At 35.0% G+C, this 65,948-nt stretch overlaps 3 protein-coding genes across 4 annotated transcripts in view; 1 reads left to right on the forward strand and 2 right to left on the reverse strand.

The window, feature by feature from the left end:
- LOC144437997 (tolloid-like protein 1) overlaps window positions 1–958 on the reverse strand; it is a 32,352-nt gene extending 31,394 nt beyond the window's left edge. Inside the window, exons 1-2 of the mRNA XM_078127029.1 lie at window positions 826–958; window positions 1–57 (exon numbers count right to left, since the gene is read on the reverse strand). The exon at window positions 1–57 is cut by the window's left edge and continues 160 nt beyond it. The gene's annotated coding sequence lies outside the window, so the exon portion shown is untranslated. The remainder of the gene's footprint in view (window positions 58–825) is intronic.
- An 8,542-nt stretch (window positions 959–9,500) lies between these two features.
- Window positions 9,501–16,639, reverse strand: LOC144438262 (uncharacterized). The gene is made up of 5 exons (XM_078127314.1): window positions 16,556–16,639; window positions 12,635–13,383; window positions 10,935–11,088; window positions 10,276–10,420; window positions 9,501–9,728 (listed from the first exon to the last, which is right to left on the reverse strand). Exons 1-5 carry the CDS (start codon window positions 16,601–16,603, stop codon window positions 9,589–9,591), a joined length of 1,236 nt encoding a protein of 411 aa, XP_077983440.1. The 5' UTR covers window positions 16,604–16,639; the 3' UTR covers window positions 9,501–9,588.
- Window positions 16,640–23,026: 6,387 nt separating this feature from the next.
- Window positions 23,027–58,450, forward strand: LOC144438231 (tolloid-like protein 2). Of its 2 annotated transcripts, none has more exons than XM_078127274.1 (8): window positions 23,027–23,084; window positions 43,450–43,654; window positions 52,869–52,999; window positions 54,324–54,594; window positions 55,313–55,477; window positions 56,076–56,273; window positions 56,647–56,826; window positions 57,686–58,450. In XM_078127274.1, exons 2-8 carry the CDS (start codon window positions 43,513–43,515, stop codon window positions 57,895–57,897), a joined length of 1,299 nt encoding a protein of 432 aa, XP_077983400.1. In that variant the 5' UTR covers window positions 23,027–23,084; window positions 43,450–43,512; the 3' UTR covers window positions 57,898–58,450. The 2 variants fall into 2 exon arrangements, with proteins under 2 accessions (XP_077983400.1, XP_077983401.1); XM_078127275.1 differs by having other exon boundaries at window positions 54,330–54,594.
- The last annotated feature ends 7,498 nt before the right edge of the window (window positions 58,451–65,948 follow it).

Here is a 65,948-nt window from a genome sequence, read left to right on the forward strand (position 1 = left end):
CGTGTGTCGTTGTTCCGTGCACTCAATTAGAAGAGTATCCGTCCTTTGTCCGCCATCCTGTTTTTTATACAGAAAGAAAGGGCCACTAGCAAATCTTGCGACATTAACTTAACACAAATTAGAGCTTTAAAATCTCATCGACATTTTAAAAGTGTAAATTACTTTGTAAAGACGTGACGTTCCTTTCTTTATATGTTGGTTTAAGACGTTATGTCTTAAGAGGGGGCGATGGAACAGACGTTGTCTGCGTAACACATATACATCCACCCACTAAAGCGAGACTCATTGTGAATATAATGTTTTCGTAATGCACGCCGGCTATATAATATGTACCAGTGTTAGCGTATCAATAAAATACTCTTCGCGTCAACTAACGTCAATCAAACTCTCATAGGTAACGACGTGAATGCTAATTCTCCAAGCACAATGAACATAGCCATCTGGCGCTCTGGACCTCTATGCCAGCGACAGTGAAATGTTCGCTTTCCTAAATATATATATATATATTTATATGACAAGTTAATGACATACGTAAGCGATCGTGGGGGGTTTACCAACGTCTCAATTTGAGTCGTGTATGGGTCGATATTTCGAAGGACGCCCGAGAGAATTCGGTGGCTGTCAAAGCACGTACAGGAAATTACTTGAAAAGGCACTATGTGTAAAGAATTACTCAAACTGTGTTTAAATTTTCCTGTCGGTTACTGCGTCAGGCCGACCTTGTAGCCTAATAGATCTAAAAATAACCTTGCAACTTTAGCGTTCACAAAATGCTATCAAACAAGCGACAATATTTCTCAATTAACAAATTATAAACCTACTTACCCAGAACGTCACAGTTTCCTACTTACTCCATCAACAGCATCGAAAAAAAGCAGCGACCAATTTGCCTGAAAAGCGCAGCAGCTAGCAGCTAAAGTCCTCTCCGATGCGACGATGTTGTCTGCTTCCAAAACTAGCACACGTAACTCAGTGCGCATGTGTGGTGCAAAATCTTTAGGCGTGGCAGGGTAATGGATTTTACTCGACTGTTGACTGTTCATCTGTGATTCCTTTTTCAGGTTGAATATATAATCTGTAAACATTCCAAGATCACAAGCCCCTGAGCTCTCTAGTCATATTTGCGTTGATATTTGCAAAAAACACACAGTAGTGTACTTACAGAACCTCTTCAACTCCACTTGAATAAGTTAATTTATCGTGATAACAGAGGAATGATTGTAGCCTTCAATAACGATATGTTAGCCTTTGTCAATTACTTATGAAATAGACAACCATATAAAGACAGTTAAAGTGCATGCTATTCAGAACCGTTTACCATACAACACAGAATAAACCCCAGAGTAATTTGGGAAATGAACATTCAGTCTTAATTTACCAGTTATATTACTGCGCATGACCGACACGACACGCACCGTGACATATCAAAGAAGTGTATCTGTGTGTGAAAACTGAATAGAGAGCGTTTATGAGAGACTGAATGTCGAAGTCACGCTCTTATGCCCCCCAAAATTAACATAAACTGTCCCTACATTTCATGCAAACACGTTTCTCTTAAAAACGAAACATTTCACCGCAATGCTTTTGCTCACTCGAAATGTGATGATTACACAAATGCAAAAAATTAATAGTGAAATCAAATAAAAAAAAAGAAATGAAAATTACTGAATGCACTTTCCATAAATTTCCAAACCCAGTTTCGGTCGTAGATGCTGTCGCGTCAATGCTTGTTGAAACAAAGCAAATGAATTCAAGGATTTTTGCAATTTCCTTTCATCTGTACATGCCCTGTCACTTTTAGGACTAATTGTTTTGTATTCTGAGCGATCATTAGTCTGTATTCAAAATAGTTTTATTTATAAATCTACTATCTACATGTATTTTCATAAATATCATCCATTATAACGGTTCCTTATTTGTTAAGCTTTAAACCTAACAGCTGCAGTCTATTTCTCTGTGTCTATTTCACCTTTCGCTATTTCAGTTAATAGTGTGCTTCTTTTAATTAATTAGAGTGCAATTATATCATATCAAATATTCCCCGCTAAATTAAAAGAACGATATTTCTTTCTTTAAACAAAGGCTCCAAATCGAAATTTGTTATATACATGCAAATCTAAATGTTATCGGTTCTAAATTTGCGGTAGAATGTCTCGTTTCCAATTGCAAGCTCATAATATCAGTTTTAACTGGCCCCTGAAATCACTGCCAAACGATACGTGATCAAACTAATAAACCAGAACGGTAGTGATTGCATGCAGTGGCAAGCTTAATCTTTGCAAGATAACTGTCTGCTTCGATCATGCCAGCAATGAAAGTGTTTTCTGTCAGTTTATTGATGCATTCAAGATATTTTAACTTCACTCTCATCTGTTATCGTGATCAGGTGTCTTATCGTGTTAACTATTAATATCACCACACATTCGTATTACCACTCTGTTGACCTCGTATGAACTTTAAATGTTCCAATTCTAGTTTGACATTGAGGTATTACATGTAGCACATATTATGTTTGCTGTTACTTGATGAGTTGAGTCTAGACTGTCTACTCCTTTTTATGTCGTCACTTATTTCATTCATTCATTCATTCATTCATTCATTCATTCATTCATTCATTCATTCAGTCAGTCAGTCAGTTACTCACTCACTCACTCACACACTCACTCAATCATTCAATCAAGCAAGCAAGCAAATAATCAATCAATCAATCAATCAATCAATCAATTAATCAAATCTACCAATCAATCAATCAACCAACCAACCAACCAACCAACCAACCAACCAACCAACCAACCAACCAACCAACCAACCAACCAACCAACCAATCAATCAATCAATCAATCAATCAATCAACCAACCAACCAACCAACCAACCAACCAACCAACCAACCAACCAACCAACCAACCAACCAACCAACCAACCAACCAACCAACCAATCAATCAATCAATCAATCAATCAATCAATCAATCACTTAATCAATCAAATCAATCAATCAGTCAACTAACGAACCACCGACCCATCCATTCACCCAATCACCCATCCACCCACACAAAACAACTAACCAACCAGCAAATCAACCAACCAACAAATAGCAAGCAAACAAACAAACAAACAGACAGACAGATAGACAGACAAAAAAACAAACAAACAAAGAAACATAAAAACGAACGAACAAACAAACAAACATATTTCATAATGGCCTTAAAATACCCGAGATTTCAAGGTTACGTTGACCGTTAAATTCTGCTTTTCATGTACTAAATAATACTGTCACTAATTACCAGTACCACCAGTGTAGAAACATGGCTACTACATCACTACTTTGACGACATCAGCTCTACATAATTAATTGAGGAATAAACGGGCGAATTATGTATTAATTGATGCAAATTGCTCAAAGAGCGAAAACAAATTGATGTTGTTTATCCAAGATCGGTTGGAAAGTATTTATTACTGAAGAAGTCTAGATCTGCTAATTTGTGTTGTGCTACACATAAAGACATCTGCTAATTTGTGTTGTGCTACACATAAAGACATCGACTTGTGTGTATGTATGTGTGTGTGTGAAGCGGGGGGGGTGAGTTGGGTAGGAGGGGGGTTATAAAATTGTCAAGTTTGTTAGTACTTCTTCAACGAGTGTCACATGCATGTGTAATCCAATCCGATGTGACATTTGAGCCACAGAAATACGTCATAGCCAGACATTTTAAAGGGCAGAAGGTAGCATGCAGTGACAGATATGACTCTTGTTAGTAATGAAATTTGACAGGAGAATAAAGTAAAATTGACGCAATTAGCATTACTGTACAGGAAAATGAGAGCCTCTACACCGTATATTCAATGGCACAGAATGAACATCGTCCACGAGTATGTTTACAATGTATTTTGTAAATAAGATTACTATAAGCAAACACTCGTTTATTATACTTCAGTCGTTCATTTAGTTGCGTCTAAATAATCAGCACTTTAATGTGTAAAGAGAGATACGCCATTGTTGTTTCATCTTGAGATTGACCTAAATCTGTCAAATATTATGTCTTCGTGGCTGCTCTTATTATCGCAGAGTAGTGTCAGCTGAGCAGTACTTTTCAATAATTATCCCTGGTGAATCGTTAACAACTGTGCTCATTAAAATGGGCAAAACATGGTAAAGTATTCCTTTTACTTGTAATTCAAAGAAAGCATAGTCCCATGACGTTCTCGTGATGGCTGCAAGGTAATCTCACGAGAGTTACCCTGAAAAGTGAGAAATTATGCAAATCAGCCCAACAAGAGCGCTTGCAGTAAGGTTAAACATCTTGTGCTAATTTGCATACATATGACACTGCACGCTTTTTATACTCGAATCGGTCATCATTTCCCCGATTTATTTTTCACCAAATATTTTATTTGAAGGGGGTGCCGTTATTGCGTGCAAACATGTCAATGAATTCAATAAGAATTGAAGATGAACACAGCGAAGTTTCTTACAAATATTTTTGAAGCTGAGATATAGTACGTTTACCTGACGTAACTCGAGTCACATAAAGTTGTATGTTATTATCAATGGGTTAATATTGACGACAAGTAGCGGAAATAAATTTTGATATAACATGATTAGCAAAAGAAATACACTTCTACCTAAATGTTATATAGCTATTCTAAAAATCGATAAATGTATACACTTACACAATCCCAACCTCAATTCGTACATAATATGCTACTATAAATGTGAAAGGGGGTCAAAGGTCATCAAATGACTACATTTACAGGTGCAGCATTTAGCACTGTTGTGTGTTAATGGTTTGGTGTTCATATTTCACCCCAACGGCTGGCGTAACAGATGGACTCGTGTTGGTTTCAACAGTGATTTTAATCACCGGACTCTGTAAAACGTTTAAGCACGATCTCAATTCCCCCGATTAAGTTTTAATCCTCTTCGTTGAACGGAAAATTCTTTATAAATAGAATGCGAGATATTGTATCAACACTTGCTACCTCATCTGATTTTCCTTGCAGCTTGCCTTGAAATGTGGATGCAAAATATAGATCGCATACCACACCACACCACACCACATCACACCACACCACACCACATCACACCACATCACATAATCGCATCGTATAAAATCACATCATATAACACTTTACAGCATCACGTTTCATCAAAGAGACAAGTTTATGTTTATTTTATTATACAAACAAGTAACAGAACTACAAACCTGACAAGAACGTAGTATATATATATATATATATATGTATGTATGTATGTATGTATGTATGTATGTATGTATGTATGTACGTACGTACGTACGTACGTACGTACGTACGCACGCACGCACGCACGCACGCACGCACGCACGCACGCACACACACACACACACACACACACACACACACACACACACACACACACACACACACACATATATATATATATATATATATATACATACCCGGTTTGCGTTTTCAAATATTTCATATCTTACACTGTCGGAACTTTTCAAAACTTTAGACCTATACTACCTTGACAACATCAATTCACAGGTCAACGTGTCTCACTCTCTTCATTTTTACTAACATTGTAAATCCTTATAACGAAGCTAGCAAATGAATGAGATTCATACTATGAATCATTACTATACTATTGAAACGAATTGCAATTGATAAGTCAATCCGTTCCATTTCTAGTTCAGCATTCCATTTAACTCTGTTCAATTTATTTTTCCTAGTACTGAACTAGTCTCATAAAATGTATAACGTCGATCCATCACTGTACAAATCATATATCGATGGATGGAGAAATTTCATTTGATGATTTGGTGACGTCACTATAGCTGGTATTTCATTTCATCATTTCCTTCCTGATACAGAAGCCATATACTTTAAAATATTTGATGATGTCTTTGCTACCATGTGGACCCATTTTATATACAGTGCGAGGGGTAAACGAGTTTATAGTTATAACTATCCAAATGAGCTTTGAGAGAAAAAAAATCTAATAAACTTTGGGTTCAGTTTTAAATTGGCGATATGGATGTCAAGAGAATATTTAATTTATAAACAACTCTACTGTGTACTTTTTATACTTGGAAAAACAATGTAAAACCAAATGTACTAAACCTTGGTTGTAATTCAATACATTGCAAAGCATTAAAATATGTGTGAAACATTTGTCATTGTACGTACAATAACAAACGTTTATACACAGTTTTTAGCTTTTTATTTTTTTTGAGTTGCGAACATGGACATGAATGATGCCATTTCAAATTGTTTTTTTTTTCAAGCAGGAAAGCACAGTAGAGTTGTCTTAAGAATTAATAATCTAAAATAAATATTAATTTGTCGTCCTCATTCATGCATATGGCCACTTTAATCGAAGAGTTCAGCATTTTGCGTCGTCGCGTCAAATTGGATTCAAGATTCAATGAAAACGTGGTCTAGTGTATTTGTATCCTCGATCAAAATTTCAATGAGGACGCTTTTAAAAAGGATGGATTCTACTATTAAGGTGATTTCTCCATTCCGTTATAACCGTAACTGCAGTGAGATTTTTCTATCGAATGATAACACACTGGAGGGACAATGCCGATGACTGCCCCTTTTCACGACGCGTCTATGAAATGCAGACCAGATAACATGATGGGCGTCTTTTACCGGCTCTGAAATACAGCATTTTGACACAAAAATCGATGTCGTCTGTCGCCACGTCTACCGCACATGTCATAAATGTATGGATTTATAAACCAATTGAAGAAGGCAGGAACAGACTAACATAATTTTCTTTCTGATATTGATGAAGGGGTGGTGATAAAACGAAAATGGTTCGATACTAACACAGAGTTTTACAATCAAACTATTCCTTTGCTAGAACACCCATCAATTAAAATGACTAAACTGGCTAGAGTGACGCCATTTCTCGCAAACAGACGTCCTTTGTGTATTATATCACGGTCAAATACTCCAACCGAGACGATATGGTCGCATTAATCAGATAACAACTCGAGCATGCGGCTCCCAGGTGGTGTGTCAATGAGGTACATTTGTCTTGTGTGATGTACGGTGAGAAATGAATATATTATAAAACGAAATTTAACACAGACGAATGGTTTATAGTTGTTTTCGAAAAAACTTGACCTAGCTGTTAAACGAACTATTGAGATAGATACCACAAAAGGCACAAGGACAACACACAAACATCATTTACATACTTTAATTATTTAGTTAATGATATAAACAGTAACAACATGCACACTACTACAATTACAATATACATGAGGTATAAATCCTTGAAGTTCAAACAAAATCAATGGTAGACAGCCAACTGAATTGTTTCTGTCATGCATGCACAGTTACTGTTTGTATCATTAACTAAATAAAGAGTCCATACTGTGTATGTGATGTTTGTGTGTTATCTTTTTTTGTGTGTCTATCTCAACATGAAACCCTATGACCAGGCTCACTGATCTTGATAGTGCGTTTAATAGCTTGGGCAAGCTTCTTCGAAAAGAGCCGTAACAGAGTGCGAAGTCGATCTCCATGTGTGACCTTTATATCCGTGTCAGGATGTCACCCTGGAAATAGTAGACTGAGATATTAAGCGAAGGTAAGAATATCTTTCAGACAAATAATACACAAATATGTATGTACTCCAATAAAAATAGACCAGAATAGACTACTAGTATTTAAGATTTTTTGGAAACCGAGAAGAAAGTGATGACAACTCAGACCACTGCATTTTCAACAGCGGTCCGACTGATGAGGTGGTATTGAGGCGATTATAGATCAACAGAATATGATGTTTCGCTTTCAAACGTGGAACAGTCCTTTTATACTTCATCTCCGCCATCGACAGCAGTTTTCATATTAAGTGCTTTGCGGTCCCATGAGGACGAGATGTTAGTTTATACGGGTAACTATGTAACTCAACAATTTATGTGCTTTTGTTCGAGTAGAGTTAGGGAGTCCTCAACGGCAACGTTTTTGTTTATATTCAACCAGCATGCGACGAGGGTGGTGTAACCGTACCATAGATCCTACCCGAATAGCGTCTATAGTGTAACATTGTGGGCGACGTTAAAAGGTAGATTAGATACGCCGTGTCGCTCCGCCCTCACCGACTCCTGACTGCTCTGTCGATATCCGTGAAAGAGGTTCACTGATGTGTGAGGGCGCCTCGTCATGGCATACCTTACAGACTCGGTAAAAAGGGTGACCAGATTGATGAATCAGTATTTGGGTGATATAAGGACAAGGCGTCCGACAAACGGTCTGTCACAATAAAGAGCTTCATTTTGGAGAATGCTCATCACCGTAGAGACATTGATGACATCATCCAAGTCGTTGCTACAGTCACGTGTTTATTAAGTGCGGACATTAAGAGCCAGTTTTCGAATTGAATGCATCACACACACATCTCAGACTTGGGATTATGTTCTCGTTCCTATACTTTCTATAATACATGTAATACTACACAAACCAGACGGTCACACACACTGAAACACATCAAAACACAAACATATATCCCCAATTTCCACGTTATTTAACTCTCTAACCAAAAGATTTAAGTTTTTGTCAAATTAGTACGAAAAAGTCAAATTACATTCATTCCGTTATTGAAACCCTTCCTCTTCTGTCTAAGAGCACGATATTCGCCTTTCTCTTTATGTGTTAGCTTATTATACGGTGAGCTATTAAAACATACATCGCTGAAGTTAATGATATTCCATCTTATAAACTTTAAGGTACAAGCGTGGTGGGTTGTATCTTCAATTTTTCAGAGCAGACATAGGTCTAAACAAATTGTGGCCAAAGAAATTATTTAGGGATATACAATGTAAACATGATGATGTGAATCAAACGCTGCTTATAACGATTTGATCACCCCTAGCCTCTTGTGTCGGTTCGAAATGTCGATACAATTTTAGTTGTAAAAGTTTTGCATCTCCAGGCTCTTAGGTATGACCATTAACCAACACGAGTAGAGTCGACGAACAATGTGTGTTGGAGTAACTTTTTGAAACATAGTCCGATATCAAAGTAGTGTACCTCCCTTGTTTGATTATTTTGAAAACGTTCAACAATTTCATTTAGGTCCTGAGATTACACCTTCAATTCAAAATTTGTTTGTGTAACATGACTAGATCTAGTATCGACAGATGCAAGTTAGACATGTCTGTCTGTCTGTCTGTCTGTCTGTCTGTCTGTCTGTGTGTGTGTGTGTGTGTGTGTGTGCGTGCGTGCGTGCGTGCGTGCGTGCGTGCGTGCGTGTATGTATGTATGTATGTATGTATGTATGTATGTATGTATGTATGTATGTATGTATGTATGTATGTCTGCCTGCCTGCCCGACTACCTGCCTCCCTCTGTTTTCCTCTATCTGTCTCCCATTGTGTAACTCTCCTATCATTGTTCCGTTCGTTTCCATACACATTCTGACATTCAAAAACACTTTTAAAAGTTATCACAAGATGATAAACATATGACCAAGTCAACTCAAAATAGTCAATAGTTTATTCGGTAAAGCATGGATGAAGGCACATAGCAAAGAATAGTGCAATATTTTATTCCTGTATTATCTCAAGTAATCTGTTCCCCAAGAATTACATTACAGATGTTTATGATATTCCCTGGGCACTTCTGGAAGTTGGTTTAGAAAATATGATTGTCCTTTTCCTTCTGCCATCCTCTCTTTCCAGACAAAACTTGACCAGTTTGATCTCCCACATCCGAGAAATAAAGATGCCCCTGGAAGATACCAAAAGTAATTGACAATTTACATGACAGTAATGAAATGAAATTTTGATGAAGGTATAAGAAAGGTATTTGGTATGTTGGTTTGAAAATGGGACGTAATATAGCATGACTATAGATTATCGTTTAGTTGGCAGTACATGTTTGCTTCACTAGCTGCAACTGAGAATGTTCTTTGAAATTACTTTGTTAGATATAACGATTTACTCATAATATCACATACCCAGCACAGTATTGATTCAGAATCACCTGTAGGTGAATATATATATGTGTAGCTGTAATGACTCTCTAGAACCCATAGTTTATGAAAAAGCCTTTATTTCCTCGAGTGGCGTTACTTTGAAGCGTCGTTCGTTTCTACTCCATCAGATGGAGAAGTATACATCGAATCCCACCTTCTTCTGGTAGGAAGATGACTGTACCATCAAAAACAAATCATTCTTGTATAAGAAATTTCATATTTCTACAATTGAGGACAGTGAGTAAAATGGCGATGACGTCATCACAACGACATTGACGGAGCCATCGAAGTACTACTTACTTGAGCATATTTCTTGTTCCAGAAGCGATAGAAAGTAAACGTCGTTTTTATACAAAGACAATCGGGAATCCTCAGAATTCAAAATCATACCGGAGGAATAGATCTTGTTACGTGGTACCTTTAAAGCTAAGTGATTGACGATTTCCTGAAAATAGAAAAAAAAATAAGCAATGAAAGTATTAAATTTACGTTGGTGCTCTAAAATAAAAATGAAAAAAAAATACGACTCAGATGAACACTTAATTTTCAAAATTTGTTTCAGCAACAACTGATTCCCAGTAACTTTCCACGATAAGTTTCCAGTCTTGAAAAATAAACAGTGGTTATCATCAATGCTAGTAGATACTGTTCTGTGACCAATCGCGACCAACCTTTTTCCTATTTTGTTTGTTGAAAGTTGAACATAGAGACAAAATAAAAAAATTGAGTGGCCGCGGTACGATCGGTTCTGCTTTGTAATGTTAATGCATTTTTATTTACAATATAGTTTTCGACTAATCGTGAATTTTCTCTGCACTAATGAACAAAACTGGCTTTCTTATCCAAAAGTTCGGCACTTCAGAGGGCCTGTACTTAACTATATATCTGTCATGAATTAATAAACGCTTTGTATTACCACCAGGTAGTTTAAATATTCTTCTTTTCACAATACTACTTACCCCAGACCAGAGTGGGTGAGCGACATACAGACATTCTAGGCCATATTTTGTCATGTAACTGGTGACAATCTTTGTTACCATATCTGCTATTGACGATATCATTGGTATGAGCATGTCGCATCTTTCCTGTCTGACGTCCAGGAAAAAATGGCATCTTGAGAAACAATAAAACAAAATAAGAATTACACACTTAGATCAGGGTTTTCGGTTTTTTTTTCCATTTAAGGGTACCCATAGACTACTTACGATACGTTGTGTCTTTGAACCATAACGGTGGTTCTTTTTCAGAGAAATGTACCTGGCAAATAGGGTGGCATGAATCTTTGCATCAACATCACTTTATTTTAAAGGTTTAAAATCATAATTTAAACGAGAAATAAAGTGAATTAAAGTCAGCCAGTCAGTCTATCGATCACAGTCAGTGGGACAGTCAGTCGGTTACCACCCCACAGCAAGAGGACCCACTCGGCTTCTTGAGGATTAGAGGTGAATGCAAGCGTATTAGAATGTCCTGAAGCGATATTCACACATGCAGTGGGAGGGCGTCCTCTATTATTTATCCTGTCATTGATCTACAATTTAACAGGTATATTCGTCCTGGACTATGTTGTTTAACTCTTTTTACTGAACAGCTTACTCGCACTGAATAAGTCTGTCAGTCAGTCAGTCAGTCAGTCAGTCAGTCAGTCTGTCTGTCTGTCTGTCTGTCTGTCTGTCTGTCTGTCTGTCTGTCTGTCCTTCCCTCTAGGTAAAGCGTGCCTACGTTTGCATCTTTCTTTACTTGTGAAGTTCCCTGACACTATTACACTTTACTGACACCCTTACAGTACTCGACAGGCGAAATTCAATACGGTCGGTACAAAACGCAGGTACAGGCCAGGTACAGGCCAGGTAAAGTCTGATTTTTTTTGGACTCTCATTCAGATCCAAAGATGTGAATCCGTCATTATATTTGATTTTCGATTAGTTTTCAGGTTATTTTTTCTCAGCAGTTCACCATCTTTGTTTTCAAAATATTTCAAAGTTAGGCTTATAAATTCAAAATTATGCTACATAATCTCGGTTACCAAGACTCTTGCCATTTAGGGCTCCAGCCTAGCAGAGGTAATTAAAATAGGTAAGTAATGGTTGTCAAGGGAGATCTCATTTGAGCAGTTCAGAGTATTTATAGATGTTTTCAAAAGATGTGAACATATTTGAATAACTTACATTTCTGAATTAGCATTTATAAAAGAGGTGAAATTTGCCATGGAAACCAACATATGACAGATGACGGATCTTTGGATCCGAATGTGGATGTGGATGTGAATATAAAAAAAAAAGTCTTTACCTGACCTGGCCTGGCTTGTACATGCGTTTTTTATCGACCCAATTCAATAAGAAAACTTTTTGGGTACTGATTTGTGAAATTGATATATTTTAAGCAATATTTGAAACTCAACTCGCAGTTAACCTTTTCTGTATGATGTTTTTTACAGCAAATTTTAATATTTGAATAAAACTCTATTACAACTAATTTTGGAAGGAAATTGTTATGCCAAAGATACCGCCGTGTCAGTTTTTCTTTGTTTATACAACTATAAAATGTACTTGTGCTGGCTCACTTCGTTGACTCTCCTCTCCGTCATTCACTAATTCTATTTTTTGGTCAGAAAATATACACGTAATTTTATGTGCAAAGCAATAACATTTTCGCATACCCTTCTCCAGTTTTGTTCCTGTAATGTAAGGCGAGATACGGTTGTCCATCACAAATATCTGGCACTATCAAGTCCCCCGCTTCCTTAATTTGAGTTGTCCTTACAACGTATTTATCAATATTGCTAAGAACGGCTTCTTCGTTGGGAATGTCGGCTGTATAGCGATGTGGATCATAAAAGCCTACACAGCGCAATTGGTCGTTACGTCTTTGTAGGATGTCCCAAGCATTCTCCGGTGTTCGCTTCGTATCGTCAAGTGATGGTATGGGAAGTTGTAGATTGTCTTCGTGTAGTTTACTCGTGTAGGGCCAATATGTTGTGTTCCAATACAATACTAGATCCAGCTGCGGGCAATCCTCTCTGTATTCCTCTACCGTCGCTACAGGAATGAGTTCCCTAAGTCTATTGACATCAAACGTCTCATTAAAGTGTCTCAGAGTTTCCGGCAATGTGTATCCATCTCTCGAATGCCCACCGTGCTCATAGAAAGGCGTTAACACTATAGTTCTGTTTAATAACAGTGCGAACATTACAACATTTTTGAATGACTGAAACTCCACATTATTTCCCCCTCCCCACATTTTCAGGATCGGTAACAAATATTTGGTCCTCGGACGAGGTTCCGATGACGTCGTCTGACTCTTTGTGGTCGTGGTCGTGGTGGCGGTGATTGGTGGAAATGTTCCCAGTGATGGGGTTAGCACTGTTGTATCAGTCCGTTCATTGATGTCTCCATCCCATAGTGGTGTCTGGCAAAGTACAAGTGTGATGAAGATCAAAATGTAATAAAATGTTGAATACATTCTGTGGATATGCACTTTTATGAAAAAACAAATGGATATGAGAATATTTACATAAACACAAATATTGGATAAACGGGACGTTTTTAAAAGGAAGGGGTCATGTTTTATAAACTTGAAAGGTCCCTAATCATTTAGCGTCGTGTTTTTATACGATATATCTAAATTAAGTATGTCCGCCTTATCGATGTTCATCCTAGAATAGTATCCACTACGACTTCAGGATTTGCAGTTTACATTCTTACATATTCTTGAATCTTTCAGCCAAATAGTGTCTGTTTATGCACACACGAAATTTTCTTTGCAACAATGGTAAACAGGTAATTTAAACTCCATTCCCTTGAAAAAGCCACAGAATGGTAAGTGTTGTTTCTTCATTACTGACATTGCATACTGTTTATTACCATATTTCCCGCATATGTTACGGTTATCGCCTTTTTAAGCAACCCACGATTCTGACGTCATATATTGTGTCATGTCGACAATATTTGAATAATAAACTCTAAGCTATGTGGTCACATACAACCATAGCTGTTAAATAGGGATTGCGGAGATTAGAACAACATTTTTATTAGTGGCTTTGAAGGTACTGAAAAGTCTTCTCCTTATTATATTTGCAAACTAAATTCTTTGCATATACACAAGAACACGGTATGCAGCAGGACGCAACATGCACTAGTGATGTGATATTCAATCAGCACTGCTTAACAGATAGCATCCTGCTATGTGCTATGGACTGGTCATGTGTATTTGTTAAGAGAAGCTTAATAAGAATGAAGTCTTTCTTGCAACTTCGAAGACAGTTTAAAACATCCAAAATTTATAATTTGATAAAATAATGCTCTGATCAGCAATGTCGAATCTACTCAATAATTATGGCTGTGTATTATAAATCATTAAATGTACAGACATCCGAAAGCAATTATTTCCTAAGACTGGTGATCATAACACATCTATTTAGACGATTTGCGATTATATAGTATTCACTTGCAAGTTTTAGGATTTGCACTTTTCTACTTTACAACTAACTTTCCACCCCCCCCCACACACACAATTTATAAAGTTAATTTAGCATGTACAGCCACAGATTAAATACTGCAAGTAAGAAACATTTGTACTTCCCGCCAAATAATTCAAACATTTTTTGTCGTTCAGTAATTATTTTGCAAACCTAACTATGTGTTAACACCGAAACGATGCAAGTAATTTTGTTGGGGTAAAACTTGCAAAAAAATATTTGCTTTGAAAGTACTTCTTTATGAAAGCCAGTAAGGGACATTTTGTAAAATGAAAAATAAAAAATAATCTCGTGAGCACGACATAATATCTTGTATGCACGACTTACTATCTTGTGAGCACGACATACTATCTTGTGAGCACGAGATGCTATCTTGTGAGCACGAGATACTATAATAGAATTTAAAATTTTGTTGAAAATGAATTTTACTTTACATAAGGTTTGGTAGAGCTTTAAACATGTCTGGCCGCGTAGGGTTTTATAATGTTACAGTAATATAAAAACGCTAACGGAATATTGGAATGGTGCGTGTAAGCTTATATGTATGTGTAACCTATGAATATATCGGATTATGGATTTAGTGTTCAGACTGTGCACAACTGGTGACTACTCATAAAATAATATTTACCCCTATGCAAATTTGATTTAACGATGATGTGTACAATTACAATCATGCCAATATTTGCATTTTTTAAAGCAAAATACTCCAAAAAACCGAATTGTCAACAAATACTCTGTTCATGAGCAGGCTTGTACTTTGGTTGTCGTTATATATACAAATTTATTTATTTCCATTGTTTAAAATAGCATGTAAATTACGACATTGGAGGTCGTCTGCCTTTGATTTGGTTTACCATATAGCCACGATTGAAACTATAAAGCAATATGTTGTGAAACGTTAATTTATATTGCGTTTGTTAAGGTCAAAGGTTAACCAATGTGAACTCTTACGACATTACACTAACAAGATGACGGATCACATGACGCTGCGATTAGTGGGTCAATCGACATGTCTTGTAAACAATATACAGCAATAAGCAATAAATTATGGGCAAATATCGACTTTTATGAAATGATATAAAGTGATAAATCTAAAAATAGTATTGAAAGTAGAATATTTATTTTACATATTATGTATCATAAACTATTGATAAGTGACAAGCTGTATATGGGGAGGTGGGGTTACAGTTGAAATATAATTGCATTCGGTTTCAATCATCAAACATGTTTGGTAAGAGACAAACTTGTCGACGGAACACCAACCAAATCTGCGACCTCTGTGCAGTTAGTAATAAAGCGCTAGGAGTGGGCGCAATCTCATCGCTAAAACATAAAATTGAGCTCAAAATTCAAACAGCTACCCATAAAATCATGTGTTCAATTTGATAGTCACTGTATATACTACAGACCTGATGGCATCCACCCATTGTGCTTTTTTATTACTTTTGGCACTGGTCTACCTATAATCTCAGATTCTGTTGATGTTACTTGATTGAATGTGGTTTAATCAAATATGTTTAATTATTAAAAATGAACGCAATTGCAATTTTGGCTGGATATAGGCATAGGTTACACATGGATTTAAACAAAAGCTGACGTCATACCCACATGTCAAATATGCCGCCATTGCAAACTTGTAGTAATTGTCGGGATCTGTAGAAACAACCGGGGTTTAAAAATACAGTGAAATAACAGCAGACGCTTTTTATTTGAAATACATAGGACGAACAGACGGACACGATTATCAAAAATACAAAATAATTGATGATGACGTTGAATGAGGATTCATATACAAATATTTAAACTGTCATTTTCCTATTTCATTGGGTTGAACATTTAGATATATTCGTGATGTACAACAACAACAACAACAACAACAACAACAACAACGACGACGACGACGACGACGACGACAACGACGACGACAACAGCAGCAGCAACAAGAGCGATAATGCAAACAACACAACAGCATCCCAACCCCAACGCGTGTGCACACAAGCAAGCAGCAAACAAACAAACAAACAAACAACTACAACATCAGCAGCAACATCAAGAATATCAACAACAACAACCAGGTTGATATGAAGCCATTAATCTACTTACCTCATCCTCATAGTCATTGTAATCATCGTCCATACCCTGTCCAATCATAGTATACTTCCTCTGGTAACTCAATATTAGACTCCTTTGATACGTATATTCACGCATATCTAACATATAGGAAAAATACACGATCAGTGCAGGTGTGCTGACGAATAAAATCGCGATGCATAACTTCAGTTTGCTGATGATAACCACCATGTTTTTTTTTCAAATGTTTAACGAAAAAAATCCTCAAACAATTCTCAAATACAGTTTTGGAATCTTTTCATGGTGTCCAATTATGGTAGTTTCAAGCTGACTCCCTGAACAAGATATCGTCTCCATTACAATGCTACAATATTGGTATGTGGTTCATCAATCACGTGACCCTTGAACGCATGACTGGTTATTTACACCAGCTGTGCTTAATAAGCTTTGCTAGTTATGTTGTTTCTTTTCTGATATTCCAGAATCAAGAATAATTTATATACAAAGAGATCACATTTCCCTTAAAAATGTTTGCACAACGCAACGAATATTTAGACTGACGTGATGACAACTTTATTCTGTTATTATCATGTATGTATGTATGTATGTATGTATGTATGTATGTATGTATGTATGTATGTATGTATGTATGTGTGTGTGTGTGTGCGCGCACACATATATTTACCAGCGAATATTAATTTCCTTATATGCATATATGTATACATCTGACACATCTTTCAACATATGTGATGTCATTGGTGTAATTATCATACATTGACCGGCGTCACACTATGTCATGTACACACGCATTATCTAATGTTAATCATCTTATATCCATCCTCCATGAAATAATACACCATGCTATATCACTATGTCAGAGTCAATTAACACTCGTTCTCTTGGTTTTGTTTATGTTATTTTGAGACAAGTACACGATATAACCTCAACCGAATGCAGTTAATGAATTTGTTTACAGCTGATCGTGCCTTCAATAAACTATACGTGTAGACATACATGGTTATACAAAATAGATGGATCATATGACTATTCATTCCATGTACAGCTGTAGCCACTTGATGTGATAAGGGTAAAGGTGATTTTAAAGAGCATGATAGATGGACATTACCAAAATCGTTCCAAATCATAAATTTTGTAGACTATGTTGAGTTACAGCAGCAACAGTGCTGCTTTGGCGTTCATGAGAAACGATGTCAACAAACACATTTCAAAAGTAACAGAGATAACACACTCACGTACGCACGCACACACACACACACACACACACGCACGCACGCACGCACGCACGCACGCACGCACGCACGCTCCATCTAATCGAAATCACATTTAAAGTGCGTTAAAACAGGCTTCTAATTATACAGGAGTTTGATGATTGTGTCGGCTGCAATTAATGTTTCACTTCTCTACTAATAAGCGACTGGACTACCATGTCTTTTTCGAAATCACAACTGCGCATGTCATCCCTGTAATTGTTTATTTTGTGTTGAAAGCTATCATAGTGTGTAAACAAATCGCTTGTCCCATGAGGGAAACGTCAAGGCAACCCGGTTTCTACTGTAATTAATAAAAACTTAGTGTATGACAGCATTTAAAGGCAGTAATAGCAGTGTAAATAATTCCATCTGTTGGTCTCTCGGGATAAGAATATTCAGTTTTGCTTTGCAATCTCACCACACAAATTAAAATCTTATGCTCAAAAAGTGTAAATATATATACGGCAGGACTCTGATATCACAATGGAGAGTGGCGATATATTTATTAATGTGCCCATTCTCCGTAAAGGAAGCTCGACGTATTGTCTTTATTTACTACACCCCAAGGCTGGCACATAATACCTATAACGACACAACGGTCATTTCTTCAGCTCTTGTCGTTTGACTAATTATTTCAACCGTTAAATTCATAAAACTCTTCATCTAAACATATTAATTTGAAATGCCATTTTTATACCATTTAGTTGTAACAAGTTAGTCATACATATGCCTACGGATAGGAGACCTTTTTTTTGCAGTTAAAATAGTATTCCCCCGACATCGAAGCGTGGACATCCAAGCGTGTTGACACGAAGCGTTCGCGAGATCTCTACATGAAATTGTGCCTGCTACGTGATGAAATAGCGCCCCAAACTGCTTACTGTAGCTTTGCATTTTATCACTCACGGTGCAAGTCTTTCAATAACATTTTATACCTTTCTAAGGAGACGGTTATATTATAGAGTGTCTGTCTGTCTGTCTGTCTGTCTGTCTGTCTGTCTGTCTGTCTGTCTGTCTGTCTGTCTGTCTGTCTGTCTGTCTGTTTGCCAGTCTGTCTGTTGTCTGTGGACGAGATAAACAAAACTGCATTCTAATATTAATGTAACCGATTCACATCTGTCTTAACAACTCGCAAGAACTGACTAGGTATTTGCAAACATTGCATGTGTATCAATGAGGCATCTGCATTAATAATGATTTTTGCTCATTCGGCATTCTGACGTATAATAGATGCACGTTGTGTTCGTCTTGTGAAATCTTTTGTAAAAACACCCCCAGTATTTATGAGCCTATGCAAAGAATACTACATACATCTGCATTTTGATGAGGAGAAAATGTTACCTGGAAACAGTATTTCCAGCCATTTCAAGCGTCCTATTAACACGTTGCGCATACAAGACCACTAAAACTTTTCAGCGGGTCTACAGTACTAGTCAAATTATGCTGATTCGATGTCTCATTGCAGAGATAGAAATTTTGCTGTTGGATGCACTAGGCGGATGACATCCAAATCTCGAAACGTTTGTCGCTTCACTGACAATCTAAACGAAAACACACGTGACATGAAGCCAACACAGCAACCTTTAGCAACGCTTTTGTAGTTGCAGTAATGTGATGTATTATATGTTACAGAGCTATCATAATACCATAACGTAAGCGCATAGTCGCACAGCTGAAGAAGAGTGGTCTCTCTATTAAAATTTACAACGCAGTAAACGAACATTTCCAGTTAGATTAATACACCTGAGATCCATAAAACCTTACGACCAAATGATAAATGTCACCGTACAACATCAATACACCGATGCGTGTGTCTTCTATCAAAGCTCAGACCAAGATATTCATATTCTTTCCTTAGTTATTAAGTATCCCTTGAGAAAACAACCCTTTTACTGCTTCACATTTTGCTAAACAGAGAATGACCTTGACGTTATGACATTTGGTATTGGCAACTTTGTTCTTCGATTATGTAATATAATATTCGATTATGTAATATTCATACATTTTTTAAGACTTCTCAATCATTCTCACGTCATGCCTCATGCACGTGGTAGCATCGATCCGATGCAAAAGACTATGTAAGCATACACACTGGTAAGACTATCGTGAAATCCAGATCTGATGTCAGAGGCCTAAACATGGCATAAATGTACCTGTATTCCTGTATGATGCGGTCTGACAGTTACACTGTACAACATTCCTCGAATGAGAGTCAATGATTATTAATAAAGCCAATTCGAATTTCATCTCTTTTGGGTTTAATGTTATCATGACTAACTCTTAAGACCGAAAGACAGCTGCACTCACACACTACTATAGGATATATCAGTAAGAAAGAAAACTACTTCAATACACTAACCCTAATTTAATTGCTTGATCTCAGTGGCTGAGTTCAAGTATCAACCGCGTTTTAACTCTGGTTTACTTTGTAATCAAATCTAATTTAATGGTTATTATGTTGTAATTCGACCTATTCAAGGCATGTGGAACATTACTGTGTTTATGCCTTAAGCTTTTTTAAATGAAAGGGATATGCATGCTGGTAAATGCAACTTTTAGTAAAAAAGTATTCTTTCAAAGCTCAATGATTTGCGTGATTGTGAACATTGCCAAGGCTTCCTAGTACATACATACATACATACATTAATACGTACATACATACATACATACATACATACATACATACATACATACATACAAATGTACATACATACATACATACATACATACATACATACATACATACATACATACATACATACATACATACACACATACACGCACACATACATACATACATGCATGCATGCATGCACGCACGCACGTACGCACGCACGCACACACGCACACACACATACATACATACATACATACATACATACATACATACATACATACATACATACATTCTATGCTCTGTTACACTAAACAAATCACACTCGACATAGTTCAATACACATATCATGTACACAATACAAGTTTGAGTAGTAATGATGGTGTTTTCTCTGGAGAATTTACTCCGAAAGGGTTTATTACATCACTAATGAGGCGTAGAAAGGGCGTCTCGTTAGTTCAGTGACTCATTTGTATAATTGATGTAAATTGTAATGAAACTATGACATACATCATTGTATTAACGAGAAAGATGTAATTTAAGGGAGATATCTATCAGTCTTGTTTTTTTCCCACGGCGTCGAATAAGTGCTGTCCAGAGATCGTTTCATCTTGTGTAAATGACTGTTGAAATGTCTTCCGTTACATATACATCACGTTATAAACATAAAATCGTGATATTCCCTTTAGCGTTCTAAATGTTGTTTATCGAACGTCGTTAATATATATTTAGCCATGATTGGAATAATTATAAGAATTGTTCAAGGCAGAGTTGAATTCGAAAACGACCTTCGGAACTAATATTTAGTACGAGCACGTTTTGACGCTTTACTGAACTAACACTGACATTATTATTAATGAAACTGGTGTCGGAGAAAGAAAATTAAAACTTTAAGATTCGATGATATATGTACGACTTCCCTGTAATTTCCTTGGCAATAATTAGTATTAATCGGGCAGTGTTAGTGTTGGTTAATACTATTTTCCATTAATCTATTTACCAAGATTAGCAGTTTTGCAAGGAAGTCGAGATTACACAATGTGCCTTCATCATCGATCAAATATATCAGCTAATCTGATAATGAATATGCAAATTTTGACGGCGGTGCCCAAATACGTACATGATGTTTTGTATGTTATCAGTAAAAAGGAGAGTTACTGTACATTATAACCAGCAAAAGAATTCCAAAAAACGAATTGATATCGCATAAAGTGATCTAATTATAGTTGGAAAGTGGTCGTCTTTTTAGATAAATAACTTTAATGGGCTTATTGGTGAACTGAAATATTAATACGGCTTTACCCGACCCCACCTAGCTTTTCACTGCCGACCCTGAATTGTTTTTGTTTTTTTTAAAAACAACAACATTTTTTAAGGAAAACAAATAAAATCGCAAAAAATTGAAAGAAATAGAGGACAATATAAAACTTCTTCCAATGACTGTACGTCTGATAGGAAGAAATATATAACACAGAGACCACTGGGAGAAAAATGGAAGACCTGAACTAGACACTCACTCATGGAAAAAAAATTAGTAAAATAAAATAAAAATTTACCTACCCCACCTATTCTAAAATTGAGCGTAATTGGAACCACACATTCTTTTATTAGGCCTGAACTAATAACAATCAGAAAATCTTTTTAAAAAATGGTGAAACACAATTTGCTGTCTACATCACAGCTGTCCGTTTACTAGAAGCATTCAGTATACTACTTTTATCTTGTTATTAATCTAGGCACTATGTATTGGATTCACCTCTAATGGACTTGGATTGCGTTTTTTACTCGACCTCAAATGCTTTTTTTTTCTTTCTGATAAGCCCACCTTCCTGAAGGGAATACTATATCTAGTCCTTCTCAATGATAAAAGCCCGCATGGTACTCGTGTACGTTTAGACTGCTTTTCCCTGGTGAATGGAGGATTAAACGGAATAGCTTTGGTTTACCGTGAGTGTTTGATCCAAATCCAGAATGTCGTAGACACTAGTGCTATTTTGAGAAAAGTGACAGACAATGAGTACAATTAATTTTTTAAAAGTCACAGTTGATAAACGTTCAGTGAAACTGAGATTACTTTTGAACGGCTAAAAACCACTTCAGAAAGCAAATGCGTTAAACTATATTTTACATAAAGAAATTTATTTGATAATTATATGCCAATATATGCTTTCTTTGATAATATTTCCTATTTTCAATCATTTTGACTGATAATTCAGTATTTGAATATTAGTAACATGATGATCCCTTTAATAACGTAACAGCAAAATGGTTTCATATCATTAAACACTGTAATTATTATCAGTTGTAAAATCGATTCAGCTGTCTTTTTATCCGATTCCCAATTCCTAATTGTGGACATAACCATTGACGTACAATGCCATTTCTACCGAAAATAAACATTTTCATTTGACAACATTAATTGTTTACCGGTTACAAAAAATTATCCATCAGAAAGCATGACATATGGTAGTTATTTCCTAAAAATCCACCGTCGTCAATGCTGGGATAATGAAACTGATAATGGTGGCGCCATTACAGGCATAAACCCCTTTGCGGAAAATGGAACCTTCAAACCTGTTCGAATATTACAAAGTCTGGTGTTTGTATCATCTCCTGTCCCAATCGTGTCTGCGTTCAAAGTGACATGGCCGTGTGACTGTAGCAATTGGTTGAACAGGTAGGATATGACTATATATATCTATAATGACAATATTCTTTAGTTAAAAAATTACGTTTAGATATGGAAAATATTTATATTAATTGTGAGTTTTGTGATATTTATAAAGGATAACTTGGCGATCATATATATACGTTGTCTTTTCTTTTTTTTACCGCAATACGAATTAAGAACAACAGTGTACTGTTTGCTACTCACCACTATCTAGAATGCATTTAACCACACTACCTTAAGACTTGCCAATTGTATTGTCGAATGATCATGTGTTTCAAATATAGCGGAGTTGGGATTGGTGATTGTATGACAACATGATAGTAATACGAGATTGTATAGGATATAAACACGTTCTATTACCACAACATGCGTTCACTATTCTTCCTGCCCAGTACGTTGTGTTCACCATTACCTTTCAATTGTATTGACGACAATGGATATTGCATATGACCTACATTTACTAGGCAATTTCAAACCATCTCTTTTCCATACAACCTTGACCTTGAACTATATTTATCCAGGAGGAGACAGATAATGAGCAAAACATTTAGGGGAAATCCAAAACCTGTGTGTAATGTGTCAAAGAATTGCCACTCAAGCCTATCATATCATATGAAGTGTTCGCTGAAATGATTCTGCACAAATGCCGTTTTCTTTTCAGTTAAGTCTCCATTGTACTTTTGATTTTGATTTTCACACCTGAAGCTCTTTATTACAACAACTGACAGCAATGGTGTGATACGAATGTATGTATGTATGTATGTATGTATGTATGTATGTATGTATGTATGTATGTATGTATGTATGTGTGTGTGTGTGTGTGTGTGTGTGTGTGTATGTATGTATGTATGTATGTATGTATGTATGTATGTATGTATGTATGTATGTATATGTATATGTATGTATGTATGTATGTATGTATGTATGTATGTATGTAACTGTGCTTGTATCTGTAGCGAGAGTACAGTACCGATGTTTTTCTATGTAATGTAATATCCGTAATTAGCTAGCACCTGTTATATCGATTGTTGTTGAATTTGTTAGATATACATTCAGTATTGACGGGAAACATTGAAACATTACCATTCGTATATATCATAATGTGCCGTCAGACAGAACAAATGTAATGTTAGTAAAAATAAAAGACCAATCGCATTTAAATACCTCACCCGTTAGTATGGCTGGCGTGTTGATTATTCACCGCTTTTTTATGACACAACGGTTCTTACAATGTCTAGAATTAAATGTTTTAACCCATGGTGTCATGTACTTTGTTCGAATCGACGCCAGACTTATTACCGAGGTGGTTAATCATGTGGCTATTTTAATCATTAACCTGTTGTGTAACACAACGTACGCGTGTCCTTGCAATGTCTCGAATTAATTGTCGCACCATTTACAATTAAGTAATTGAGAGCTTATTCTTATTTGAGCCAAACTCAGTCGATAAAGCTCATGTTTCCTTCGTTAATATGTTGTGTACGACAATGAAATGTTTACAATTAATCATTACAGAGATGTTTCAATAAGTTATATTAACCCATGAAGTTATATGTATTTTTTATTTGAATTATGGCCAAACCTATTTCATAACCTCGCTGGTTGATGTGGCACGTGTTTACTTGTTACGCTCGTTACGTTGATTTGGCGTGTACAACAATGTTCAATTGAATGTCAACAATTAATTATTAAAGCGATTAATGTTAACCCATGGAGTTATATTATTCGAAGTAAGGTATTCCATTACCTCGCTGGTTAATATGGCTAGTGCTTTGGTCATTGATTTGTATTGTACAGCAAAGTTCAAGTTCTAACATTGGCTGTTGCAGAGATTTTACATTAACTAATTGTAACCCATGAATTTATATATATCTTATTCTGATTATGGCCAAACTTATTTCATTACGTATACCTCACTGGTTGATGTAGGTAGTGCTTTGCTCATTAATTTGTTGTATATACGGCAATTGTTTCATAGATATTTACATTACTAAAAGGTAATTTTCTTCAATGGCGTTATATATCTTATTCTAACGAAAGTCAAACTTATTTTATTTGTAGCTAATGCTTTGCTCATTAACGTAGGACAACATTCAATGCAATGTCTAGCAGTAATTGTTGCATAGCTTTGAGTAATTTCAAACCATATTACTACTGGAGGGAATTAAAACCAGACTTATTTCATTACCTAGCTGGTTGACGTGGCTCGTGTTTTTGTCATTAACTCAATGTATTGATTCTTGAATTGATTAATACAATGTTTTATCATTAAATAAATTTAACATACACTGAAATGTATTTGTAAAAAGTCATGTCATCATACCTAGATGGCAGATGTGAATAGTGTTTTCATCAACTTGTTGTGTTACAAATAATCCTCGTAATGTCTTGAATTGATTTTTACAGCGTTTCATCATTATATGAAATGTCTCTTATGCACAAATGAATAATATCAGTTCACATTCCCGGCTGTTTCTCATCATTTGACCTTCAATGACTGTATATAACATAGCCACTTGGTCTAACAAACTAAGGTCAATGACTGTATCTAACATAGCCATTTGATCTAACAAACTAAGTGGAAGGGTCCTCGTTACAATGATTGATATGTCTAGTTTGATAAACATATGACTACTACATATATCATCACCGTTATTGTTATGGTTATTCAGCCTGCATAAAAAAGATATGGCTGTAGATGAAACCAACATACAAACGTATTGGTGATACATAATATTCCAGTTAAAACAAAAAACACACATTTGTATCACATGTTGTTTATATGCGATCATCCATTGACTATCGATTTGTTTTCACGCTTGATTGAGTTTCGATATATTTATGCCAGCTGTTTTGTATACAGCCGGTTATATTTTCAAATTTTTATTTGTTAGACTTTGACACGAGTGAGGAAGACCACACGGGTGACTAACACTTATAATATAAAGGTGGACCTATATTGAATTTATCATTGTCAATAATTTGATAATGACGTTAGAAAATAAAAAAATAACAGGAGATAAACACGTTGTTATAACAAATGGTTTTGATTTGTTTTCACATTGAAATAAAGTGTATTATTGTATACACTTACACGCTATTAGTGTTCGCATTTTGCTAAGAAATTTGCAAAAAAAAAGTTGGGCCAGAACTTAAAAATATCGTGTGGTCTAATGGAAACTCTACAGTCATTCTGGTTTGTAAATACAAATTACTTCTCCTAGATATTGCGACATCTTTTGTATTATTTTGATTTTTAATATCTCTAATATTCCTTTTTAAAAATTAAACCTGATTGTACATGGATGGTGTTATTATTCTCGGAGATTTGACTTCTTCAATTACTTCCATTGCATGCTGAGTTACACAATTGGACAAAAGAAAACACCTAAGTACGCCTTCAAATAAATGGAATTGCCAATTATTTCGATGAAATAGAGTACATTTTGATAACCTCCTTAGCATTAATGTGTAGTTTACGTAATACTAAAATGGATAAGTTAAGGAGGTCACTGTAAATATTACATGTATTAATATATATTTACCGGTAAAGAAGTTCCATTACATAGAAGTATTGATCTCAATAAGTTAATGGGTCTACTAACAGTTGTGACAATGTATAAAATATTTAAGGAATTACGAGAATAATGATCGACAGCACCTACGCTGAAAGCAATGCTTATAGTGTTTCCAAGTGCCTTCGCTTATAGCAAATAAATGTTAAAAACTATTATTGTTACTAAGAATATCAGTGAATGCTCAAATAAACAATATATATATATAGAGATAGTGTCTGATGATCGCAATATGCGTGAAACTCCGAGTTACACCCAAGAAAGAGTTCCAGTACTACCAAAACTATATATATATATATATATATATATATATATATATATATATATATATATATATATATATATATATATATATATATATATAATATGAACCATATATATTAGTTCATGATATTATTTATATATAGAACCTCAGTGTAAAGTTATATATATATATATATATATATATATATATATATATATATATATATATATATATATATATATATATATATATATATATATATATATATATATAACGAATGCGGTTATAACTGCTACGCAAAATAAAGCAAACAAACAAACAGGATTAAATCCCAAAGGTTATCTTAACACATATATGATACGTTGTTTCCTAAAAAGCTTTCAGACTGTATTATAAAGATCAATTTGGCTTTCATACACCGCTGGCATCAGGAGAGTGTTCCGTCATGGTGTTCATCTCATCCCTTCATGTCCAATTCTTATAATACCCACGACGCAGACGATGTTCATATAGTACACCACAACAAATTCACTCCAAATGTAAAATTTACTTTGCTTGAATATCGTCAGGATTTCTTGCAGTGCAATACACAATATGTTTGTGGTTTGCAACTTTTATTGGGTGCACAAAGATTGAAATACATGTTCACTCCAGGCTTTGTATTTCTGATTTCCGTCAACCGAACGCAGTAAACAGAACAAAATTTGTTGATTTGTCTTGTGAATGAAGTTTTCACGCTGAATGACTCTTTGAACATGGTACACAAACTCTCCAAAATATGGTACCCTTTTTCAGTTTATAAACTTAAAGCCATGCGCAATATATGTATATGTTAAACATAGTTATACCCTAATGCCATGCCTAATATCGCAGGGGCTTTCAAAAAGTAAAACCGTAATGTAATGAATGATATTTCCAGTTCTAAGATTTCCATTTAAGTGTTATAGAAAACAGTTGGCAATTCAAACAAATAAATATAATGTATTCTTCGCTAAGGTAATCCCGTCTGCAAATGATAGATAATATGTTAAAGTATCTTGCTACGTTTAGGAATACCTAGAAGCTAGGCTATATATTTCGTAGATACGGGAAGTAATGCTAAGATGATATGTAAGTACAGCATTAACGCACGTGTCTCCAAATCTCTTTCATCTTTGTAGATTCAAAAATCATCGACTGCAACACGTATATATTAAACTTAAGCGACGAAATCGTATCGAAACATTTGGTCAAAAACAACGTTCATCGTTCCCTTTGCTAATTGTTGGTTATTATAAATGAAGTACACTTAAGTACAATGTATAAAATTAAATGCAGTGATTACCACACACGGTGTTGGTATACTCTGTCGTTACAGCCTGAGCTACGGATGTGTGGTGGGACAACCTGTTCTGGCAGACACTTTATATAGTAACACAATGCTACTTAATTTCCTGCCCAGTTGAAAAATATACTCTTTTAAAGCACATCATAAATTTTTTTTAACGTAATTACAGCTCGTAAATCGGCATCCAGTTATAGACGTGATGCTCTCAACAACAACGACGTCAGATTAAAATATGTTGTTAAATATCAATAAATATCTTGTCTGACATTCCACCACACACATGAGATGATCATAAAAAGTTATGAGAAATAAGTTGAATTCCCATCGAAATAAGTCAAGCCATAAAAGTGTCCAATCTAAAAATACGAACATTAAGCCATGACAATTTATATATATTGATCACATGTTTTATTGAAGGTGAGTCACTAATGTTCAAGTTGTAATGTCAGTTATGTTATTTAGCTCTTTGGGAATGATTATGGTTGGAAAAAATCAAGCTTATCAGGAAGCGCGATTTTTGTAAAGTATTCTGTTTATATATTGTCGAAAAGCCATTTGCTATGATACTTTGATATATCATCAAGGCAACATTTTCACATTTAAATGATAGGTACTTCTACTTTCGTCTAAAGAACTGAATGAATGACAGAGCATTCTACTTTGCTGACTATTTAGTTCATCCATACACTAACACAGATAGTAAAAAACCAAGCATTTTCTTTCACTGTAAACGAAAACGTCGTTAATGGTGTTACTGCAATGCAATATTCAATTAACGATAATATCGTCACAAGACTGCACGAGGTGCTTAAAGTCCCTTCATATACATAATTGTAACACCATGTACATCTTGTCTAACCTTTGAACTGACTATACCAAGAAACCTTAGATTTCAAGATTTTTATTAACTCTGACAATATTCATAGTCATCTTTCGCTTCATGTGTATTTATTAATTTATGACCCATATGATTTATTCATGTTATCCACAGACACTACATTTACAGGAACCAAGAAAGATAAATAAAAGAAAAGCATTTACTTGGGGTTGGCAAATATCGACATTCTAACTATATGTCTTATACAAGAGAAGTAATGTTACATGTAAGGAATATAATCTAGAGACTTAACTTAAAGTATAAAGAAAATGACCTAATAGCTAATTCGGAAACTTGCGATAAGATCACCTCGTTTGCGGGTTCGAATAGTTTTATTATACCTGTAGATGGTTAGTCCCGCACCTGCTGTTATAAACTTTAATTAAAGGGTGTCAATTAAAAAAATAAACAGTTCATGATTCATTTATTAATGACAGACACTTAATTACACTAATAATTGAACCACTAATCTATGAGGATTAAGTTATATCAAAATGATAATCAATAAAAATGAGTCTAAATTGGCATGACAACGACAATTGGCTACGTTTAATTACATTTACCAAACATAACACGCATCACATTTGAATCGAAAAGTCACATCTAAAGCATTGTTTCAGTAGAAATGTTGCATACTATTATATTTAGACAATTCTTATTCCACTTTAATGTTTTTTTAATGAGAAAATCGCATGCTGTTGCTTCAATAGTAGACACTGTGCATTTGAGTATTGCCAAATAGAACAGAGGGCATTGAATGACAAAGCTTATGTTTCCCTAACCTTAGCCTTTCCAACACGCAGGTATCAAAAAAATGTACTCACTTCGATGTTAAAGGTCGATATGGTGTATGCTAAAGTAGCACTTTAGTGGGATTATATAGCTTTCATTTTTTGATAACATCTCAGCATTTGACTATAATAAAATTCATAAATCAGAAAAAGGAAGCTGCCATGAACGACTGACTCCACGTAAAATTTAAATGGCGAAGGTCTTAACTTGGCAAGTCACACCAATATACATACGTATATATATATATATATATATATATATATATATATATATATATATATATATATATATATATATATATATATATATTGAATGGAAAGATAAAACGCAGTGCATATTTCTGTTAAGTGCGTAGAAAGATGAAACAGGTGCGTTGAAAATGTATCACGTAGTTTTTAATATGGAGATTATTTAGGCATAAGTCACGAATCTGAATATTACTGGAGTTGATATAGTACATCACAAAATGTGTCTTTCTAAGCTTGATATCGAGAAACAAAACATCTAGGTAAGGTATTCTATAATATAAAACCCTGCTTATGAGTGCTAAAATGATGTAATGTATCTTAAAGTAGGTTCATACATGTTACTCAAGCTTGTCCCCTATAACTGAGTAGCTGACCCCATTTTACTCAAGTTACAAGAAATGTCGTTAGTAATAATTTACGACAGGCATTCGATACTTGAATATCGTGGTTCTCATAAATTATTTTGCCTTTTTTTGAAATATTAATGTTTAAGTTAAACTGACAACACTTTGGTAAAATAAATATACTTATTTGTATATGTAAACATCGTTACAGGAAAAGTGACGTTGCTTAGCGTTTTAGGTATGGGACACAATGTTTTTACATAAACATAGGCGCATTTCAACTCGACAGTAACAATAACAGAGACATCACACACACATCCCCCCACCTCCACCCCGACCCCCCACACACCAGGATATATTACCTAATTACAGTGGTATACATTGCTTTTTTGTACAGCACATTAGAAACAGGTTTCTGCTGTAAACATTACACATTGACGTGATGATTGTAATGGCTTCAATTTTTTACTTTCCAACTGATACACGTAATCAACATCGTAACTTGTCTGCTTCTATATTACCACTGTGCCTGGCACCCAATATATTAGTTATTTTTCCTTTGAGGCTGTCTGAGTGCATGTAAAGTATTTAACAAAAGTAACGTCACACCAGGGAAACGCCAAGGCAACTTCAACTCCCCTGTAAAAATCACAATTTCCAAGATAGTGATTAGTGCTAATTGAAATTCAAAACTAGTCTACAGATTTAGCTGAGGTGAAATCAAAATATTGATGGAGTCGAGAGCATTGATAATGTTTATATAAATCAAGTGATAATGTTTATCTATGTGACGTGTTGTTGGTGTGGAAATCGACAGAGAATGAGTATTTTACTGTCCAGATAAGGTAGCGAGTGATTGCAAATGCGTTCATGCCTGCACAATTATACTTCCTTCGTCTTGCCAAAGGTGGATGCCATAAACCTGCTCTGCTCCGCTATCTTTCATTGCATAGAACTAGAAACAACGTAGTCATCGAGGGAAAACATATACTCGTACACTCAAGTAGACCGGTACTGCAACATAAAATTGATTGAAAGTTTTCCCTGAAGGCTAAGGTTGAACATTCCATTGTACACAATCCGCACCGACAGGAAATCGAACAAGCTGCCGTCTCTTTAAACAGTTAAGTAGTTTTAAATAGCGTGTATGCACGTCGTTGTACAGAGAGAGATCCCAGAGAGAGACACTCGACATGCCGTGGAGAATTAATTTGCATATGTTCTGACAATCAAGAGATAATCTGATTCCAGAAGACATGCCTGTAGGTTGTTTTAGATTTCAATCAAATTGCATTTTTATTAAGAACACATTACGGATCCGTTATCCACACTTTGCCACATCTTTGCATGTAGTGATTTAAGGATAATTGGACACATGAATGGATACAATATAACATAGAAGAAATAAATAATTTTTGTTGCATCATTAAGTAAATATAATGTTGATCGAATCTTGTTTTAAACAATATACCGTCATCACAAGATAGTTATCTCGTTATAATAACATTAAAAGTAATGTCGTCATCCTGTAATAACGTCGTCATTTTTCAGCAAGATACTATATTGTCATAACTAGATATACTATTTATATATATATCATCATAAAATCAATACATCCCACAGAAACCCGCGTACTAATTTGAGTTTTTAGAGTATGTGTATGTTTACTGACATGACATCTAGTCTAAATTCTTGTTTAATTTGTACTCCCAGATTGATCGGTGTGCCATTCTGTGTACAGTCAGTGACACAACAGTCACCATACATGTCAAGAAAAATCAACACTTGTTACAAGAATAGTATTGTTTTCTCACGCCCCTTGTCACCTGAGAGTGTGAGATACATTTGACTCCCACGATGTGTATCAGTGCACAAGTTTAAGTGAATCATGTTTCGTAGCTTTTGTTGATTGATAGAGTCACTGTATTTCATACCGAAGTCTGTCTGTCTGTCTGTCTGTCTGTCTGTCTGTCTGTCTGTCTGTCTGTCTGTCTGTCTGTCTGTCTGTCTGTCTGTCTGTCTGTCTGTCTGTCTGTCTGTCTGTCTGTCTGTCTCTGTCTGTCTGTCTGTCGGTCGGTCGGTCTGTCTGTCTGTCTGTCTGTCTGTCTGTATGTCTGTCTGTCTGTCTGTCGGTCGGTCGGTCTGTATGTCTGTCTGTCTGTTTGATTTGATTTGATTTGATTTTATTTGGCTAAAAATATTCACGAAGCAAAAAAACAAAAACGGAAATAACACTACAGCTTTCACAAACAAACAAATACAGCATGGAATACCTTTGCCGAGGATAACACAAAAAAGTTTTAACAACTTATTTCCATTGTGGTCCTCCAACATGAAACATTACATAGCATAAAAAACGACGAAAAAAAACAGTACGTACGTACACACATACTTACGTGTATGTATGTATGTATGTATGTATGTATGTATGTATGTATGTATGTATGTATGTATGTATGTATGTGTGTGTGTGTGTGTATGTATGTATGTATGTATGTATGTATGTTTAGCTTGTGATGCATATAACGACGCATAACGTACAACCCAAACTACATAGCTCGTGTAGACTACAGACGATCCTGGCAAGAAAGACCCATTATAGCAGCCAAGGCGTATAACAACACAACACGTGTAACCCCCCCCCCCCCCATGACCTGAAACGTTTATACGGAAGACCAGCAAAAATAAAGAAATGATGCGTAAAACCCCGTACTATTATAACTCATTGTTAATGATTCAACGTAAGCGGGAGGGAATTTTTGTTTTCAATGCAGAATGATACAAATAAGGTATCGACTAACTGATGCTGTTGAGATTTTGTTTCATTTTTGAGCGTTGAGTTTTGAAATAGACATGAGAAAAATAATCCTATAGATATATGCATCAATGGTCTAAGAGGGAATAAGTTACACTCGTAGGGAATATCTTGTCTACCATGAACTGAGTACATGTCACAGCTCTCATGTTAGTCCATGGGGATGTAGGATTCTTTCATTCCTGAGACGTTATTGATTACGTATTTTGTCAGAGTGGATTGACCGTTTAAGGAAGCTAAGTGTGACACCTGCACAACACCTCTCTGCCGAGTACTTCAACTGACAGAAAACAAAATTGAAATTAATCATCGAGTTTCCGTACACCTGTATCCCACTCTAAGATAACAAATAGTGTAGAAATCTAATGCAACATAATCTGACATTTTTATCATTTATTTCTGTTTGCAACCTAATAGCAATTAGGTAAGTGTCGCCATGATATTCCCTAGTGTGTGCCCGTTGGGTACATAGATCGTGGAGAACGTTTTGTATCATTTTCGTGAGCTCATTCAGTTCCCGAAAGGAATTTGTCTGCCTCACATCTTTTATTTACTTTGTTTACTCTTGCAATGACCCAGTAAATCTGAAAGTGTTAAATCAAATCAACCCTTCGCTACATGTCTCACATGGCAAAACACGGTTGATGCATACTGAGATACAAGTGAACTTCAAAATGACACTCAGGATAACTTCACTAGAAAACAAACAATGCAAACAAAAGTTCACTTGCCGGAAGTCATAGCCCTGAAAGGATTCTGGGTAACCGAGACTGCGCAGATCCTTGCTATAGAGGACAGCAGGGCCTTCATGTAATGGTCACGTGATTTTCAAACATGGCAGCTTCCACGACATGAGAAGATCGTTTACAAAATAGTACAATGACAGTAAATAACTGAATAGTAACAAAATTAAATGTAACTTTAGAGAAGGTGCAGACGTTATCCCAATAATGTGTCTCTTTCTCCATTTCAGAGTTATTTACAAAGCTAAGGAAAGTAGCAAAAACAACACGATATGAAAATGCATTAAGGTTTGGCATACAAAATCCTTTTGGTAAAAGTTCCAACACATTAATAACCAGGATCAAATTTATGACTGTTTTTTTCAAAAGCTGTTTTTATAGACAGTTTGAATAGGTTGAACAGTGAAAGTCATTGCTATGGTGTATCGAATTGCCATACATTATGAAAACACGTAATCATCCCCATGATATGAACTCTAACCTGCTGTAATGCAATTGACCCGTCTGGGCAGGTGTAATTCTGAAATTTTATATTTCAAAAGTTATACAAAAGCATTACTGAAAGTTAGGATGATGAGTCTTTGATTTTAATATTTGATATTCTCTTAATAGTTATATTAAATATCTGTAACAAATCTTCCAGTTACTTATCATCTCCATATTATTAATTTGTTCATTAAGTTTACTTACGCTTATATAATACCTAGTACATGGTTGAAAAGTTCACATTTACTTCGAAATCAGAACACGAAACGAACGTACATAAAGTTAATCCTGTTGTGCTTGAAGTCGTAACACACGTTGGAGAGATTACAAAATCCTCGTCTAATGTTGTTTTCTCGATACAAATTGTGATAATGGCTTGACCTTGGGGTGAATTGAGATTGACCAGTCATAAACTAGCAAATAAAAATGTTTCATGATGCAAAGATTCGGCTCATTGAATTTATTTCCAAAGGCATATCTCTCAAAACTGTTGATCTTGCATTCTGGACACATTCTTTTTTTTTGGAATTTGGTGGACAAATCAATTTTGGCGATCTCGTTTTTTGTATATCTTGTTTAGGTCTGATCTGACACATGCGCAGTACATGTAAGTATCAAGATTTGTAGTTTGTGTCGATGTACTGTGCTTAAAAAAGTACAGTCATGGGTCCGGGCTGTGGCTCCACAAGATTCACCATGTCTCAGTTGGTAGGGTAATGATAGAAATAACCAAGAAGACAACATAAAGTTACATTTAGACTATGTTTCTCCCGGGAGCATTTTTGTAAACTTTATTAACCTAAAACGTCCTTTTGACGATATTGAAACTGAAAATCGGATAACTGGGTCAAAATCGTATGCATCACTATAACGAGTTATTCCGGTCACACACACCATTAAAACGGTACGAACATCTCAACATAAATCTACAAATGAGATTAGACTCGCAAAGTTAACTGAATAAGGTAGACCACTAGGAGAACTTGGAACACAGAAGACTGTAAGATCGTCTAGCCAGATAACATGAACAGAACACTATCATACTGATATCCCTACATTTTTTATCCTGTGGAAACAAAAATATGACTAACATTGCTACCTTTTCTTTGTGTGAGCCGAAGTTAGCCGAACCGAGCCGAACCGTTAAAAGGATTAAATATACCAATTGTATGAAAAATATTGTGAGGCCAGACGAATAAATGTAAACATTTCCGATTAAAACGACGTTATGGCAGGTTACATTGCATACTTGTAATGTTCAAGGCAATGCATAAAACAACAACTCCATACCTTTTTAATTAATAATCGTTCAAGGAAATAGTTACAGCATTATGCAATATTGATTATACAGTTGTACGAAAAAAAGTTCTCTTAAAATTGTCTTTTTCAAAACCTGTGACGCATAGCTAGGAAATTTGAACCCTGAACATGTTCTGCCACAACAGTTATAAAACCGCGACCTTACTTTCTCAGTACAGAACGCCCTTTTTCGTCAACTGAAAGTGCGACTGAGTGGAAAGTGCGACTGAGTGGCACGTCGATTTCAGACAAAATAAGGAAAAAGGCAGATGATTTATAAAAAGGAGTGACATGTTTTGTTTACCCCCCGTGAAAACCCTGACCAAAAATATCTTTATTGGAATTGAATGTGCACCAGCATGTATCAAGATTTAAATAAATAAATAAATGAAATAAAAACATGATGTATTTAATACAACTGTATATTGGCACGTTGTTTCAATTTTCGTAAAGTGAAGATGGCAATCGAGTTTATCTGATCTAGTAGATGATTTAACACCTGTTCCGTACAAGTAGAAGTAGTAAAACCAAGTATACAGTTTTACGATAATTATTCATGAGAATGTTGGCATATGGCTATCCAAAATGTAGAGCGGAATTTGAAAACAGTTTGAAATACTGAAATACTGTAAGGTTCTCGTTAGTATTGTCAGAACGCTACAGAGAGTTTAATAGTGCATGGAGAGGCTATTAACTTTCTACTACTAATAGCTAGAGCCATTAATCATTAATTATTCAATATTCATTCATATCTACAATGCAGGACAATGTGAAAGACTAATAGTTTGAATGACTCATGATTAGCAAACATGGTTAACTCTAAGTATAGGTATTACAGACACATCGTGTGCAAAATGAAGGAAAGAATAGTTTAGGCGTCAAAAAATAATGCGTGGTTCCAATTACATTCAATTTTAAAATAGGTGGGGTTGGTAGATTTGTTATTTTATTTTATTATTTTTTTTCAAGTGTGAGTGTCTAGTTCAGGTTTTCCATTGTTTTCCAAATGGTCTCTTGTGTTGTTTATTTCATAATATCAGATGTACATGTACAGATTACAGATTACAGATTGGAAGAATAGTTTTATATTGTCTTTTTAAGTTGATGTCAGTTTTCGAACCCACTATTTCTTGCGAGACTTTACGATTTTCGCGATTTTATTATTATTTTTCTCGAATACGTAAAAAAAGGTTTAGGGTCGGCGTGAAAATCTAGGTGGGGTCGGGTAACCGGAACCAAACAACTTTTTTATTTGGCCTTATTTAGTGGGTTCTAGTTGTCAACATTAGACACTATTAGAACAACATGCGAAAATATGGTTATTGCCGAATCTGATGCTCATATTACATAGATGTTAGATAACTATAACAAATGTGCAAAGTTGAGTACGATAGTGTACACTTCTGTAAACTTGCATCTTTGTACACATTGTTGGGTCATGCAGTGGTATTGTTATAGCACCGTCTGCTCATTAGTTGCCAATAATAGCGTATGTCAACAAACGTATAAGGGTTGAAAAAGGTGTAAATTTATATGAAATAACCTTATGGCTAGCTTGCTGTCAAAAAGTATGAAGAGGTCATTGTATATAGTGGCGCTCAGAGTGTGTATCTTTGGACATGTTACCTGAATATGATGCATTATGCACACTTCCAAATATCAGATGACATAGTTAAGTTGATTTGTAACATTTGAAACTAATGATCACTTCGTATAACTAATGAGATTCTAACAACATTTTGAAGCAATTGGAAGACTTCGCATAGTGATGGTTTGTAACAGAAGTTGTTTGTTGCCAAGTAGTGACACGTTTTCAATTTCCAGGACGCATAAATGCTTTAAATTGGGTTGGCACCAGTTCAAATTAATTACTCGATTTCAGAATTTGAGTAAATGTCTTTTAATCAACTCCTCATTTCATTTTACGGGAGATGTCTAGTTAACATCTGGTCCTATTTGTTTTGCATATTAAAGAGATAAGTGATGGCCATTTGATATCGACTTGTAAGACGTCATGTCAGTGAGATACTTTATGTGGTTATCGATTATGAACGTTTGTACAATATCATAGATGATTTTTCAAACACAGAAAAAAAGGATACTCGGACAAGAATGACAGTTGAGTAATTCACTAATCTTCTTTTAATTGATTCAATTTTGAGACGATTGATATGATGCGAGTCAAATTCATAAGAAACCTACTGGTATATAAAATAAAACAGGTCATGGTATTCATATGTCAGAATTTCGCGACCTGAAAATGACCTAGTAATTACTGTTACCATAAGACACGTGCACAGTTCCATTAAAACCCTTATCTGTTGGTAGTTCGGCAATTGACAATCATGATATCTGACACTAATTTCATCACAAGTCTTTCCGTGCAGAATTCGGTAAAAAGACAATTACTTTGCCTCAAGGTTAATGTCTATGGCATTTCACATGTCCATCTTATGTTCCAGAAACTATTAGATTGCACGTTTATAGACGTATGCATAACAGCATCTCTCCCGGCAAAATCCAATTAAGTCTGTATAGTCACACCAACAAAAAATCCAACATTTTGAGATACATTAACGACAACATATTCGACTGTTTCTTGATGCCATTTATTAAATAAATAAAAATAATAAATAATAAATAATAAATAATAAATAATAAATAATAACTACAAAGAGAAAGAGTCATCTACAATAAAAACAGAGTAATACTGTATCACTGAAAATACAAATATAGAATTCCTGAATTTTTTTTTAAAAGTTACAAAACATGAAATGTTGTAATTGATGATTGATAAGCAATACAATTAATATGTGCGTTTCCTTATGTAATGTCTATATTATGCAAATTCTGCTTACAGAGATTAGGCTCTTACAATGCTCATATAAGGAAAACATCTACTGTCTGCTTCCCTAGATCGCTATATATACAGAACATACCAGTAACTTCGCGTGCTCTACAGCAGGGCCGATGACGTCATATTTTACTGAGATCACCATTCTTTATGGAGAATAGAAACTGTGCAAATAAACTGCCTATGTGTCGACCTAATGACCTGTTAAACAGAATAGAACCGTATCCATATTTTGATGTGGTTATACTCAAGTGTTGATTTCAAGTGGACAGGATGATCAATGGCTAATAGAACATAGGCTATATTCACTAGGCATGTTACTACCAAATCAGAAAGTATCAGGTGGCAAGATACAGGCACTGATAGCGCGCACATTTCGTAGAATGTTACATTTTATCTCACTTTGAACACAAATAAACAGTTTTTGTGTTTTGAACTCTTCCTTGGTTCATCCGACAGTGTAGTTTATTTGTGTTAATATGTAATATTATTTTATATGCTTGCTGTGTCTGTATTTGTTTATATAATTTGATTTGTAACATGACCCTTTGTGTGAAATGTAAAAAACACCGTGTTGACTAATTAAAACTCTATGTATTATAGTCACCCTGGTTTGGTAGTATTTGAAAGGCTTTATCAGTATCCATTGTAATCCCGTTTGTGTCTATAGTTAAATGGCCTATTCATTGTTGATGGTACCCAATATGTTACATCAATACAGCATACAATACAAACAAAAAGTACAGAATTGATTGATAGCACACTATCGTATCGGCAACATCTGGCAGATGAAGAACGTACAGCTGTACCGTGAACGTGATAATGCCGTATATACAGATACTTTGAATTAACATTTTTACTCTGCAGAGAGTTTTGGTACAGTAATCTGATATAAATTTACATTGTCACTCGGAAGAGAGGCTTGACCTTCTACCATTGATAGCTGTTATGATATGCGTTCATATATAGTTGGAAATATAGTTAAATATTATCATATATTAAAATATGTCAGGGACTGGACAGAAATTACCGGGGGGGGGGGTATTTTTAGGGGGTCACTATTTTTGTGCAAGCGATGGGGGGGGGGGGGGTCACTGATATTTGTGCATGCGTTTAGGGGTGGGTCACTGGTGTTTATTCAATAATGTTTTGCTAGTTAATCAAATAAAAAAAAAATCTTTCATGAACTCAAAACTATAAGTGTGTGTGTGTGTGTGTATGTGTGTGTGAATGTGTGTGTGTGTGTGTGGTAGTAGTAATAAATGGAAGGGAACTCCAAACACCATCAATATTAAATACGTGTGTGACATTGCGTTTAACATAACCAACTATGGGTCGTTAGATCAAATTTGTTAATTAATGGAAACAGTTTCCAAAGCTGGTTCAAACTGGATTATTTTGTTTGGTATAATAAACTTGTTTACAGTTCAGTTAGCCAAGTGATCAGTTTGTCAAGGTTATTGCAGGGAAGACACTGGCGATACGTCTCCGGGGTCTATGAAGGATGATTAAGGACCCAACAGCCAGTCCGAAACATCTTAAAACAAGGGCTTAATTAAGTATCAACCCGGGGACGTATCACCGAGGGGCCCAGGGTAACCTTTTTCATGGGGTGGGTCAGGATGTTTTGTGCAACGATTGGATGTCTTTTGTAAACACCGACCCCACCCTATTATTTTTGTCCAGTCCCTAACCTTTATAGTTCAAGATGTAAAGTATACAGCGAGGTTGATTGTTGGGTAATGGGAGTTTACAATAATAGCACAATGCTAGGTGATTCTGACCCCCCAGCCATTGTTTTTAAAAGTTACAAATAAAGCAAAAATAACTAGAGGGAGTGTGCGAATGGATATAGTCATAATGTTACCTGGCAATATTTTGACAAAATTATATTGCCGATTGCACAAGCAAAGTAATGCCTGCAAAGATATCGACTTATCAAAAGATGCATTTTATTTGAAATGCCGCAAATATCAACTTTATCAATGATCAACTGTTGTATTATACAATGTTTCATATGTATTTAAAAACCATATTGCATAAAAATGGTTCCTAATTTGATGAATCATGCTGTCATAAAAATGTACCGGTGGTTGGGAAATACACCTAGCTTAAAGGCATGTTGTAACTTACGGTTAAAATATGAGCTTTGAATCATTAACCCGAAAGTTAAAAATACAAACCTTAAGCTTCAGTATTTCGGCAAAAGAGATATTTGTCATTTCAGAACCATATTTATTTGATTGACATACCTTTACCCCAAACACCTCTCTACCTTTGACCTGTGACAATTTTACAAATGATTAAAACGTGTGTCATCGTACATCACAACTAGACCATACTTTTTTATTATCTCCGCAAGGCTTCACAGTGGATATATTATCTAGAGTGCAACTAACTCACCTTTGTTTGTGTCATATAGTATATTTATAGCATGTTGTAAAATGATGTAATGTGCTATGCATCCCCTCTTGGCAACATAAAAAACAGAGGTAATTTAAGGCATGGTCATAACTTATAATAATCTAATCTAATTATAGTTCTATTTAATGGCGCCAATATGGGTTAATCTACAAAAATGCATATTTGTCTTTGCACTACACTACACTACATTACATTACATTACATTATATTACAATACATTATTACATTATATTATATTACATTACGTTGCATTGCACTAGATTACATTACATTACAATACATTTCGTTTCATTAAATTACGTTACGTTACGTTACGTTACGTTACGTTACGTTACGTTACATTATAATACCAAAAGCTAACCTTAAACGTATATTGATATTTGCTTAACACCAACACCCTTCACTTGTGTCAAATAAACGTATGGTAAAATAAATTATCATATTTATACACAACTCTCTATTGCAATGAAAACATTTGTAAATTATGCAGGTCCAACGCAGATAAAAATAATAGTTTTCTTGGAATTTTTACAATTGTTTGGAATGTATTCTTTTGACGTAACGCGTCAGCACTTCAACTCAATCTAACCTGATTATGGTAATCAGATTGGCGGAACATGTACATACTTTCCAATATGATGGTATATACTGTCAGAGAAACGTTTACATTGCACTAAGGGAGGCTTCAGTAATTACAAGGGGGAGGGCCGGGAGAAAATCAAGCGGGCTGTGGTATAAAATGTGACCCTCCCTATTGTATATTGTGCTAAAAATGTGACCCTCCCTCAATTTGCATTTTCTAAAATATGACACTTCCCGAGGACCAATTTGTAAAAAGTGACCCCTGGCCTTCCGCCCTTGTAATGACAGAAGGCTCCCAACTCATGAAAAGATGTTTATAAATATACAATGTTTTTGCAACGTCTGGCTGTAAATCATATCCATATCGAACATATGTTACAAAGCATATCATCTGCTTGGATAAAGACATGCAAATTGTCAATAAAAATACGTGATATTGGGCATAGTCAATGTATAAATATCCGTACTGGTTATTTAATCAAGAATCAGACATTTAAATATTGGGTTGATTTACTGGAGAAATGAAGTTGCCATGCTGTTTCACTCATGGGACAGGATGGTTTGAAGGCAAAGATAGTTATAATTCAGTTCACAAGACTAACAATAACAGAGACACAACACACAGAGCAGGATCCATTACCCAGTCACATGGAAAAGAGACAATGAAGACTAGATATAGAAGCTGTAACCTGCAACTAGCAAACTAATAATGTAGTGCGATTATTGTCAAGACTATTACAAGAATATACATAATCGAAATTAAAATTTGGCATCATCTGTGAAATAATGATGAATACCAAGGAATTTGAGGAATTCTAATTACAGTCGTTAATCGTTCATTTTAATAATGAGATTATGAAATATAGTACTTTTAAAAGCTATTTCGTTTGCTTTTGTGGAATGCAGCTGTGCAAAGAAAGATTTTTGCCTCCAAACAGTTAAACTATTTATATCCATGAGAACAGTAATGAGAATACTCTATACTGTACGTATACTAGTGTTGGGTTAAGTTTTAGCCGCAAGTTTAATTCGAATTACTACTTGCTTTTGCTAACAACTAGTATTGATTTCAGTGGCTCCCTTGAAGCAAGAGATGCTTTGTCTGTATCTTAAAAGAAATTGGGCCGTATTACTTTCCTTTCATCAATGTAAAAATAACTAGAGGCATGGTAGTTGTCTGTTAACTAAATTCCAATCAGCTGATGAGGGATTGGCTCGGTCCTCATAATCCTTTTGACCTCAATACATGTATACTACATGTATTGTGGCATAATACTCGCACTCATGAAGAGCCATGCGATCTTGAAGAAGATGAATTCTTATTGTTACTACCACAATAGTAACTTTACATTTTCAATTAGGTGCCACCACCTGTTTTACATCTCACACAAAACTTAGAATTTTGCTTCAAATTACACAAACAATTATACAGAGAATGATAGCACACACGTACACACAGGAAATGATACATTTTATCTCAATGTGAACACAAGTCAATATCACTCTTGAATGAGACAATGAAGATTCACAGGGAGATAAAATGCAACATATTTGTTGAGTAAGTGCTACATGTATTATGCTTTGTGTAATTCATGATTTCATGTAAAACACACCATGCTGCCTAATTGAAACTCTAAAGTGTCTTAATTTTGGTAGAATTCCTGACCAATGTTTTCTTAGATCATTTTTATTCAGCGTTATAAACGTTTCCTTAGTAGTTAATACTTTATATTTGATTTTCGTTTATTTCTTTTGTTACAGGTTACCTTGTAATATAACACTATTTTGGCGGTTAAATGGCATGTTTCAATTGACACACACACAATGTTGACAATCAAAGTAGCATGCAGTATCCACGTTATGGTGATAGGTTGTGTTGTCCTGATTTCCATCGCTAATGATGCTACGGGATATACAAACTGTAACAACAGCACCAACGTAGGCGGACAAACACTTAGTCGCATTGGTAAGTAGTATTTTTTCTGTCGATAGAAAAAACAAGCTAAATCTCTTTATATATTGCTATCATAAAGTAATAAGATTTACAGCCTGCTTACGTGCACAATTTATAGTTCTGATATCCCACGCTAACCATTCATTATAATGCATCAATTCAGCGTACACGTTCAGGTCATCAGAGCAGTGCAACAGATGCCCACAATATTTCACTGTTTTATGACAGCCTGTACAATATAATATTGTAGAGAATATAAATATCCTAAATATCACGTATACGAAAATTCCTATGTACGATTACAACGTTAGAAGTTTACATTTAGAATCTGTACAAATGAACCTTAAAGTTTCAACTTGAACGATCTAACTACGGACTAGCAGTGTATTTTATTGGTATCATCTGGCCTTGCTATTTTATAGGTTTGCTTCTTATGCGATAAATACGTAGTTACGAAACGGACAGAAAAAGCTAGGTGAAAACCTTCGAATACATGACACGTTCTCATGAAATTGGTTCCAAATACAATCACATACATTAATTTGTAAGATGGCGCAATTTTTTTTGTCACTGGATTGCATTTCCAGTACGCGATTATTTACTATATAATAATAATTGGAAGTTAGTTAAGTTGAAAGAAATAGTCTTCTGGCTCGATGAAAACGTTACCAACGAAATGTAGCACTATCATTCTAAGGCCTTTGTCTCATCAGACGTCGTTGAAATAGATTTTTGTTGAACTAGAAGAAAATATTTAGCAATGTTACCAGCTAAATTACTGTTGTTGAATCAAATGATACACTGTGGCAATATTAGTAAGATTTTTGCTGGGACGTTTTGTTTCAAGTTAACAGATTTTCATTATTTGACTGTGTAACATTTATATGCACATAATTATATGCCTAGCTGAGCATAAAATAATGTTATAGCGTTGGGGTCATGCAAGTCAAGGTTACATAATGTAGCTTTCTGTACATTTTTTTTCTAAATGTACACGCAGCTTTGTAGATCTAGTGTGAATAAAAATATCTATCCCTGACCAACAAGGACCTTATTTGGCTCTGTATATATGTCAATAGACAAATCATATAAAGCCGTCGATTATACGTCACACATGCGAATGTAAGGTACACGCGTTTGAACTAAACATATGGAATTTCTATCAGGGTCGTGCTACGTCACGACAAAACGCGTTTATGTCATTGATTTTATGGTACTTGAAATGTTTCGTCCTAACGTTCAAAATCGCCATTATCATATTTTACTAGATTTTGATAGTTTTACAAATTGTTTGTTGGGGAAAACAATAAATCTGCCAGACCAGAATTTGTACACACTTTCTGAAGTAATGAAAATAATATGTAATATTGATTATTAGGGCGTGACTTGATTCTCAATATGATATATTTAAGTTAGCATCGCCTCGCAAACCAATTTGCCTAAACCGCAAAGTTCTTAATAATTTATTTAAAACTCTGTTATAATTGTTCTTTGTCAATTTGAAACAACAAATCAATTTGTAGGTTCCCTATATTGTCTTCAAAAAAATCAACAATTTTCGTTATTTTCGAACAGATTAATAAAAGAGGATTTGGGTCATTTTGGATTTTAAAATGGCTTTATTTGGACCGCTACTTCAAACATCTGCATGCTTAACCCTGATTTTTTCCTTAAATGTGACCGACAATGGATTGCAATTGTACTGAACAAAGAAAGCAACCGCAATATTTTAAAAACTTTTAATTATTAAAGAGAGTTCATCGACAAAGATTTGTGACCTTCTACATTGCAAAAAATAAAAACCTTTCATTAGGGCTTTTCACGACAAACTACAGTAATATAAAAATAACATTTTTTTCAGGAGTAAACAAAATAAGAAAATACCTCTTCTTTGAGTATCGAGTCTCCGTATAATTTTAATTAGTTAACCGGTAAACAAATGAGATATCTAGTACTTTGTATCATAGATTTCTTGTAATCTGATAAACCTGATTAGTTCATGTTGTACGACGAAGGTAATTACATTCAAGGTCATGTCACTATATCAATTTCTGCTCAGTTTGGTAGGCCAGTGCTGCATTTCAAAGAGTAAAATAATATGTTTTGACAGAAACGGTAGATAAGGACAATTAAATCACATACATACAGAGATCGATTGGTTAACAGAACATTTGGATAAACCCGAATGCAAATTTAAAATACACCCAACTCACATTCGTATCAAATACAAATTGATTTTTTTCTTATGAATATAAAATTTAAGGATTTACTAAAATTGTCAGATTTTATTGACAGCTCGTCGGATCAGTAAAACCTACGATAATTATGTTTATAATCCCACAAGACATTATTGTCATATTTCATAATAATCATATTCGTATCATCATAACATCTCCATATGAACAATGATACAGCCATTCAATTATTCATAATCAAGAAAAGATCTTTTGAAATGTCATTGATATAACTACAATCTATTCATATTTTAATAAAATTAATCAAATTTGATATACTACCCTATATAGTGTAGATTTATTCATCAAACGTCCATAGTTTGTTGTACAGTTATTATCTACAAGTTATGTGCGATTTGACAAATTTGTGTGATTTGACATCTTCAATTCAACATCAGAAAAAAAAATTGCTAATGACAATGATGTAACAGACTGTAAACACAAGATAGAAAATTAGTGTGCAAAGTAAACTTGCAGATGTTACTTGAAATATTAAAAATAAATTTGTTTGTTTTAGCCACGACTCCTCGTCTATATAGCTGGTGATATCAACTATGCAGTTACTGTGCAAATACAGAAGAATGTTCAAATATTTACATCATGTCTTTATGTCTATATGATCATGTAACAAATACTGATATGCGAAAGACATGTCTACGGCTTTTTGTTTACATACATCAAATATTGAAACTATGTAAAGATGATTTCAGACACTAGACGTTTCCATCTTTTCTTTCATCACTATTCTCTTCGTCCCTCTCGTTGACACTGTATTGTCGTCCCCCGATCTCTGTCTGTCTGTCTGTCTGTCTGTCTGTCTGTCTGTCTGTCTGTCTGTCTGTCTGTCTGTCTGTCTGTCTGTCTGTCTGTCTGTCTGTCTGTCCGTCCGTCCGTCCGTCCGTCCGTCCGTCCGTCCGTCCGTCCGTCCGTCCGTCCGTCTGTCTGTCTGTCTGTCTGCCTGTCTATGTCCCTCTCTATCTTTTGGTCGCTGTGTCTTATGTCTTCGTCTCCCCGTCTCGTTGTCTTTGTCTCTGCATCTCTGTCCGTCTCTAGTTTCCATAGTTTCCTTTTGTGCATATCTGATATCACTTGTCTAACTTCCTAACCTGCAATAATTCATCGACTAGACACCGCTAAGTGACATCGCCATCAAGTACCATTACACCAAGCTCATCGGATTTTGATACGAGGATGTTCTAATGAACATAGATAGATAAAAATCTCCAGTTTCAATTACGTGTCCATGTATATGAAGTATACCTCGACGTGAAAATAACACTTTGTGACAGATATAATAGAGTTGGACAATTTAAGCAATCGTCTCCCTGGCCTATGTATAGTGTAAGGGATATATCAAATTGATATTTTCCACTGTAATATCGAATTGAACAGCTATACAGTACACGAGTCCGAGGGTTTGAATGGAGAATTATCTAATCAGTTTGCAGCGACAAAGAAGATGAGATTTTACTGTATTTGGTTCATTGTAAGGGAGCCTCCAGTAATTAATAGGGGAGGGGGAGAGCCGGAAAAAAAATCAGGCTCTGGATGTTGCGTTATTTGTGACCCTCCCGACTCCATTGAGCTAAAAAGTGGCCCTTCTCCAGCTTTGTTTTCTCTAAAACATGACCTACCCCCTATTAAAGTATCCCAAAGGGCGATTTAAATGCTGTCAGATATGTAAAAGGATATGAGTTCCAGAATCAATGGTTAGGAATTAATCCCACCGCTGCCAACATGTTGGCCGTTTTAAAAGCATTGGTTATTTCCCACTACTACCGCCATGTGGAGGGCACTGCATTAATAAATACCTGTGTTTGGATCTCATCGGCTGAGCTGAATGCTTCATTCCCCTTGCCCTCCCCATGTAATTACTAAAGGTTCCCTAACTATCCCCAACAATTCAGTGAGCTAGGGAGATCAGTTCAGATACTACTCAATTTTCGTGGACAGGTTTTTCATATTACATGTTGTGGTAATATCAATTGCATTATATTGAGTGCATATGTGATGACAAAATGCAAGTCAATCAAAGGCAAAATCTCACTGCATACGTTATTAGATGTCGGTATGCTGAAAGTCAATCATGTTACTACAAATATCTCAACAGCGCAAGTGTAAATTCAGCTTATGGCGTATTTCCGTGTCTGGTATTGATTCATTTTGCTTCGTAAAAGACATTCCTTTGCAAAAAGGTGGCAGGATTCTTCGATGCAGACATACATTTGTACTCACTCAAAGGAGCAAACAAATTCACTGTTGCGGAAGCAGAGATGAAATCTGGTTTATATGTATACAACGTACACATCATATATAAGTAGTATGTCTTAAACACCCTAAACTCTATACTATAATGCATTCTACTGTATTTGCTATTTGCTCTAGTTGACATAAGCGAAGCAATGTTCCATTATTGGAAATGTAATGCTGCCGTAATGGCACCGTGGTGAACTTAGAATAGCCTTCAAAAAGTGTATATTCCAAAGAACCCCCCCCCTCCCGTAAATGCTATTATGCCTCAAAAGATAACACAATCACGTTTAAAAGCATGATAAAAAACTAGATATCCATATTTACTTGATGAAATTGCATGTAAATGGTCCTATTAAAACATCCATCTAAAATTCATACTGTGATTAACTATGGAGGTGATGTATTGTTCAGATATACCAGACTATAATATCCTCACATATCACTCTTCGTTTTCTCGTTTCGTTTCCAATTTCGGATACATATAGTCGACTAGTTGCGGATATTTCCCCATTTTCTCATTTCTAGTCGGTCTCTATATAATGCACAAAAATGTTTCTGTAACATATTGATATTCTTCTTTGCTTCTGGGAATTATAGGTGCGTTTTTATTTATTTTTCTGGACATGAAACAACAAGTAATATCATTAAGTGCAACATCATCACAATACATGGTTTATTTCTTGTCGACGTTAAGCGCTTCTTTCGCACGCACAAGGACTAACGCAATCTGTCAATAGCAATTATTTTGATGTGTTGAAATGTATACAAAATGTTTTTCTTTATAGTTTGTGGTTCAAAACGAGAGAGGTGTTGTAAGCCATTAATGATAAATTTGTGAAGATTGAACAATTATAACTTTACACGTATAGAGTACTAAGATTGACCAAATGAAGAACACAGTCAGGTGGCATTGGGCAGCGAGCGTAGTAATCGTGTTGATGGTTAATCTAATTCTTGTCCTGTTGGGCAGGATCAAATGTTTCATTTTGCCATATATGGATGACAATTTGGCATTTATTTTTGGATTTTGTATTCATAAACCAACTCTACTATCATGTTTTCCTACACGACAAACCTACGTGAAAATCAAATACTGTGTCCTTGTTTGTTACTCAATAAATTAAAAACAAATTTACAAATGCACTGTTTGTTGTACGTACAATAACAAGCTTTTTAGACACCTATTAGCGCTGTGCAATTTATTGAACAAAAAAAACAAGGACGCAGCATTTGTTGTTTCACATTGTATTTTTTGTCGTGTAGCAAAATTTAGTAGATTTGTTTTATGAATAAAAAATCAAAAATACCTAACACTTTACATCCATACCACATCTTCAACTCCCATTGCATGTATCAACGACACGTCATCGGTTCAAATTAATCGAATTTCAGTTGACATGGTTACAATTCCATATCACATTGATAAAATACCGATTATTATGCCATTTATATAGTAAGTGGTGACAACACATTAATCATTCGCAAGGTCAAAATCATGACAAAATAGACGAGTCGTCAATGTGACTATGACCTTGTGGGTATTCCATTCAAATACAACGCTTCGATGTATTTGCCACCGATACATTATGGTTCATGAATCCTCACAATTGAATTTGATTGTGTCTTATATTGAAAGAAAATATTTAGCACAGTAGTCGCGAGAAATAATATTTACTAAAGAAATGCCCTCGGGGCTCACTTACTTTTTTGCATATCCTGTCCAATAGCTGAAACGCAATTCATATCATTCCATCGTATATCAATATTTTTTTATATGTATCAACAATCCTGTCCAAGACTAAATCGCCATATATATATCATTTCTGAATCATCGAATAGAAATGTGTTTATATCAAGCAAATATGTCAGAGAAGCTGTAACTCTTTTTTTACTGTGTTTAAAAGCTGACACCATTATAACAAATGGACAAACATGGGACGATATATTTGTATGTGATAATACAAGATAGCAATTAATTATGAAATATTTCCCCACACTTTGTAGCCGAAGCAGCAATTTCCGTCACCTAATTCATATATATGACAACACATACATCAAATATCGTGTCATAGATATCTTGAACGTTATTTGGAGTTATATATCCCTGAACCAAAATTGTGACTTCAAGAAATTTTGTGGCGGAAACATTTTCTTGAATCGTCAATCAAAAAGACAATAAAAAAATGCCATTTTATAAATCGATCTTGAGTAATGATTCTTGACTTAACGTGTAAGATAGAAAATTGGACATTAAAGAAAACCATATATGTTTACCATCTCGTGAGGATTTGGTTTTTTCTTTGGTTGCAGTTATGAGTAGTCAGTTTCAGTCGAGTGGGCGATTGCTAAGCAACAATTAATCCCTCAGGGATCAAAGCACGTAAATAATGTATACCATTATTATATCAAATTTCACTACAATTTGAGTCGAGTATGATCAGTTAATTTAGTTTGTATTAGTTTTCAATGAATTATTGAATGTTTTCCAAATTGCTGTTTTTCTCAACTTCTTCATCCTCCACAGGAAAATGACAAACTGTAAGAAATGTCTCAAAAGACACCATTACCTTTTTGTTATAAGATTGAGAATATATAACATTTGGGATTAGGAAAAGAGGTTTTGCCTTATTGTACATCAGCATTTGCCCACACGAAACTCATCATGCAAATATTAATACATGATGTAATCCTGTTTACGTGCGACAGTTTCCCCCAAGTAATCATTCTTGGAGTATATATCATCATTTATCATAGCATGGGCTATTGAAATAAAGTTCTAGAACGCTTATTTTTTGCTTCTCCTTTTGAAGAATTTCCCATTCTTACTTAAAGTCAAGAAAGAAATCAGGGGTCAAATATTTTAGACAAAAGTCAGCATTAAACAATTTTTCAGAGTTCAATATGGCCACCTAATACCGTATTAATTATTGGGGAAGATAAAAGATAGTAGATGTACGAGGCGGGTGTAACCAAATTTTATTTCGCTATTCCTTAAGGATAAAACAAATCGAAATTGTGAGGGAGATTGATCCTCGGGGCGTATTCTTTCAAAATAATATCAACAATACAAGTTCCAATGAATTGAAAGACATCACACGCCAGTCGTCTCAAACCATCACGCCTAAAATGCGAGATATGGACATCATGGCGGCAATGACAGACACCTAGGGATTCTTCAAGGTCAGAGTACGAGCACTATCACATATATTGAACACAACGATGGCCTATAGTTGTAATCGTATGACAGCCTAATAAAAATGGTGATATTTATTTACAATATTTATGTGTTAGTTTAAAGGGTACTCATAAAATCCCTCTAGCTGTATCTACTTGATAGCCATCTTTGACATAGTAAGATCTCGGTTGAGTACGGGAAAGGGTCGATGTCCTACAAGGTGAGCTATGGCACACACGAAACAGACGTTCATCTCAATTTCAGTCGTGTATCTAATCATAGTATAACAATATTTTACTTCTCTCGGGAGATTCTGACCTTAGCTCAAAACAACTTGTTTATTTATTTATTTGTATATTTGACATGAATAACGTACAGGTATAGACAATATTAAATATACATCAACAATATCGAACATTTAGCCGTAACGTGTGTAATATGCTTAATCTTTGACGAAGTTCCAGCATAAAATTGATGAAACTATTACTTCGATCGAAAATGATATGAACGAGAGATGCAAGGTACGAGCTATTTCCTTCCGAGTGTGTATTAAACGACATTGCGCACTTTTATGGATTTTCTAATGGACAAGAACTGTGTCTCCAGTCGAAAAAACAAACACATTGTAAGCTATATAGCCAATTTAAATTAGATAACCGACACATTTTATGATAAACATGTCCTTTTATCTTTGTATTACAATAAATACAGACGTAAAGCACGGCGGTAGCTATCTTTAGACGAGCAAATGACCTGCGGCCATCTTCTTTTTAATTTGACGATATCATCATCATCATCATTTAATGAACTTTACGATTTACGATTCCATAATCTGTTTATTGCCTACCTTGGGACATTCATCATCTCTAGATGATTATCCATTTTGTCAATTACCAGATTAGATGTCCAAAGTCCAATAATACTGAAGAACGGAAATACCTTATTTTACGAGGATTGCCAAAGTCAATTATTCTAAACACGAGATTAATTGACCATATGCTCTAAAGCCAATTGGAAAATTGTTATTTAAAGATCTCTCATTCATGGGGGGGGGGGGGGGGTCATATGTTTATAGAGTGCTTTTAATCCTTAAGCAATAAACTTTCATCCTCGATTATCTTATAACCAAGTAATTTTAGATAGGTGTATTTTATTTGTCAAAATACATTAAATTTGAAATTGAAAAATAATTCAAAGTCAGAAAGCAATTGGATTCGAAGCTAGATGTGCAGTTGTTAAGACAATGAGGAGATTAATGACGCGCAAATAAACTGATCGTTAATGTTCTAAATGTTGAGTCACAAAATCATTTCCATGGAGTAAATGCAAAAGTTTCACAATGTCTTCTTTGAATGTAAAGGTTGACACTGTCGTGTTAAAATGTAACTTTGTATTTCCTGTACTACATTTCCATAATTTATTCTCCTTATTTTCTACACATGATGTGCACAGTCTACTCAGATTAAGCCAACCTTTTATCCAAAACATTACATCATATATATAGATAGACTGCATATATCATGTCTAATTTTGATTGTACTCTTTTATGTGTATGTCTCTACAGATAATGGTATTCCAAACTGCGGTGGTGGGTATACAGACGAATGGGGCGTTATCACTTCTCCTGATTATTCATGTACATCTAGCGTGTCGTGTTTTTATAATATATCCGTATCTACAGGCAATGCAGTATTGGTGAGTTGTATTCTACAATGATTATGCAAATTAAACTGCAGTGTATTACGCAATCTCATCAGTAACATTATTGCATCGAGGCTAACGAGTAGACGTGTAACAGTAAACAGTACACATGACGCAAACGTGTAATTATAGAGTTAAATAAGAGTGTAAGAAAGGGGGTGGATAAAATAGATTAATAGACAGACAGACGGACGGACGGACAGACAGACGGACGGACGGACAGACAGACAGACGGACGGACGGACAGACGGACGGACAGACAGACAGACACATAGATAGATAGATAGATAGATAGATAGATAGATAGATAGATAGATAGATAGATAGATAGAGAACAAGACAGATTGATAGACAGACAGACAGACAGACAGACAGACAGACAGACAGACAGACGGACGGACGAATGGACAGACAGACATATACAGACAGTCAGATATAACAGACAGACGGACAGACGGACGGACGGACGGGCGGGCGGGCGGGCGGTCGGGCGGGCGGACAGACAGACAGACAGACAGACAGACAGACAGACAGACAGACAGACAGACAGACAGACAGACAGACAGACAGACAGACAGACAGACAGACAGACAGACAGACAGACAGACAGACAGACAGACAGACAGACAGACAGACATACATACATACATACATACATACATACATACATACATACATACATACATACATACATACATACATACATACATACATACATACATACATACATACATACATATATATATATATATATAGCTAGATCAGTTATATCAGTTTGTGTTTGTCATAAATTGATTTCGATCACTAAATCTTGCTTTGTATACCAACTTATAAATATTTCAATTTGCAGAAAATTAAATTCAACCCAGGGCCACACAATCACACGTTTCATTTCTAAAAATCAATTAAAGATACATGCTTTACTAGAAAGATAGAGTAATGCCACCACACATTAATCATTTTAAGTGTCAGATTTCATTTCGAAAAACGGAAGTAATTTCGATTCATTCTTACTATTACATTGTATTTTGTAGATCAATCCTGCTTTTAAACAAAAGTGCTGGAGGCTGACCAGTCGATTCTAATGAACTTATCATGACTTTCAAATAAGAGATTATTAAAGCTTGATCGATGAGGACTGAAAATGAATAAGCCCATTCTTTAGAGTTTTCAAAGGAGACAGTGCCTACGTTACCTACTGATATTACTGCAATTTGTATGTACTCAACTCTAATATACCACGCATACTCGAAATATATCTGATATAGCTATGCGTTATTGCCTGACTCATTATTAACTTGTCCATTTTTTTTCACAGTTGCAGTTCACAACACTTGATTTTCAACAACGAAGAGATTGCGAAAAAGAAAACATCTCTGTGTACGGTGGCCGAGACGCGACATCATCAATTTTAGAAATAGTCTGCGTCAATCAGAAGCAGCCAGTTGTTATCATATCCAAGAGTTCACAAGTTTTCATAGTGTCGAATTCATATCACAAAGAATCTCACAGCGGTCTGACTTTCCAAATTGAATATTACAGTTTTAATAAAAACGAACTGGATATACCCACACAGGGGGATTATTCATGTAAGTTCCCAAGTGCCTATTCCCTCCAGTGTAAAACATCTCTTATGAATATTATTTGTTCAACCATGAATATATTATTTTATGCTGACTCCCACCATGCAATGGCCCACAGCAAAGATACCCTAAGAAGAAGGAACAAGATCAACTTGATGTTTCTCTGAAATTTAAAAACGTGAAATTATTTTCCAGAACCCATAGTTCATGAAATGCCACTATTTCCTGCTGTGATATTCCTCTTTAGTATCACCCGACATCACTTCCTTGAAGTAAAATACTGAATTTATATTGTTAAGCATGTTTGAGGTGAGTTGACGCTGGCGAGATCATCAAACAACAGCGCAGTTTCTTGAATTTCAAGTCGTGTGATAAATCAAAAGCTCTCGAGACTATCTTGATCATTTACCTATTTTTTGCATCAGATGTAGACAAACGTTGGATTTGAATCGACGTTCCAAGAGTTTCACCCTTGACAAGATTTTATCGTGCTTTGCGTGAAATAAAAATGTTTTCAAGTAAACTGATCAGATCTCATGATGATATGAAAGACAACAAAAAATGATAAACAAAACAGTGTAAAAGCAATAGCAAACAAAGAATGAAATGCCAAAATTTCTTACCATAATGTATTGTGAATTAGGTAGTGTGTTTTATGAGTGTATTATTCCATAATGCCTGCTCATTTTGAAGCTGAAATAAAAATACTGATTATCATTTTCAGTTTGTAAAGATCATGTTGCCATGGCACTGAGTGGAACAATTCACAGTCCAGAGAGGACAACAAGGAAATACCAAATGCAAACATCATGCAAATTACTTGTCGTGCCTTCAAAGGGATTTCAAGGAATCAGTATTGATTTCTACAGCACGGAATTGAACGTAATAGGTGAGATTAGATTAGTTTTATTAAAGAGAACGTCCTGTCCAGTCAGACTTATTTACACTTGAGTGTATTTGCATTGATTACTGTTTTCATGTATATAGCAATATAATAAGTGGCGGTGATTAAGTCGTAAACTTGCTGAGCACATTTCAAGTGCAAGAGTAACATAGGTGCTCTTTTTTTCTTCACAAGTCATATGTATCTTGATGGCAGTAATCAGTTAAACGTACTTAAGGAAGAAATAAGCCTGCTTGGTTTTTCTTTTGAATACACATATACAATCTTGGAAGAAGTCACTTAATCATTATAATCGATAATAAAGTAAGTTACTAGATAAGAAATATGTATTTATCTGTTTTTAACAGTTGAAATCTCACTTACCCTCTTAGATTATCTTGATGTGTGTTACATTATTCTTTTAAGCCTACATACACAATTTTTTTCAAAACTATTTGGAATTAGATTTATATGTCTGAGATACATACTATCTGGAGATCATTGCTAAAGTGAAGTAATTAGCTCTGCTAGCGTATATTGCATGACTTCAATTAATTTGTCATTTTCGACTTTATGTAAGTGGTTAATATATCTTTTTCACCAGATAGTTCTCTTTGTGAAAATGAGTGGATTTCAGTCACGTGGTTATCTTCAAACAGACGAGAGATATTTTGTAGGAGTGAGCAGTCAACAAGATCGTTAGAAGTCAACAACAATGGACGTCCTATACTATTAGAATTTTATAGTAACTTGAACAAAGGCAACGCATATGGCAATCTCACAGTCACCTATACACAGTTTGGTAAGAGCTCGTAAATTTGAAGTCTAGAAATACGAAGACTGTCAACCATGATTATTTTGACATAATGCTCAGTGAAACTTCAACGCACATTTACTCAAGCTTCAATAATTAGCTACTTGCACAGCTGAATCGACATGCATGAAGGAATATGCGCAGTGAACCGTAATAAGTAAACTACGCTTACAACTTTCGCTTGACCGTCACCTCCGGTTTACTGTGCTCTTGCCTCTAGTTTATATATTGAGCAGTTTCGTTCTCTATATACTCATATACTTCCATGTATATGAGAGTGTCCGACTACCAATCAATACAGTGTAGTCTATATATTGATATGATCTGTAAATATTCATAAAGTTTCCCTTGGATATTGCAGGCTTTAAAAATAAACAAGAAGTGCAGTACTCAACATGCGTTAGTCATGATTACTTCAACTGTGATCGGACCCATCGCAATTCATGTATTCCTATATCGGGATATTGTGATGGAAAAGAAGATTGTCCAAATGGATCTGATGAGGAATTTTGTTCGGAGAACAGGGATTACTTCTCACATTGTAAGTAGAGACTTCTACGGTAAAATGCTCGTCTTCAATCACTTTCCCTGAAAAGTGAAGTTTGTACACTCTCTCCAATCTTTGCAATGCGAAAGCGTGTTCCTCATCCTTTTGAAATGATCACTAGAAGTCTATGGTTTCATAATCTTTTTTTGCCTCAAGGAAATCAACCATCTTTTATTTTTCCAACCAAACCAAACCAAACCAAACCACAATAAATGCAAAATTTTATTTAACTTTTTACAATTGTGTTCTTTACATTTTTCTATCCATATTAACATGTATGTTTATAGTCGTAAATTTCATGCTCTGGTGGTGGTGGTTAACGTTTATTCATTGTGGTTATGTATGTATTACATTGGCACTGGTCTGTTTGTAATCCTAAGCTTTTTCTTTATTTTGCATGGCTGAATTGTTTTCATTGTGCATCTGTCAGCTTATTGTTGTTGTTGTTGTCAAAGTTATATTTACTTTCACAAAGGTAATTTCAATCCTCTTTTTAAGCTCAGTTCGTGAAGAACACATGGTGATTAGTTAAACAAAAGGGGTGCTTATTGAACAAAAGAGGGCGTCCTTTGTATGAAGAGTTATCCTGTTTTGTTAACTTCTTTCTTTCTTTCTTTCTTTCTTTCTTTCTTTCTTTCTTTCTTTCTTTCTTTCTTTCTTTCTTTCTTTCTTTCTTTCTTTCTTTCTTTCTTTCTGTCTTAGGGCATACGTATGTGTATGCCTGTATCCCCCTCCTCAAACATTTATAAACATCAAGAAAAGAGACTTTCCTGTTAAGTAGACTATTTGTATATATGATTTAAATACCGATCATGAAATTACCTTTAACATTATTTTTTGTTTCATTTTTCAGTTCATGGTAATGCAATAACAGGAACTCATAGTTTTGCTATAATTCTTGGACTAATGTTATTGTCGGTTGTTGTCATTGTGCTACCTTATTTCTACTATCGAAAATATGTTTTACGGAGACCACAACCTGACCATGAAATCATCAGTCAAACTGACAATAATTCAATCACAATTGGTGACGAAGAATGCGACTGTGAAGAAGCACGTGTCTGAGGCATGATGATCACGTGCACGTACAATGATTAGCACGTGTATGAGGCGTGATTAGCACGTGCATGAGATATGATTAAACCGATATGAGACGCTATTAGCACGTGTATGAGCGTCAAGAAGACATGGATATACACACTAAAACCGCTCGGAAAATCATAAACAAGGAGCTCTTGAAATTCTCCTGGAAGACGCTGTGACGTGTATCAACATTGTGCCATATGTCAAGTACATGTACATCCTGATCAATATTCATTAGCTTGGTACGTAGATCAAGTGAATTATGAATATTAAAGCATTGTAAGCAGTACCACTTTGTAAAGATCATTTGAGTTTTTTTATCTGTCCTGTTCGACGAGGCTCAACATGTGCATTGATGCTCATAATTATATGCGAGTTTTCATCAAGTGCGTCAGTGGATATCGTCGGTCAAAGTTGCATGTCCTGCTACAAGGACTGTCCCAATTATGTGTACTGAATACCACAAGATTTACTTCATGGTTTAATTACCAAACAACAATGACACCAATAATTGTAATGTTAACTAATCAATAAAACTCCATCACTCTAGCTATATTAAGAATAAACAAAAAATAGGAGGGGGGGGGGTCATCGGATATATCTTTGCGCAATTATTGTGTGGTGTAAGGTTTTCAGGATTTACGAATTTTTCAATGTGTTTGTTTGTTTAATCACAGTGACTTTACACATGATTGAACTAATACCAGTATAGTGAAGACATCAAACTTTGCCACTATAGAAAGACTACGATATCACAGTACAAATTCACCAATAACAATCAAATCAAATTACCAACTCTAGTGTTGGAATCTTACCATTCTATTGTTTTATCAAATTGGGGAAATACACCGTGCAATGGCAATGAATCACTGACAAGTACTACAAAGGGTTAATATAGAAACTGGAAGCAAATACAGAGACTATGAAATCGGATATTAAAACTATAAATCGTGTATTAAAGAAAACCTCGTGAACCCGATCTTAATTTCCTCTAAGTCACCTCGTGGGGGCAGATTTTTTTTCATGGCGGTAACCATCGAGGCGAGGGAAAGGTTTGAGCTGATAAACAACAAACTATCAAACCCCAAAGACTGTGTAAGGTGTGGTACATGTAAGGATACTTCAATTAATATGGACATTTTTTAACGATTAATGCGATCAATTTAAAGCAACATGATCACTAGAACATTTACTAGCGATACGTTGTTTTTAATAATTGAAAACTGCCAAGTAAGCTTTCATATTCAACCAGTACATAATGTTCAAGTCTTTTCATTAAAAAAAAAAAAACAGGTTAAATTTCCTGTCCTGTTAAACATCTTTTATACCATATCATTGTCTGAGCACATTTATAGAAGTCTGCAATAATATTAATTGTTTAAATCCTGACAAATGTCCCTTTTTTTGAATAAAAACAATTATAATAAAGCAAGGTTTCATGACTGCATGAATTGACTCAACTTGTATGTAGTGTTCTGAGATGTAACTGTGTGTGTAACTGTAGGTTTCTTGGAATGTTGTTGTACAATTATGTTAATTATATATATATAATATGTTAATTTTACATGTAATATGGGCACATTAGTGTTAAAGCGGCACAAACTGGGATTTTTAAATTTCTAACTTTTAAAAACTTCTGCATAAACCATTCTAGTATAATGGTGATGTCTATGCATGTCTTCTATCTATGACGTTACAATTGAGTTCTGGAATTGTTGGAACAGACAGTGACAGATAGTATGGACCTCTTCGACATCCGATCGTTTATATTTGCATTTTACCATGTTTGATTTTAGTCACTAGCAATTTGTGGCATGTGGATTCAGTAAGTAAAAAAACTTTACGATTTAGGGTTTAAATTTGCACCCCCCCCCCTTTAGTATTTCGTGTGACTCGCACTTCCACATGACGTACAGCTTCAAATGAAATAAGCAAAAGATACAACTAAAGACGGCACCGCCACAGCTTTTACAAATGGTATGTTCTTGGTACTAATTTAGAAGCCAGAAATATTAATAATTATTTATGTTTAATTGTAAAAGGTGTCATTCCATCAACAATTTCTTTTCTACCTAAATCTAAAAAGTGTTGATTTGTCGATTAAATTATTTACATGATTTGTTCTAAATCGAGAAAGCAGTGATTTAATTAGAAGTGTATTTTAATTAATACCTGCCCATGATGTTCCTTCCCTGTTTTTTTCTTCTAAAAATGGTCGATTTAATTAAATATACAGTTAATTAAACTACTGACTACTGCAATTGAGGTTTACATGCAATAATTACTTTTTTCATTTTAGTATGACTTTACTAAATCTTCAACAAAATCTAACCAAGTGCCCCATGTCTAAAAGGCAGCTAGCCAGCCAGCCAGCCAGCCACACAGACAGCCATATAGACAGACAGACAGACAGACAGACAGACAGACAGACAGACAGACAGATGGATGGATGGATTAAAAACACGAGCTCCGCATTCTAAACAAAAAAAACCCACTTTCCTATTTTAGCTGTATATATATATTTAACAGGAAACCTTCATTACTTTTAGCCGAAATACACTTTTCCCTGTACGTTGAAACGAAAGTCCATTAACGACGATTAATGAAAAGATAATCATTTAAATGTGTTGACTGAATTTTGTAAAAAAAATGGAACGAAAATGGTCTTGCAGGATTAACCGTTTCTTTTGGATTTGTCTCCACCATGCACATATTAATAGTTGTACTGAAATCAATACGACTCACCTGTAGTCCAACGCCAGTCTTTGTCAGTTCGTCACTTAGTTTTCCGTAATGGATGAGGGCGCACTTTGCAAGAGGATACTCTTTGTAGAGCGAACGTTACAAAAGAATATAGTAAAACCAAAAGATTCAGATATCACATGTATCAGTCAGTGCATGAAATTTTTAGAGAGATTTAAGGCAGCACAATTGAGGGCGCTCTTCATCGCTGAACGAGCGTATTCGTTGCGTCTGACTGCCTTCCCAGTCACCGGTCATATTTATCTGCTAGTTATTTCTCGAGAAAATTCCCAGTTGGTCCTCGATTCTATAATTATTTTAGAAGGTACAAAATATAAGTGAAATTTACATAAGATTATTTTCCTTCCTTTCCAGTTTATCAATAAACTCTAACCGTCTTTACTACACATGCTAACAATCGAATGCATGGATGGATTTTCGTTTCAATGTAGTAAACACTTGGAATGATTCATGTACGCATTTAGTGATCTAATAGGAATAATACTCATGTAAAGGTTGCAGGTTTCATTAAAGAAATACAAGTTCTGATGTGGTTGTTTTTTTTCAGAAAGCACTCTTAATATTTAATTAAATATGACATTTTAATTAATTAAACAATATTAACACATATAATCGTATCGCATATGAATATTGTAAAATACAGTCTTCGGTAAATTTATAATAACATATTATTTTAGAAATGTATAAATAACGTAACTTTCAGTGTATAAATAATAAACATACAGAATACTCACTAGAACTGATCAAATCTGAGTCGAACATGAAGTGATAAAGAGAGTTTTGCGCTCAGAGGCTATATTTGGCCCATTTGATAAAATTTATTCATACAACAAAATATATACAAGGTGACAGCTGTGCTGCTAGGCATGATTGAAGTAAAATATTCAAATATAAACAAACTTACCACAAACATAATGAAACGAAACGACACGACACAAAACTAAGCGAACAACGAAAACAAAACAAAACAAAACAAAACAAAACAAAACAAAACAAAACAAAACAAAACAAAACAAAACAAAACAAAACAAAACAAAACAAAATAAAACAAAACAAAATAAAATATGAGATAACAACAATTAGAAACAAAAGCAGTTTAAGACGAAACCCGTAAATTTACAGACTGTGCCCTTTAAAAATCAAATACACACACCTGTTGTTTATATAGAGAAGAAATCAATACAGATATATCAACAAAATTTACTACATATAGTGTGGAAATCATCAAACCCCTTTCAGGACATTTTTTGATCATTTCTGTACCAAAATGTTAACATTTATATATAAATTCAAACAAATAACATGATTTGTGTCTATAATTATGACAGTGAAAAGGTTATTCAGAATTTATCAAACATTGTGAAACTGTTTTATGACTACAAAGGTTTAAAATTGCATGATAAATACAGCTATTAGTAATACAATGTATACCATGTCCCATTTTAATAGTATGTACACAATTTTTACAATCTGACGTCAGTTTTGACAAATGGTGCTTTCGAGTAACAACTAAACTGTAAATAGACGTGAGTGCATGTCCATAGCTGGCCAAACATACGGTAACAGCTTTGATATAATGATGCCATTAATTGTGTAATAAAACTCTATAATTTACAAGTGTTAAAAGATTGTGAACGTGGTCGTTCATTTTGCCATCGCCTACTCATATTACAACCGATTTAATAATAGGCTCTGTAATTTGAACTGAATGTAGGAATTCTGCTGTCGTAAAGTCATCTAATAATTTCTAATAATGGTATAATGCTGTGAAATGTTTGGCAAGGCTACTTACATTTATTGATATACCTGCTGGGTCAATACTCTAGGAAAATCTGAGTAACGAGTAATCATGTCGTGTCATCAATTTAATGTCGTCGGTCATAATAAATCTCAATGTCTGGGTTTGTTTCGGTCGACCATGATAATAATCTAAAACATTACTTTTTGGATATAGTCTCAAATTTATCGATTTATATCAATGAATTAGGTAAAATTTAATAAGCAAGGGTTTACTGTCTGTATCCCAAAACGAATCGTTGTCATCGGCACCACAAAACTATGGTTCACTCTATCTTTGTAAATAGCTACATTGTATGTGTTATCGCCATAAAACAAGAAGGCGGACGAGCGCGAGCTCGTTGCCATCATCAGAATTTAAAATCATATACAACGGCTGCAAGTTGAAACAATTCGTCATCTGACTAACAATGTTAAACCTTATCGTCTGCCTCAAACAAAAACTTCATAACATTGCTAAATGTTTAATATCGTTTGACATGACAAAATTGACGTACATTTGTTTTATTTTAAACCTGGAAAAGTATACATTGTTACAATTTATAAGATAAGGCAACATTGTATTTACGTATTGGTAGGTCACTTACAGAAAATGTAACAATATTGATAGGATCCTTATCACACTGGGCGACGAAAGAAGCAGTATTTATTAAGATTTTGTTGAGCCAGACGAGGTTTAGTTTTAAGTTGACGAGGTTTTGTTTTAAGTTGACTAGCTTCCATTGTAACTACAAGGCCTGGAATCTTCATCTTTGCCGAAGTTAAATGTAGACTGTAGTATGCACGATCTCCACTTCAACCGAACGTCTCTGGCCTCAATCGTCTTCTCTTGACTACAAATCGCCGATAATAGCAATAAGGTAGAAAAATCAAAACGACAGACATCGCCATTATTCCAACAATGATAACAAAACTCTGAACTCCGGTTATGGTTATCGTGCTTCCATAAACTGTAACATGAAGTAAAAGATTACATTTATTTCGTTTAGTATGAACTGTTTGCATGGTGTGCACATTCCTAGCATTGCATAATTATTTTAGATATTGGAATAGTACAAAGAATTAGACATTCCCCTTTGCTATGCTTGTCGTTCTTCATAATAATTCATTGAAAAGAGATAACCTTATCCTGTAAGACAATGAAAACCCTTGGGCTAAGGTGACCACTGCCCCCTTCCCAAAAAAACCCAGCAAACAAACAAAACAAAACAAAAACATACATACATACATACATACATACATACATACATACATACATACATACATACATATTGACATACATACATTCTGACAGACAGACAGACAGACAGACAGACAGACAGACAGACAGACAGACAGACAGACAGACAGACAGACAGACAGACAGACAGAAAAACAACTTGCCAAGGTAAAGGATACAATTTTGGAAAAAAGAAAGAAAAAGGAAGATAGGAAATAAAGATTGATTGGTGGTATGGTATTATAAATGAAAGACCGAACGGAATATGAAACAAAAAATAAAAAATAAAAAACAAAACAATAAAAAGCAAACAACATGGACAAAAGATGGAATTTCTAGTGTTTAACAACCTTCTTGGTGATCGTGATACTTACAATGTGAGAAATAATCCTTTTTGACTGTACAGAAGGCTTCATCGGACCCATTAGGACAGTCTTTCTTACCATCACAATAGTTCACCATAGAAATACACGAGTTGTTATGCGTTTTATCACAGTTAAAGTACTTAGCGTGACATGTTGTATAATGTGGTTTTGTCTTAACCTCCGGCGCTGTAATTAATCAAATGGGAAGAAAAAAGGTGCATCAATTGACATACACAATCGACGTCAAATATCGTTCTACTTGAGATACCATTTTTAATCCACGAAATTACAGACATAAAGCCGGGGGGGGGGGGCTTTATTCATTATCACATAAAGTTTTGTTCGGCGAAGTGGATATATTTGTGTAGTGGGCTGGAAACCTTCCGCCGTTGGGCTGTGCCCTTTTAAGGTATTAAAATATCAAACAATATACACACACTTATATTAAACCTAATTTCCTACTTTTGAAACTTCCGATTAAGTGTGTGTTATCAATAAAAAAGAGTTCAAACAATAAAACGTGCATGACATACACTCACTAGGTGGCGTTAAATACACAATGAAAGTAGAGTTTTGAACAGACGTAATTTTAATTGTAGCATGTCCAACGTATTAGTGCTGCCTTTTAAATATGTAAATATTTATACTTTTATAATTACACACGCATACTTATACGAATTTCCTTACCGTATTGTGTATAACTTATTGTAAGAAAAGTTTGTATGTTATTGAAGTTGTTGTAGATGGTGTTGTTGCTGCTACTGCTGCTGCTATTGCTGCTGCTATTGCTGTTGTTGTTGTTGTTGTTGTTGTTGTTGTTGTTGTTGTTGTTGTTGTATTCTAAATTACTATATAATTCCAATAAGATAGGATGTCCGCTAGTATCCAGTTTTAAGGAACCTGTTTGCTGCCCATTCCGGCAAAGTACTTCTTGTTTGTTTGAAGATAATAATGTCACCGAAATCCACTCATCTTGACAGTCAACCCTGTCTGGGAAACAATCAATACGGACAAGATTACAGTTACCTTGCTTACATGTCTACATAGTCATATGAATAGGTAAGTACCGTCGTATTTAAACCTGCACTTGCTGCAACCGGTTGAAATCATGGTCATGACTTTATCATGCGTACTGGATAGTCAGGCTTATTTTATTTATTGTATTTATACATCCCACAGCTACATAAAAAAACACGTTTACCAACAGGGGATGTAATACTGTTCACGGTGTACGATATTACAAATACGTTATTGAAGTTAACAAAATACTGGTACTTTTAGAAACAAACGTTCCAGGGCAGCTGGTGCAGCACTAAACCTCTGCCTTTCTACATTGTTAAAATAGTCTTCATTTCAAAGACAATTTATCGAACAAACCAACATTGGCAGTTGTTAAGAGTATTGTAAGGCTACGACTTGACCCAATGTCTTATCTTTTCTGTTATATGGAGAAAAGACCATCATTTGTATTTAATGAAATATGTGAAGAGATAATCCACGTGCTTACCTGTCCTAGTGATGTCTTTACTGTACAAATCTATATTGATTCTCTTGAATCCCGTTGAAGGCACGATAAGTAACTTGCATGATGTTATTTGATTTGCAGATTCATTTGTGTAATTCTCTGGTTTATAACTGACAATTCCACTTACCGCCATGGCAACATGGTCCTGACAAACTGAAATAGATGAATGATACACTGATGTCACCATTAATTATTTAGACAAAAGAGAAGAACTGTCATCGCTGTTTGACGTAACACCAGCCATATGCCACTACTATATGTACACTGATTATTCAAGTTTAATTTATTATATATCACATTTAGCCTAGACAACTCCAATTCTGCATTGAACATTTCGCGTTAAAATCAAAACAGTATTCTCTGG

Source organism: Glandiceps talaboti, chromosome 7 (assembly GCF_964340395.1).
Source record: "Glandiceps talaboti chromosome 7, keGlaTala1.1, whole genome shotgun sequence".
NCBI lineage: Eukaryota > Metazoa > Hemichordata > Enteropneusta > Spengelidae > Glandiceps > Glandiceps talaboti.

Coding starts and splice junctions, on each gene's coding strand:
- LOC144438262 (XM_078127314.1), bottom strand. CDS start 16,603: ATGATTGGACAGGGTATGGACGATGATTACAATGACTATGAGGATGAG. Junction 13,384..16,555: donor ACAATGACTATGAGGATGAG/GTAAGTAGATTA, acceptor GTACTTTGCCAG/ACACCACTATGGGATGGAGA. Junction 10,421..10,934: donor CTCACCCACTCTGGTCTGGG/GTAAGTAGTATT, acceptor TTCTATTTTCAG/GAAATCGTCAATCACTTAGC.
- LOC144438231 (XM_078127274.1), top strand. CDS start 43,513: ATGTTGACAATCAAAGTAGCATGCAGTATCCACGTTATGGTGATAGGT. Junction 53,000..54,323: donor CTACAGGCAATGCAGTATTG/GTGAGTTGTATT, acceptor TTTTTTTCACAG/TTGCAGTTCACAACACTTGA. Junction 56,274..56,646: donor AGTCACCTATACACAGTTTG/GTAAGAGCTCGT, acceptor TGGATATTGCAG/GCTTTAAAAATAAACAAGAA.